This window comes from Amaranthus tricolor, chromosome 13, assembly GCF_026212465.1.
Source record: "Amaranthus tricolor cultivar Red isolate AtriRed21 chromosome 13, ASM2621246v1, whole genome shotgun sequence".
Taxonomy (NCBI): Eukaryota; Viridiplantae; Streptophyta; class Magnoliopsida; order Caryophyllales; family Amaranthaceae; genus Amaranthus; species Amaranthus tricolor.
The window spans coordinates 12,159,283-12,231,371 of NC_080059.1; the positions used below are offsets into that span (position 1 = coordinate 12,159,283).

A 72,089-nucleotide genomic window follows, 5' to 3' on the forward strand; every position below is an offset into this window, starting at 1 on the left:
TAATAAAATAAAATCACACTGTCTACAACCCAAAATCAAGGTTTTAGCCATGTTTCTTCAACAAAATGCCAATGCCACAATGTCAAGTAACCCCTACCTAAATAGAGATTGGAGGATCATATGTAGCAACCTTACTCTTGGTTCTTCTGGAACTTTAATTTTCTTAGCACTTATCATAAATTATGCAATGCATAAATGGAAGTATCTAACAGAATTCAAATAAGAGTACAAAACATTCCAGCATTTCTAGGTGGGTCTAGACTCTAGAGGCTCAGACATATGCAGTTTACCCTTGTTAAGAATAGCAACGAGGTTGATTTCCATCAAAATAGGATTCTAAATATTTTTAAATAAAAAAAAACAGAAATTTGGAAGTGTAGAAAACATTATAGGAAGAATACCTGTTGAACAAGACTATGGAGTTCATTGGGTGTCATAAGATGAGAAAATTCAAGATCAATAACAATTTTCTGACCATGAAGTTTAGCCCAAGAAAGTCTTTCCAATTTCTGCCCTTTCTCCTCCGATCTTTTCTCCATTCTCTCCTTTCTCACCGCCCTTCTAGTCTCTATTATCTTCAGTTTTTCTTCTTCAGATGATACTTTAGACAACATTTCCTCCCATTCTTTCTGTTTGCGCTCTTTCTCTCGTCTCTTATGCTCCTTGGCTTGAGCCTTCTTCTCAGCCTTCTTCGCTTCGAATCTTTGTTGCTTCATTAGCTTCTTCTGGGCAGTTTTTGATAGAGTTTGAGGTATTGGTGAAGTTGAGATTGAGTCTGATGAAGGTTTTTCAGCAATGGCGGCCATGTTCGGTTCATTGCTCGCTTCCTCCATTTCTCGGCCGATGACTTTGGGAGGGATATGAGGAGTAAAAGCCGCAGGAGAAACCAAATGCGTCTGTCACGGTGTGAAATGTGGAGTTAGATAGGAGTGAAAGTTTGGTTTGGAGTTTAATTTTTTCATAAAAATAAAATTAAATTTGTTTTGGTTTTTGATTTTTCAATGCGATCTAGATTAAATTGGACCATAGTTCAAATTAAATTGGAAGATTGAATAAGTAATTTTAATAAAAAAAATTTAAAAATAAGGTTGGGGTAAATTTAATTTAAAAAATAATCGTCTTTATGATTGAGTCCAAAGCCAGGTATGTTCGCGATTATTAACAGCGAAAAAAATTTGGTCAAAATAGTCAAAATTGTTATAATAAATGCAAATAAAAGGGAGAAAATGTCATAATGTTAGGGACAAAAACATTGAAATCATGTTTGTACAAACTGCGAACAAACAATTTTTTGTTTTTTTGTCCATTCTAACGGTATGACATTCTCACATCTTGTTCACTATTAATAACTGCGAACATACCTGGCCTTAGGCTCAGACATGGATATACTTATTTTTTGAATTAAATTTACTCGAAGTTCATTTTTTTATTTTTTTTGTTAAAATTGCTTATTAGTTTCCAATTTTCAATCAAACCACCCTAAATCAATTCAGTTTTGGCTTTTTTAGTCCAATCCAGATCAAATTTCCAACTAAAAACAAATCTAAACAGCAAATGTAAATCGAATTAAATTACCAAAATTGTAAAGTAAAAATATTTAAAATCATAGTTGTAAAAATGGGAATGACAAAATCAAATTTTAAATTAATAAATCAAGGTTTATTATTGTTATAAGAACACTTATGTCCTTTTTGTTAGTTACGCCAACTAAAATCTTTTTTTTGCATGTGAATTTGCATAAGATTCAATCAACAAATAGTTTAATTCAATGTAAAAATGAGCATCAAATTTAAGTCGAGTTAAAAATTTTGGTTTTTGGTTTTTAGTATGCTCAAACCTAATTCAAACCAAAATATTTTGGTATTGAAAATTTCAATCGAAAACCATACCAGTTAATAAAAAGTCCAAACTATATTTTTTTAATTTGGCTTGTGATTTTTATCCGAATAACTTTCACCCCTAGTCAGAACTCAAAAGTGTTGTAAAAAACATTTACTTGAGATATTGAGTTTACATTTAGATATCAAACACTTACTTCGCATACAATAAACATCTATGGTATATGAAGTAGTTCGTTATGGTACATAATGTATTTTTTTATGGCATGTATAATAGTTATTTATGATATGTGAAGTGTAAAATATAAAATGTGAAGTGTATAAAAAAACAATTACTTGACATAACATAAACAGTTACTTTACATTTACATATCATAAACACTTATTAACAATAAACATCTACTATCTTTTGTTTGAGAGGAACCTTAAATCAAGATTCACTAAGGTCCGAAATCCAAGGGGAAAAGATTTCATACAGAATGAATTCATCAATGTTACCGATATCCCATTTAGCTATCATATGGGCTTACTTTACATACACTAAATAAACATCTACTATAAATACGTAGTAGAACTACTATAAACATAGATTTTATGGTATATTAAGTAGTTTTTTTTTTATGATATTTGAAGTGTTAATGATATGTGAAGTGGTTGTTTTGGGAATAAGATAAACACCTACTTGACATACCATAAACACAAACTTTACAAAATTTTAAATACTTACTACACATATAATAAACACATATTTCGCATATAAATGCATACTACGCATAACATAATCACCCACTTAACATAACATAAACGTTTGCAGAAAGTAAGGTTTTTTTAAAAAGAAATTATTAAGTCGTTTGTGAGAGGGTCGTCTCTTAGAGAGAGATATCTCTTACAATTAGAGAGATATCTCTTACAAGAGTTGTTGTAACTAAAGTGACATTTGTACCCGAATTGTATATGAAGTTAGACTAACAATCCAAAAAAACGCTTGAGCCCGTAATCAAATTATAATTAATAATTAACCTAATCATTGACCGACTTGGAATAGGATTTACTCATAAAATAACTTACGAAAATGAAATTTGAATTCGTATTTAATAGTTCTAGGCCTACGCTTTTTACAGGCAACACTTATGAAAGGGGTGTTATTGGGTTTTTCCATCATACTAGGTAGGAGCAGACAGTAAGACAAAGTCAGTTCTAGAGGTCTAGCACCTTAGAATAGGTGTGTACTCATATAGATAACCCAATGAGCCAACATAGTTTCTCTGGGTCTAGTGATGATGAGGATAGTTATAGTCAGTATGAGAGGTGTATGGAACATCACTTTTGATTGAACTTTTGCAAAGGGAAGGGGGTGATTAGTACACCTCAATCGAGAGGATCTATGGATTGTAGGCTTTTACCTAGCTATAGAGGACATATAACTAGGCGTATATAAGAGGTGACTAAACATACACTTTCGATTCCAGAGTGTCGTACTAGGAAGAAGATGATAGAGGGCATCATTAGGCTTTGAGATATGTATGGTGAGATATAAAGAGAGTTGCTTGGTACCTATTTTGGTGTAATCTCTTGTATCATGCACCAACACAGTGTCATATGGGCCAACGAGTATTATCGCTAAGACTTGGACTAGATTTCTTTACTATGCACTCATATCATACACTCATTCGAGCATCTATCGGACACCAATCTGAGTACCTAGACCGGTACAAAGTAGTTCCCACCTATTTCTTATCCTTGGGGAAGGTCTAAAGTCCTCATTTGCACTCGTATCATCCACTCAGGGAAATTGATGTTTGAGTGTAAATTTAGCGATTTTAGATTAAAAAAAAAAGTGTTATGAGATTTTATAGTGATGGATTAGTCTATCAAACATATCAGTTCAGGTCGAGTTGTGTTCGAATCATATATAAACGGTTTCAAAACCCCTTGATTCAAAGTTTTAAACCTAATCTGTTTAGTTAATTAGGTCGAAAATCATAACCCTGACTTGTTCTGTAACATATCAGGTCAACCTGATTTCGATCCACTTAACCATTTTAGTATTTCCCCTAAACCATTTTTATGTTCTCAAATGTTTAATTCACCATTTTGACGTTTAATTCACCATTTAATTCATCAACGCTCTCAAATGTTGTAATAATTTTGTTTTCATTCAAATTGTTGACATTTTTGACAAAAGGTGTCTTAAGCACTATTACATAAGCCATAATGTTCACTTAATATACTTAACTAGGATTATAAAGTTCTAAAGGTGCATTTCAAGCACTAATATATAAGTACTTAACCAGGGTAAATTATAAAGATAACAATTTGAATGAAAACAAAATTGTTACAACATTTGAGAACTTTGATGAATTAAACGGTGTATAAAACGTCAAAATGATGAATTAAACATTTTAGAGCATAAAAATGGTTTAAGACAAATTATAAAGACAACAACCAACGTCAAAATGGTGAATTAAACGGAAATTAACAAAAATTTAACGGAAAATACTACGACAATTAAATAATGTATAAATCGGATGTTATCATGTGGAAAAATCTTACATAAGTTCTACCACTAGTATTTCACGAAAATTCGATATTACAATGTGAAATTTGCAAAAAAAAAAATACCCGAATATACTTTTACTTGGATGACTAAAGCATGCTCATTAAGATGAACACAATGAAAGACAAATTCATTCATTACAAATATAGCTTAGGTATGTCAAATACACTTTTTAATTGGTAAAAGAATTAACTACAAATTGCAAATTTTTTAGAATGTCAACTTTATTAATTAAAATTTTTAGATATTGGTGTAATTATTAAAAAAATATAATAAAAAGTGCATAAACAATATAAGGATCATAATTATTATAAATTTTTTTTATAAATTATAGGAAAAATGTGAGGACCACAAGTAATATAAAAATATTAAAATGAAACTGATAGAAAATATGTGAAAACCATAATTATTATTGAAATATTAAAATGAGAATCAATAAAGTTAATCGAAAGATTTTTTATAGAACAATAAACAAAACAATTCAAAATAAAAAATAAAATAACTTTAAGAAACAAAGAGAGTAATAAATAGAGCGAGAGGTCGGAAAACATGACATGTGGATGTGGTTCACTTGTCTAGTTTATCCCTCTTCCCGCTCCAAAATCTTTCCCTCCACTGAATTTATGTTATGCATATTTTAAATAGCTGTTATCTTCTATGATCTCAAAGCCTCAAACCACACACTACCCACGACAAAAAAAAAATGTAGTTTCGAATGAGTTGTCTGTATCTAGCATTTTATGAACATTAGGGATACGAATGAAATACGTCTTTTTTTTTTATAGCAAGTTAATTTTAAACTTTAACGGGTATTTTGCAAAATAACAGAGATAAATTGTGTATATTATAATAATCATTATAAATATAGCTTAAGTATGTTAATTGGTAAAAGAAATAACTACAAATTGCAAATTATTTTAATGTCAACTTTATTAATTAAATTTTTAGATATTGGCGTTCTTTTTAACCTAGTTTTGATTGCAATGACAATATTAGTCAATAATATGGTTGTGTATATTTAAATATCAGCAGAAAGTATGATACATCCTTCAAATTTAGTGTATAAGATGCACTTATTTTAGACATTTTTTATATGAGTAGAGTGATTGTTCAATAAAGTTAAATCATTTACATCTTGTTAATAAGGTAGGATGCAGCCTGATTCTTTTGATGATAGTTAATTCGTTGCAACTCGTCTTGTGTGAGACCGTTCGGGTTCATACAATAGTCCATTTATTCAATTGATTACTTTAAGATCAAAAATAATCGTTTTAAGTTATAAACAATCATTCTAAGACTTTAAAAATAATTATATTAAAGTTATAATTGATTACATTAACGTTATAAGTAATTATTTTAAGAAAAAAATATATATATTGGGCGGACCAGCCCAATAAAAATAATCTTACCATAAAACCTTCTTACTTAAAAATTAGTGAATTTGTTATCACAAAAATTTATATACAACGAACGCATAGGTGCAATCAAATAGGCTAAATAGTCCATCGCCCTACTTTCTTGATTATTTATTCCATGTTGTTAATTGAAATTAAGCAATGTTAAAAAGTTAGCAAAAGCCTTAAAAAATGTACATGTAATGGTGAAACACAAAGTCAAGAGTCAAGACATCCATCCTCACTAGTCATTCCTAATTGTGGTGTCGTAATTCCTAAACCCAACACAAAAATTGCGGCTGAAATTGCAACTCTGAAAGATGATGAAGGCATCTTTGAAGGGCAAATACGAATACGATGCTGATAAAGCCGCCACTTCCGCCATCTCTACTCTCGCCATTCCTGTTGGAGATTTCAAGCTTCGTACTTCTTTAACTGATGCTACTTTTCTCAAAGGTCCTTCTCTTAATGGCCTTCTTTTCTCTCTCGAGAAACCTGGTTTCTTCATTTTTGACTACAATGTTCCCAAGAAGGTACCTTTTTTTTCCTTTTCCTATTTTGCTTCTTGTTTCTCTCTGGCTATCTACTATTTAATCAATGCCGACTTCAGAATTTCAATTTTTTGAATATTTTTTCGATTTTAATGAAGCTTGAACTTTGATATTGAGTGAATTATGTGTTTAATAGTAGGATTTTTGTTTTTTTTTTTTTTAAATATTAGTGCGTGTTTAGCTGAACCTATTAAATTAAAACTATATTCAAATAAAACCGCCCTTGATTTTAATATTTTGCTTTTGTTTTGGCAGGATTTTCGGTTTCAGTTCATGAATTCAATTAGGGTTCTTGAGAAGCCTTTGAATATGACTTATATTCACCATAAAGGTGATAATAGGACCATTTTGGAGGGTTCTTTGGTACTGGATTCTTGTAATAAGGTTTCTGCTAATCATATGATGGGTTCAAAGAACGGAAAATTTAAGTATAGTTATGTTCATCAAGGGGTTACGACCTTTGAGCCATGCTTTGATTTGGGAAAAAATTCATGGGATTTTGCTTTGTCAAGGAAGGTTTATGGAGATGATGTTGTCAAGGCTTCTTATCAGACCTCTAATCAGAATCTTGGCTTGGAGTGGTCTAGAAATTCTAAAACAAATGGATGTTTTAAGGTATATTTGCTTGTTTTTCTTTGTTTTGTTTAAAAGTTTTCTGTTATATTGTTTTTTAATGTTGGTTCTGGTGGTCTTATGAATTTGTTATCAGTTCAACCAACATTCCATACACTCAATGTCATTAAGTGCCTCCCAACTATGCCGAGTTTGGTGGCTGATGCTAGCATTTCCTTTGTTAGTGATAACAATGGGGTTGTTTCTGATTGACCCTTGGTACCATATATCATCTGCAACTTCACATACAAAGTTGTTATCAATTCAATGATGGATTATATGTATAATTGGTTTATTTAGTCGATTTATGGTATTCCACATGAAATTGATTTGCAAAAGTTGCAGGGGAAGGGTTTTGGGTCTTTATCTTTGTATATTTGATTGTTTACTTATTTGCTGGAAGCTATCAATTTTGTTTTTGGAACTTTTGGAAGCTATGAACAACATTGTTGCAATTTCATAACTTTCTCTTGGACCAAGTAGTTGTCAACTTTTAACCTAAATAAAATATTATTTAGAAAAAAAGACAATTATAATTTTGTGTTGAGTATGTTGGCAATTCTCATAATTCTTTCAATACACTATGTTCCTGGGTATAGTATTTTAACTTGTAACATGGCTTTGCTTGATGTACATATTTTGCTCAAAGCTGTCAAACGGTGCAAATTTTCATTGGTAGTAAGAAAGCATGTCAAAGTATAGAATAGGGAGCTGAATATAAATGAAATTATGAATTAGAATTCAATTTGAAATATGGTTTAACCCAAAGGTAAGTTCTTATTTTTAATTGACCTACAACTTTGTCTTGGGGTAAGGGAGCTAGATTATTACAGTACGATGGGGTGATCGGTGGAATTCATCATGTGATCGAAGTTTTATGCAGTAATGGCTGCAAAAACAGGTGCCAAGTGTCAACCCTCTTTCTCATCTACTCCCCTTTTTGATTTCTTTTCTTATTTTTATGTTATGAGAGAACATTGCCAGCTTATATGTTTATCACCTTTTCTACCCCTTCCAATCATTTCATTTTAACAATTCGACTTGTGGAAGGCAAGGGATCCTTCCTCTTGTTTGCATTAGTTGGAACATGCCCCTGCTCCTCCTCTAAACCATCCAAAAAAATTTTCTTCTTATTATCCAAAGTTGTTGCTCTTAATTTCCCTATCTATAAGATGTCTTATTACGTATTAGTAACATTGGGTTAGTAAGCGACGACTATCAGACCATTTGCTTGGAATATCCAAGGCTTTTTTTCTAATCCTCAACCAAGGTTGGAGGGAAAGGGGGCTTTTAATTCCTTCAGGACTTTTAAGTTTTCATGTCGCTGGTATTTTTTTCCTATAAATTGATAGGGTGCAAGTTCAATTTTCTTGGCTTTTAGTGCTTTTTATTTGTAGTAGTTATTTTTGGTTGTTTCCTCCCAACCTACAATAGCTTCCCTTCTCTTTAATACTCAACCCTTCTGTAGTGTTATTGTGCTAACCAGCCTTTGCTTTCATCTTATATTGCCAAGTATAGAAGGACCTTATAATGTTTCCCTAATTTAGTCTAGCATTATTATCTTACCTTCTATTAATTTTTTTTTATCACTCACTGCTAATTATCTTTTCAGATACGCCCTTTTACGCAGGTTACTTGTGATTCTGAGGACCAAATTTAGATTTTGGCCATTGTCTTTTAATATGGCAATGGATAAAAGAAAAACAATTGTTTTTGCCTTATGTTTTTATGATAAACCCTAAGGTCCAAGGATCAGAGATTGAACACGGGCATGTGAAGCAAAATGAAGAGTCCGAGTAACATAGATCGTGGTCTATATTTTTTTTCCTTTGAAAGATTGACCCGAAATACATTCACTTGATTAGAATTCCTTGTACCCTCAATCTTACCGCACTTCTATTTGGCTTCTCTGTGCTAAAATGACATTTCATATATTTGATCTTCAGTTAGTATAAATCCTTTAGATTTGGGGATGAGCCTTTTTAAGTCTTGTCCACTAATACAACACCTTGAGGAAATAACACACATCACATCACTCCATCTTGAATTAAGCTGTTATCTTATTTGAGATAGTTGGTTCAAATGGGAAAGGACTTGAAGCAACCCCTTGTAAAACAATATTTTAAAGGAAATCCTTTTTGGTTTCCCTGTATTTTTGGTTCATATCTTGAACTACCTTAATATTGTTATGTGATATTCCCTTCCTTTTCGTTATGCACCAACGTACTTACTCTAACTAACTTGTGAATTGTCATATACCTTCTCTAAGTCAATGAAAGCAGAAATCCTTTTTCCTTAGCCTGTAATGCTCCATAAATTGCCTCATAAAATGATTGGTTCCATGGTAACCCTTCTCGGTATGAATCAAAATTGGTTCTTTGAAATGCTTGTTCATCTTCTTAAGCGATGTGCAGAACGAAAATGCTATGAATATATTTGATTTGGACAACATACTTTCATTATTGGAAAATCATAAATTTAATGTTTGGTAGCAACTAAAAAAATGGTGGGAGGGTATAAATAATAATTCTAATTTTGTTGGACTAATCTCATGATATTCTTTTTTATTAGCCTATTTATATGGATCTCCTGAATTGATGTTCTTTCATGTTATTTATACATACCTCTTCTTGGTCCCGCCTCCCCTTTCTCTCTCTTCTCTCATTGGGGATAACTAGCTTGGCTTTGTGTTTGCAAACAATATAACACTTGACCTAATCTGCTGCTAATGTTATACAATGCTTTTCTAGGGGCGTCCTCTTTAAGATATGACTATGACCATGCTTGGATTTGTAATTACTTCATTGAAAGCTTACTACAGTGAAGTGCCGTGGTTAAAAAGGTGCACCCGAGATGCAATTGGCGTCTACCAACCTTTTTTAAGGCCAAACCATTGCCTCTTTATTTAGGAGTGGTAGTTCCAATGAGGAGCACCTGGTTCTGCTCCCCCCACCCCCTAATCTGCAGTCTGTTTTTCTCACATATGCCTTTTTTAATTTGCCTCCTTAAGCCTTATGACTGTGCTTTGTGCATAGATTAAAATCACCTCTGCGTTACGTTTTTTTGAGCATTGGTGAAGTAGCATTTTCAAGTTATAACCTAGTATAGATTAAAATCTGACTTCTACGTCACTATAGAGTATAAACTATAAACTGAAATCGTGGCAATCATTTAAAAGCTCTGCTCTGTAGTATCTTTACCCTCTTGTTATGATAGTAGGCTCCCTTTTTAGGCTTTATTTGTATTCGGTATCAATTATATTTTGTTTTACATATATTAAATGTGGTGTTGATAAATATATTTTGGATTTACACTCCCAATTCTTTCTTCTCTCCAGGTTTCAGCAATCTTCAATCTGGCGGAGGAAGTTAAAGTGCCAAAATTATTTGCCGAGAGCACATGGAACTTTGAAATGTGATTCGTTCTTGGTGCTCCATCTCACCCCTTTTTATTTGGTACAATCGGAAAATGTTTTGTAGCCATAATTCTGTTCGTGTTGAACGCAATAGATTATGAAGCCGACTCCCCAAATTCTGTTTCTTTAGATGACGAATTTTTTCGGATATGTATTATTATTACCTTGGAAAACATTTGTACTGGAAAATGTTCACACAGATTGATCGAAGGATTTGCATCTGATGTTTACTTGTAGTTATATGTCTGGCAGCTAGGTTGCTTCTTTTGTTTCGGCATTTTTTCAGATGATTGCTTGCAACGTGTGTTCATTGCTATATGATGCACCTTGGAAACATTTTCCAGGTGTCTTGAAACCCAATAAAATAGCAACAATCATCAGAATTAGATTGATACTGATGCAAGATTTACCACCAATATTACAAATTTTCATAATTTAAATGTGGAGTTGATAGATACATTTTGGCCATTAGGCCTGCACTGGTTTATGGGACAGATTGTCGGCATATAACGAAAGCTTTTGAATATAAGATGGATGTAGCAGAGATGAGAATGTTGAGGTGGATGTGTGGGCACACTAAAATAGATAAGATTAGGAACTAGGAGTTGAGAAAAAGGTTGGGGGTTGCTCTTTTGTCAGCAAAAGAGGTGGATGTGTGTTCAATTGTCTTGCATAAGCTGAAAACTAAGAGTAAACTCTTTCACATGAAGCTGGTTGATGATGATCCATACCCATTGTGCCTCTCTGCAGCCAAAACCATAGATCATTTGTTCTTCTCTTGTCCTTTAGTGCTAGATGCCTCAAGGAGCTTTATAGTTGGCTTCAGATGCACAAATCTTCCTTGACAGTTGCTAGTATAATCAACGATAAATGAAAGCAACGTGCTTTCGAATGAAGGTGATCATCGCTAGCATCTGCAATTTGTATTATTATATATGAAAAATTAGAAATGAAGTTGTCCGACACTTCCGCATGAGTATTGTGGACAACACTTTGGACCATGTTCAAAATGAGATAAGGATTAGATTTTCCTTTTTTGTATTTTGTTAAATCTGAATTCAACTCTTGGACTAAAGATCTTATCTTTTGATATTTTTTTTGAGGCCTTGCCTAGCATGTACAATTCTTCCTAAAATGTGGGTAAATTTTTCATATTGATGCAAAACTACAATATGTTGAGATGTCTAATTATGATGTATTTTGTTTTTATTTGGTGCAATGAATTTTTTTTTTCAAAAAAAATAATATTAACAACAGTGTTATTAATTAAGGAAAAAATATCAATAAGTACTAATAATAAAATATAATACTCCATAATTAAAGCAAAAATAATACTCCCTCTGTTCCTTAATGAAGTTCCCACAATGAATGTTCACGGAAATTAGGTAAATTTTTTTTATATAGTGTATATATTATTTTATTAAATAATAAATTTGATGGAGGATAAATGAGAACCATAATATTAAGAAAGAATTAAAAGAAAGTTAGTGGAAAAACTATAAGGATCGTAACAAATAAAAAAAATACTTTTATAAAGTTAGTGGGGATCATAAGAAATATAAAAATGTTAAAATAAATTAATGGGAGATATGTGAGGACAATAAGCATTATTAAAATATTAAAATAAAGATGAACAATGTTATTTTTGTCCAAGATTTAAGATACAAATATAAAGATTTTTATGGGCACGATAACTAAAACATTCTCAAATAGCAATGAAAAACCTTTTTAAAGAACAAAGGAAATAATTAATTAATTTTTTTAAAATTAATTAGTTTTTATGGGATGAACGTCGTGAATCGTGATACTTGTCTCAAAGAAGAGTTCGTGATGGTATAATATGACATGGGACGTTACTCGTATAATGGTTGTAAACTTGTAGCCTTGTAGGTTACATTTGTTGGGTTGGACGAGCTTGCTTGACCTAGTTTTTGTGACCGCTCGTTACAAACAAGGTTATGATGGGCCATTGATGAAGTTCCCGCGCAAACTGGATTGGCGCCATTGGAGCTTCTCCTCTCAAATTCAAGGTTTAAACACCAACTATTCTTCGCTTCGTCTTCACTTCTCCCAAAACGCTACATCTCTCTCTCTCTCTCTCTCTCCATCTTAGCTGAAAGTCTACCACTATCGACATTTTCAACAGGTACATTCATCAAACTAGTATTTCTGTCATTCTTTCTAACATTTCTTTGGTTACTCATATCTTAATTAGGGTTTCTAAATAATGATTCGATTTTAAATTTTAATTTTGTGGTTACAGATTATTCTTAGGGTTTTTACCTCGTTGAAGTTATAATTTCGTTTTTAAGTTGAAGTTATTGATATAAATTGTTTGTAAGATTAAATTTCATTACTTGAACGTAGCATATTAGATCTATTGGTTTTTAGACTTTTTTCCACTTCTATTTTTTTTGTTGCTGTTTTGTGTACGAATCCTCTATCGACAATGGCAATCATAATTTCTAATTCGATTTTTTAGATGGAGCGAATGCTTATGCTTCATGATGTGATTGCTGTAGGAATACTCTACTCGTTTCAAACAACTAATATCCGATCAATTTTGGTTTTTGTCTGGGTGGGGAGCTAAATTTTAGAGAACACGGCATCTACAGGTGTGTGAATTGGAAGTTTGATTTCTTTGAAGTGTTCCGATTGCCCATTTGACCGATAAATTTCACAAAATTGGAATCTTCCTTGTCAATTGGGCTCTTCTGCTTGCTATGGACCGAGTCAAAATTTTCATCCTTGTATTCTAATCAAATGATCCATTTGGTATTGCACACTTGCCGATATGTTAATTAACTCTAATTGTGTTCGGTTAAAATTTATAAAAAGTTTATATCATTAAAATTTAAATTGATACGAATTAAACAAGATTGCTCTTGACTATTTTTTAACTCATAGATTGATAATAAATTACAAACTAAGATTGATTAGTGAATAATGTTAAAAAATAAATGAGACTTTTGATTATAATAGGAGGGAGTATTTTTTAAGGTCAGATTTTTCCCCCATTATTGTGATAAAGAAAGAGCTTCTTGTTGGGGATTGAATGTTGTGGTAAAAGGGCAACAATACAAGTCTTTGGATGCTAAATTGCCTAGATATTATATTCTCGGTGATGATTTGAAGAACTTCATTGTTTCTTCATCTGCATTGATCAATGGAAATGATTTTTTTTTTAACGTTGTAATCCTGCTTGCTGTTTAATGATTGCTTACTCGCTATCTTACACTCCACTATATTTATGGGACTCTTATTATTATTATTTGGTAAAAAGGGAGCTCAAAATGACTATAAAGCTGAAAATGGTCTCCATCATAGAGGGATGTAGACAATGTGATTAATGTTCTCAATGAAGGGAGTTAATATGATTTATGATTATGCGAGTGTCCATTTGATAACATGTGCAAGTTTTTATAAACATCTCTGTTCAAATTTTATGCCATTTAGATGGTTACAGTCTTTGCATGCAAACACTGCTTTGAAAGGTTTTCTGCAGCTTCTGTGCAATAGGAAGTTTCTACCTCAATGGATATCAGTTCTTGTAGTTTTGACCTTTGGAGTTCGTGGGTCTTCTCCTTATTGTTTTGGGGATTTTTTCATGCTAAACCACCTACCATTTTATAATGTTTGTTTATTTTTCTTGTTCATGTTCTGTTGTTTTCTTGATTTTTTCCTATATTATAATTGTTATGATGAATATATCCTATTGGAAATAGATGTAGAAAACTTGTATACAATGGATGTAGTGATGCAACAAATTTAGTTGCCCTAATCTTGTAAGAATCAAATTCATTTGCACCATTTGGAGCATAACGTGTTATTTCAAAAGTCAAATACTGATATTTTGTATTTTATTGAGGTTTCTCGTTGTTGTATGAGATTCTGAGCTTTTTTTTTCTCATTGTTTATATCGATAGGAACACAATCAAGAAAAATTCATGGACCTAAGAGGTTGTAGTCAGTTACACTTTATTGCAGTAATTAGAGGTGGCAAAGTAATCAGAATTCCAAATATTGGTCAAGGAAAGAAAACACCCAAGTACTTGAGCATTGAGCAAATTTACTCCTCTTATGAGTCAAACTGTCAAGATTCAGTTGCAAAATATCCTCTAAAAGTCAACAGGTCTCTCTGTAAGGCTTATGATTTTGGTGAAGTAAAGACTGAGGTTAAGACTGAATATGCTGAAGAGGAGAATGAAATTGACTTTGGAGCCGTGACATTGAAACAGCTTAAAGACATCTGCAAATCCCATAAAAGAAAATCTCCAAGTTCTGTTAATTTGGCTACTGTTAAACAAGAAAACAGTCAGTTCCATTGTGATATGGATGAACTTGACTTGAAGGAAACTCTGGGTAGTTTGAAGCAGAAGTTGACCAAGAAAATAAAATCTCAGAAGAAAGGCATTTCCAAAAACAGTGCTGTTCCCTCTACATCTAGCAATTTGAGCTGTAGATTAAAGGACAAGCCGGCTAATTTGAATTTACTTCAAATCTATGAGCCTCTGAGTATTAAGGTTGAAGATGCTGAATATGATTACTCACAGCCACAATTCAGAAGAAGCTCAATTGTTAGTGATGAGCATCAATCTCACCATGAGCATTTAGAGATGCCTGTTTTGGTAGAAAATTCAGACTTTGCTTTTAGTCAAGCTTCACATGAACAACTTGATTGTCAGAATCCACTTACTTATGGAAATCTGAAAACTGATGAGATTATAAAGGTAGATAGTTCAGTTACTTCAGTAGTCAAAGGTGAACAGACTTTCATATTTAGTGGTTCTGAGGTCAAACGAGAAGGCCGGACTGATCTTTGGCCTTGTGACAAGCCCTCAAATGCAGTATTATGTGAAGGTAACATCTCTGATATTCAAAATGGTTATCCCCTCTATTCATGTGCAGTTCAACCTCCACCACCTAATGTAAAATCAATCTGTATTCTTAATCAAGTTTCTTGCGAACACCTTGATAATGCTGAGCTTCAGAATCCAGTTACTTCTGATGATCCAAAAACTGTTGAGATTATAAATAGTTTGGCAGTTGAAGGTGAAGCTTTGGTCTCTAGTTGCTCTAAGGTCAATAGAGGAGAAGACATGACTGATCTTACGGTATGTGATGAGCCTACTGAGACAGTTTTACTTGAAGATGATAGCTCTGAATTTCAAATAGATGATCCCCAATATTCATGTTCACTTCAACCCCCACCACCTGATGAAAATACATCGAATGTGAAAGTCCCCTGCATGGCTCTTAATAGTCATTGTAATGATGTTGAGTTCAGTTGGGCTGGCAAAGCAATTGAGTCGATGGATAACAATAGAGATGAAGAATTAGCAAGAAGAGATGCCACAAACTACAATTCAGTGATTCAACTTGATACTTGTTTGCTTGCGGTTGATAGTAAGGTTTCTCGGGATGTATCTATATCTGCACTTGAAGATAAACAATTGCCGGTACTTGATGTTACTATGAGAGAGGTGAAGGAAAATCCTACAGATCATGAGAGTAACTACAAAGATGTTAAATTGTTCGAAAATGGAGAAGGTGATAGGTTTATGGATGACACTACTGAAGCAAAGGCAACAAGAGGTACCAAGAATTTTAGTGCAACAGAAGATGAAAAATATTTTATTTTGGACTACGGATTGGAATCCCCTCATAGTGTCACTTCTGCTGTTGAAGATAATCAACCATTAATACATGATACCACTATTGCCCAGCTAAGCTGCTCTCCTGAAATTCAACCTTGCAAGGATATTGATCCTATAGTTCGACAGATTGGATCAGTAGAAATCAAAGGGCTTAACAATAACAAGCAAGAGCAGCAACCACCGGAAAGGCTCTTCTCAGGCAGAAAGGTAAGCCCCCCACTCTCCCAAAAAAAAAAAAGAAAACTTGGATCAGGAAAAACAAACTTATATTTGAGTTTTGACCGACATGGGCTTATGTTTGTTTGCAGACAATTTCTCCAAATTCTAAGGAAAGTCTATGCAGGGCTATAGCTTCAGCTGACATGCAAGATGATACTCAAAATCTTTGTGAGTGGTTATAGGCACTCGGACACTTCTATTAATATCTCATACGATTTCTTTTGTACTTTGGTACACCAATCTGCTTCTTCTACTATATGATTAAAATAAATCTTAAGTGTTGAATGAATGTTTAGTTGTGTATCTAAAATGAAAAAGCTTTGGTATGATTTGGATTTTCTTTGCTATGGTGTTTCTTAACCAAACTGATGTACAATTTATTCAAAATTCTTGATTCCTTGAAAGTTCTTTTAGGCAAGCATTAACAGTTAAATTTACTTAGATTTATTATTGTTTCAGGAAATGGAATAAAAGTAGAATTATTTAGCCTTTTACTGTTTCAGTGGGTCTAATAGTTCCTTATTCTCCACAGCATGTAGGGAGAAGCTTGACTTCGAGAAAAATTGTATGGATACTTCACCTCCTAGATCGAGTATCAAGAAAGCTCGGATTAGGTTTACATCAAAACGGCTGGAGACTTCAAATATGATTGAGATGAAAGTCTGTGCTCCACAGACATTAAAGAAAGATAAAGACGAGAGAAAACTTGTTCTTAAAGGCAGTGCTCCTCCTGGGTATCCTTACTCAGTACCAGCTGCCAGTACTTGTAGTTCTTCTAAAAGTTGCTCTCAAAATGCCATTATATTTGCAGAGCGGCAGATGACAGATATTGAGCGCCTTGCGACAAAGATCCTGTCGGAATTGCATTCAATGAAAGAACTAGTTGTGGATACGTTGCACTCTGAGTCCCGGACGTGTGCAGTATCAAGATATAACACTGACAAGGTAAATAAACCAATTGAAGTTCCTCTTTCTACAACCTTTGTAATGCCATTCCTTAAATTTTCTGTGGAATACACAACAGATAATTAGACTTTATATATATATAAAAAGTCGACCAATAAAAGGGTCATTGGAAAGCATTGCATTGTTCCTCTGCTTACCAAATTTGGTTTCAAATTTCAATATTTCCACTTTGAAATGTAATTGTCTCCATAGAGATGGAGTTAGGGACAAAATCTTTGTTAAAGATACTGTGTCACACCTTCAGCGTGTATTTTCATATAAAAGACAGTTTTGTGCCTAAAACTGAAAGGCTGAAACAGCAATGCAGAACTCATATACTAAGATCTGACTGTTTCAGGCCAGAGTAGCTGTAGACAATGTTAAAAAGATTGAGGAAACATCAAAGAGGTGGCTCGCAATGATGGCAAGGGATTGCACTCGTTTCCGCAGAATTATGGTTAGTGTTGTTACTCAAATTTTTGGTTATTATTTGGAATAGAGAGCCTTCATAGTTTTCAACCCTTCTAAAAATCGTCGCTCAATAGGAATTATCGGAAACAACCAATGCTTCTCTTCAAAAAAGCAATGATGATGAAGACTATCCAATCTTGGAGACAAAACAGTATGTTGTATCTTGTTTAAATGATTTTTTCTTTGTTCATTTCCGTTCAGTTCCTCATTGAGCTTTTTTTTTTCCCAGGGACGAACAAGAACCTTTTCCTCCAAGAAGTACGGTTCACAAGGAAAGAAAGATTGTTTTTGCCGATGAAGCTGGAGAAAACTTGTGTCATGTTAGAATTTTGTCAGCAGAGCTTGAATCCTAAAGCTAATTCTGTAGTTAAAATTTTCATTTGTAAGCATAGGAATTAGGAATTAGTATGCATAGTTGCATGTTTACAAAAGTATGATATATTGTAGCAGCCTAAATGAATATTAGATGCTATTTGTAAAGTTGTTTTCACTGATTTTATCAGTGCTGTTACTAGTGTAATCAATTGATCATGAAGGTTATAGCAGACAAAGCAACAATGGCACGACCTTTATCTCAACATATATGAAATCCGCTACATATAATAAAAAAATCAATTTAGTGCAAGGTTGTCAAAATTGTGATTCTAACTCAGATTGGAATCAACTCTGAAAATCGGATCGCAGAATCGAATAATTCTACATTTTTGCAAAAATAAGTTGTAATGACTTATGCATATTGTTTAGTCATTTTTATTGTAAAAGAACACTTAAAATTCATGTAATATTTTGAAAACTTTTTTATCATTCAAAAATACATGTATACTTCTTTTTTTTGCCTTTTTTTCTCTTATTTTTAAGTATTGATGAACATAATAAGATAAACATTAATTATATAATCGATATTTTAATAAAACAAACGCACCAAATAAATACAAAAATAATGATCCTTTGTATATAAAGCAACTTGAAATAGAGTGATCTAAATCTTATAACGAGTTTATCAAAGCCATATTGTATTATAACAATTTCAAAGCCTTAATAACTTCATAATACCAAATGAAAAAACTCTACTATATACATGATCAATGATGCAAAAATTATCAACTATGAATACCAATTCAATCATTAGGTCAGTAACACTAAGTGGAAAGTAGCCTCAAATGATAATCTAGATAAAAAAAACAGTTCTAATATAAGGTGATAAGAATTTTTAATTAAACAGCTAAGAGTCCTAACTCTTACGCGTGTTGTTCATAAAACAATTATATTATGGCCAAAAGTCTCAATTTAATCATATAAGAATTTAGCATTTTTGTGGAGTGTTTTTAGATGTGTAGATTCGTACGATTTTAGTTGCGATCATGGTTATCAGAATCTCGATTCCGATCTATGATTCTACAACTCTATGATCCAAAAACAGGCAAGCGATCCATATCCTAAGTAGGATCTTAACAATGGTAAGATTGTACGTTTCTACCAAGATTAAGAATAAGGGTGCTAGGATCATAACGCGATCCTACGATCCTACAATCTCACAATTTGATCCTTATCACAAAAAAGTTTACATTCTAGTTTTTACTTAATATAAATAATATAGGTTAAAATTTGGAAATACATGCACTTACTAATTCGAAGTGTATAAATGATTATTAAAAATATACCTATTAATCAATTAAAAGTAAGTCAAATCTATCTATCTATCTATACAATATATTAATGAACAAACGATTAGAACACGTGTCGACTTTAAGATATAAATTTTCCCACTCTTTTCATGTTCTTATTAAGCAAATATTTTTTAGCATATCATGTAATATCTTTCTAATTAGATTTATTTAGTTGATTAATTACAAAAGATTTTGAAATTATACTTTATTTACTAATTTTTTTTATTATATATAATCAATTAAGGTATTTAGTATCTTTTAAAGTTTTTAAAACAAATCAATTTATAGTTTCAATATGTTTAGGAGTTATATAATGAATTAATTACACATATAAGATTAGTTCTTTTTTATTTAAATAATTCATAAACCGTGCTAGGCATGAGAATCAATCTAGTATATCTTTATTTACAACTCAAAACTTTTAAAATTCATGGACTAAAATGAAAAATATAATTGATAATCAATTATCTATAATAGCATATAAAAGTATATTTGTATGATTTTATGATCCTACGATCTGATTCTAATGATTTTGATCTTACTCCCTTATCGATCCTAGGTAGCATCTCGATTCTAATAACCTTGGTTGCGATTATACGATTCTGTATGATTCTACTTGCAATTCTAATTAATTTCAATTTTAGTAACGATTTTAATCATTATTGTGTACTATTCTACGATCTGAATCACGATTTTAACAGCCTTGGTCTAATGACCTTACTAGAAAGGTTGTTGTTAAGTATATACTATGAAATCATATTTGAAAATCTTGGGTTTTTCTAGTGAAAGTAAGTTTTTTCTTTTTCTTTGTAAACTTGTAATAAGAGTTTGATTTTTACCACCTATATGAAAGATTGATACTCTCTCTCCCTTATCAATAGAGATTCTTTATCTAACCCTCGAATAAATATATGTAAAAATAATAGTTAAAATGTTGAGTATTGGTTAATACATTTTAGAGTCGAGCCAACACAATTTCGATAATGGAAAACAGTTTTTAAAAGAATTTATAAAAAATAATACATGATAGATTTTTTATAATGTGCTAATCAATAAGTTGAGATATTAATCAAGAAGAAAGGAAGTATGATTTGTATCTAGAGGAGGTGGTGTATGAGTCATTTCTTGTTCATAGATTTTGTTAGCCACTTATTCAAAGAATTTCTAATCTCTATCTATTGATTTGTCTAGAAACTTAAGAGTTATACATGGTCTCAACTCTATCCTTAGTTTCATCTAAACCATCATACATCATTTTACATATTTTTTTTACATGTCAAGGTCATGTTCATGTGGGAAGGTGTCACAAAGCCTCCAATAATACTTTCAAAACGGTACATGCTCAAATTGGTCACAAAACAAGCCATCCACGAGAAATAAATAAAAAACCAACTAACTAAAAAAAACGATCTATATATGACAGTCACTTCTCGATATTGTGCCTAAAACTTTATTCAGACCTTTTATCCTTAATAGTAATATCACAAGTGCACATCATAACATTGTACATCGACAAATACAGATCGAGTTCACTAGAAGTGGGAAATATGTTAATGGTTTCTCAACCAACTAATTGGCTCAAAAACATAAGAATAGATGATTTGTGATGAAACTAATTAAAAACGTAGAGTAAAACTATATCTAAAACTAAAACCAAGCATAAGACATATTTAATGGATCAAAGAGCGTAAAACTAAAAGCAATAAAAGAAAAAACATGTTAATCAATATGATTAAGAGGCGAAGGATAAACTTTCTTACTAAAATAGTTATCACTAGAATACATATCTAATCTATACAATCTATCTATATTCTATATAATATATTAATAAAGAAATGATTAGGATACGTACATGTCGACTTTATAATAAAATTTTTCCGCTCTTTTTATTTTCTTATTAGGAAAGTATTTTTAGCATATCATGTAATATCTATCTAATTAAATTTGTTTAATTGCTTAGTTACAAAAGATTTTAAAAGTACCTTATTTACTAATTTTTTACCACATACAATTATCTAAAATATGTAATATCTTTTAATTACAATGGATAATTATCGAAAAACATATTAATTCATCATCATCATCATCGTACCCAGTGTATCCCACCCATAAAATTATTAGCAGGATCTAGGGAGGGAAGGACAACGACAACTCATACCCATAAAGGAGAGCGCGACCAATGAATCCTTCAACTCGAGAAAGATCATGAGTAGTTCCCGCAAAGAATAAGACTGAGTGGAGTTGACGCTAACTCCACAAGCATGTATCTTATCAACCAAATAAAGATAAATAAAATGCATAAAAAAATAAGATAAAATAAAATAAAGATAAAAATTAAATAAAATAAAAATAAAATAAAATAAAAGAATAAATTAAGAAAAGAAAATAATTTTGAAAGTTTTTCAAAGATAATCCTATATATTACGTACATGGTATATTATTAAAACTGTACAAATTAAATAGATTACAGATTAGTTATTTAAGTAAATAATAATTAATAATTAGGATAAGATATCAATGAAATAAATTTCAAATAATAATTTTATCACCTATATTTGACAAGTTTATAATACATAAATACTTAAATTAAGTTACATGCTAATTATTATAGTAAAAAATATGTTCAGTAGGCTTAAATTTTCTTTAAGGTTTTTCAAAAACATTGAACATTTAAAATATTGTAAATATTATTTTTTATGTGTAGAAATTTTCTATTATTTTATATAAGTACCTATAATCTATATTATTTAATGCATAATTTTATGATTATATTCTATATAGTAATATATTAATAATATGTATTTCAATCTAATAGTAATACTTTTACAGTTTTTGAAACAAATCAATTTATAGTTTCAATATATATATATATATATATATATATATATATATATATATATATATATATATATATATATATATATATATATATATATATATATATATATATATATATATATATATATATAATCAATTTACAAATAGGTTTTCATGAGTAGATATTAAAAAAAAAATGTGATGTGATGATTTAGAAAATAAGGTTTTATTGTTCTAGATATATAATTTAGAATCATCATTGAAGCAATTTTGTTATGTTTCGATTTGTAAGGATTTTGGTTGATAATATGTATATTAGTATGAAATATTAATTTGTAAATGAAAATATGAAAATTAAGTTATGTTAATTAATATTCTATGTTTTTATCAAATTATTTATAATTTTGGTTGATTTAATTATATTGGTTAAGGGGTACGTGTGTTGTTGTGTTACAGTTTTTGCGTTATGATTGAAATCCGTTGAATTAAGGAATGAGATTAAAGAAATTAATTAAAGAAGAAAAACATCTCGGATAAAACTATTCTGCCTCGAGAAGCGCACTTTATGCGTTCATGGCTTGGGTGCATTTCGTTTGTTGTTTCACTCACGATTGAATTAAAAGTCGCTTAAATGATAAAACCAATTAAAAATAGTAAATGGGTGTTAAAAATTATGAAATTTGATAACCAAGGTGATTGATACCTTCTGGACACAGTCGTGAAGTTGGATTTGCTGTTTTAAATTTGTCAACTGTTCAAAATGGGTTGTAAATTTTTTGGTTGTTTTTGAAATTAAAGAACAAGTTTTTACGAATTAATCATTTAATAATATAAAGTATAGTGTCTTGATGGTGTAGAATGGTTTTGATGTGTGAGCACATTCTAATACGTGATTTTTGTGTGTGTGTTTTTGTGTTTAGGAACTCGATTCATAAGAGGTTGAATTATCGCACATGAGGTGATTTTGTATTGGATTGTTTCTCGTATTATCAAGGTACACGCTTAGACCATACTTTTGTAATTGGTTATGCAAAGTAATGTTGTATTCATTATATGATGTGATGTTGTATATCACTTAATGTTTAGACACCCGAAATAGTTTGAAAAGTGTTTATCTTGGAATTTGAGGATGTTTGTGGTTATCACCCTTATGGGTTGTTATAGTGGCATTGGGTACCCCTATGGGGTTGAGATTATTATTACTTTTGGCCCATGATAGTGTAGATCATTACGGTGACCATGAGGGTATGCATACTCTTACCTTGACAATCCCGTTGAGTTGTCGGGCAACGTCTTAGTCAGGTGGCTGTCTTGGAATTAGCTCTCCCATGTGTATTCCACCAAACTTTGATAACACTTTGGCGATCCAAGTTGAAACGACCAACGCCATGAGTTGGGGAAATTTGGAAAGTCGAGTATGACATAAAAGTTGTTAGAGCCTTTATATGCTAGGATAAACTCATTGCTTGTACGTAACCTATATAATGTATTGTATGATGTTGCCGACGTTTGTTGGTTTATGTTCTTTGGAATGTGCAATGATGTTGTCATTTGACAAGTAGCATGTTGATTGCAGGTGGGTTTAGAAGAGTAAAGGTGGACACTAGAACCTGTAATTGAGCAATCCAATGCATTTATACGTTTTTTTTGAGTTTTATGTAAAGGACTTTAATTTTGTTTTTCTTCCGCATGTACTTTTGCATATTAGATGTTATTAGTTTTGATGAGGTCAGAAGGTTCTTAAGTTGTAAAACTTAAAAACTTCCGCTGACTTATTTGTTATTATTGTCGTTCATTTATTTCTTTGTCACTAGAACGTCGTCGGTCATAGAATTCGGTTGAACTTAAGTATCCGACGTGTAACCCGAAATTCATATTTACATGTGAATATCCGGTTCACTTTAAATCAAACCATTACACATAACCATTTCTACCTCTCAAATAGAGCCACCTAAAACAACACTAATGAAACCAATGGAATCACCCCCTTATGCCGGAGGAGAGAGGGAGCAAGGAATGGGATGTTGCGTAGTCGGAAAAGGGATGTTGAAACAACCCAAACTAATGTAAACAGTATAATAATACAGTCTACTAACACAACGGAAGACCTATAGATGTCTGGACTGAATCCGACCTGTGGTTCGATGATAACAACAAACCAATTATAATTATTGAGTAACCAGACAAACAATGCACATTTAATTAAGACATAAAAAGATTCTTATTTGGTAACCCTTTTTAAAATCAAATATTGTCACACTTTATTTTTGACAATACTTAAACTACGTTACATCACAGTGTAAGGTATAACTTTTAAAGAATACTTCTTTAAATAAACGACATACGGCTAATGAACTGCATAAGCTTATAGCTAAACATAATTGAAGTCATTTGTTATAAAATAGTATTTTTTTACCAAATATTTTCACTAAAACAATGCTTAAAACAATAGTAAAATATATGAAAAACAGGGAATATTCATGGACCACCAGAAGTATGCATGATATAACATTCTGGTAAAATGGGTGATCGTCTTCACCTAAATACGGCTCTTGCAAGAACTAAACGGGAGTGGGGCTTTGAGGCCGATCTTAAAAGCATATACCTAAAATCAAGCTCTAGGATTTTTCACATATATCCAGATACATAGTATCCGTTGTCTAATTTCCATTTTATCGCAAAGAACGGACATTTACAATGTCTTTATACAAAACTTTTAAGTAAAAATAAAACATGCTTTTGAAATTTTTAAATAAATATAATATTAACATACTTTATTTTATCAAAAACAATTTCCATAACATGGTTAATTTCAGTAAAATCTACTAATAACATTATTATATAAGCAAAGCAATTAATAACTAGTTAAATAACAAATTGACTCATCATCAACAAAACATATAAGAGCTTGAGTTACCATTAATGGAGTTTTACAAATTTTTCCATCAATCTTAAATCCCAAATACAATTTGATTCAAATCCAAATAATATTAATTAATCAAATAAGAACTCATAACTCAACAATTCCAATCAATAAAACTTCATTGAAGAATGAATAATAACCCTAAACACTTGATAAAAGGAGTACTCAATTTGAACCAGAACTCAAAAATGACACTAACTGTCTCAAAACCAACCAAACAGATTTAGACAGAAGCTTGTATAAATAGAATGAACTTTAGTCTCAACTTTGAAACATACAATTTATACTTAACTTAATAATAAACTTAAATTGTATTGACGATGATGATGGAGGGTAGCATTGAGACGGAGCCATGAAAGGAGTGTGTTTTCTTTTTATTTATTTTATTTTTTCGTAGTTTTAGTTTTTAAATTGTATGACTCTTTTAATTTTTAAAAGAAGTAACCTATAATTACAAGTGAACAACCGAGCAATAATAAACTTGGCTAAGTTACTGAAAAATTGAGATTATTCATTGTTGATCATTAGATGAAATTATGAAATGAAAATTATAAAAAATATTAAATTATTGTAGGTAATAAAAAAAAAGGCAAATTGGCAAGTGAGGGAGTACGTAGGACGATAATTGAAAATTTTGGGCATTTTGGCACTGGGCGAAGAAAGTGTCTGGGAGCAGCCATGGAAGTTAAGATGGAAGATGCGGCAATGGGGGAACAACTCGTAGTTCCTCCATTGGCGGCTGTAAAATTAGAGAAATCTGCATATGAAATATTGAAGGAGAGCAAAACTGGTGTAGAAGAGGTTGTAGCGAAGATCCTTTCACTGAAAAAGGATGATCAAGTAAAACCCGAAATTCGTGAACTTGTTACTCAGATGTTTCTCCACTTCGTCTCACTTCGCCAGGTCTCTATCCTCCTCTCCATTTTATTTCTAGGGTTTCTCGAATTATTAACATTTGTTACTTCAATCGTTACTTCATTGTTAATGTTTACGTTTATCCTGCTTTTTTAATAAGAACCTAAATTTACGGGTGGAGGTGGTAAATGATAGGAAGGAGTGGAGAAGGAGAATTTATGTGGATGACGAGTGAGACTGATTTATGGTTCATGTAATCAACTTCAATCGTTTCGGTTTCAGGCTTTGCCATTTGTTGTAAACATTACTTCGTTGTTAATGTTTATGCTTATCACGGTTCTCTTTGTGTTACGAATCCAATCTTTGATTAGGGTTGTTCATTTGAAGTACATACTTCTGAAAAAATGTTACAACTTTAGAGAAATTTGAATTGATATCATAAACTATCAGGATTGTTATGATGATGCATTTTGTTCTGCTGTTATGATAGAACTTTGTGTCTTGGTACTTGGACTGGATTGTTTATCTGTAGAAAAGCTGCATATGATTTGGACACAAAAGCTCCATTTGGTTGGATGAAAAACGTTATTTTTCAAGAATGTATAATTACATAATACTTATGTGGAGAATTTTCATGCTTTATCTTAAGAATCTAATTTTTCGGGCTGAAATATTTTGATGATAGAAACAAAAATTAATGTGAGAGACGGTCTCTCTGAGAAACACTTTAGATATATGGGCTAAATAGCACAATTAATACAAATTAAAGAGAAAATAAGAATGTGGGCTTCTTGTTTTGAGGTCGTCTCTTTGAGAGACGCAAACTCACAAGAATAGCTGTAATAGAACGGAATGGAGAAGGAGAACTTATTATGCTCCATGTAATTGACCTTGATCTTTTGGGACAAGGCTTTGGCTTTTGTTATTTTTTTTAAAAATTCCTTCATTGTTAATGTGTATGCTTATCGTGCTTTGTCTATAAGAACCAAAATTTACTTGTTGAGATGATAGAAAATAGGAGGGAGTAAAGGATGAGAACTTACGTGGATGACCAATGAGAGTGATTTATATAGTTTATGTAACCGACGTTAATCTTTTTGGATTAACGCATTGACATTGTTGTTATTATTGCTAATGTGCTAATCATGCCTTCATTATTAATGTTTATGCTTATCCTGCTTCGTCTATAAGAACCTAAATTTACGGATTGAGATAATATATGATACAAAATATCGGATTAGGAGAATTAATGTGGATAACCATTGAGAATGATTTGTTCTAGTAGTCGACCTTGATTTTTTGGATTCAAGGCTTTAGAATTGTTGTTATTGTTGTTTTTGATCATCCATTCATTGTTAATGTTTATGCTTATCATGGTTTAAAAATCCAATCTTAAATTAAGGTAGTTAATGTGGAGTATATATTTCTGAAAAAGTTGGCTAATTTTAAAGAATCTTGTTTTGGTATTTGTCACTATCAGGATCGTTATGATGATATATATTGCACTGTTATGATTATAGAATTTGTGTTTTTGTTACTTTGAATTGTTGCTTATTTTTCAAAAAGTTGCATATGATTCGGATATAAAAGCTCCATTTGGTTTGACAAACAATTTAGTTTTCTATAAATTACGATTGAGTATCTAGTGATGTTGAAAGGAAGGGAGGTGCATTTGAACTCTAAACCCATTGCAATAAGTTAAATTAGAGATTTTTTTTTCTATATTTGAACATTTGGTCATTAGTTCTTATTAAGTGCAAAGAATATAATTTTATATGTAGGTATACTTATTCTGGTAAGATTGCATAACATTAGATCTTTGGTGTAGGCGAATCGTAAAATTTTAATCGAAGAAGATCGTGTAAAAGCCGAAACTGAACGTGCAAAAGCACCTGTGGACTATACAACTTTGCAGCTTCATAATTTGATGTATGAGAAGAGCCACTATCTCAAAGCTATAAAGGCATGTAAAGACTTCAAATCAAAGTATCCTGACATTCAACTTGTTTCTGAGACTGAATTTTTTAGTCAAGCACCTAAAGAATTCAAAGGAAATGCAACATCAAGTGATAGTGCTCACAAGTTGATGCTTGAGAGGCTTAATTACGAGCTATTCCAGGTAGTCACAACTTATTTTTGTCTCCATGTATTAGACAGTTGTGTATATAATTCCTCCGTTCCGAATTACTTGCTACATCACGATTATTGGCATTATTCATTATGGAAGGTTATTTTATATATTGTGGCTAATGTGTAAGAAAAAATATAATTAAGTGGGATCTTGTATGAATCGTCTAATCCTACATTGTTTTGGCTCTTTTTACCTTTGGTTTTTGCTTGAAGGCGAACATCTAGGATAAGAAATTTACGTTGGGTGGTTATGTATTCTCCAGGGAGAACCTTACAATTTATGCAACTTTCTCTATATATTATCCTTGTCAAAAAACAGTCAATTTGGGTTGCATTAACTTTAGTTCTAAAAGTCTCTAGATGGACACCTCTCTTCTTACATGTTTTAGCAATCCACAAATCATGAGAGTGCAAAATTTTAAAATGGACTCATCTTCTATTCCTAGTTTCATTGCGAAAACCTCCATGAACGTTTTCGTAACCACTAATACATACCCCTACGTGCCCATTTAGAGTACCTTTGATATAGAGCTTTTCATTCATTGTTATATTTTGCACTATATCATCGAGTTCCTGGCATAATTTCCTTTCAATTGATTCCTCTAATCGCACTTGTGGTGCATAGACACTTTTGACATTCAAAATCTCTTTACTATATGTATTTTCATTCTTATAATTTTAGCGTTCTTCCTACATATCTCTACTATATCCTTAACGTTCATCTATAGTGACATCAACTTTATTCCAATTTCTATCTTGTCTCGAGCACCACAATTTATATTCATGCCTTTCACCCACTATCTTTTTGGCCCTATATCTTCCTATTAATGTTAATTTTTCTCATTTCCATGATATCAGTCAAACTACTAATATTCTAAGATGTCATTCTTAACCTAAGACCTTTGGTTTTCCTTTACCTCTTATGCTTAAACCCTATTATCCCTTGCTTATTTGACACCACACGTGGGCTGTGTTGAGCGTTGTTTCCGGATGACGTCCTATTATAAGTAATCTGCCCTTGCTCATTTGACACCACAATCGAGCAATGTGGCGCGTTGCTTCCCTTTGCATATTTTTCACTACACCCAGACTTAAGAAGTGAAGTGTGTTGCTAAGTAGGGGACGCCCCCACGAGAATTGATTTTTGGTTCATGATCATTGGATGTGATCAAGTTTTATTGAGGTGGTTGTCACTAACCTAGCGCTCAACCTTCTCCTTTATCTGGGCTTGAGACCTACCGTAAGCGTTAAACTCTCATAGGCAGAATTAGCTTCAATAATAGTAAAATAATATTATTAAAATACCTACATGAATTTATTTTAATTATTTATATCTCTTTTGATAGTAATTCACTAAGTGCATGTCTTAAAACAAAACAATTAGGAATTATTAATAATAATAAATTTCAACTTGTAAAAATCAATCATTAGAAATGTTTTTTTGCTCAATTTTCTGTTGTCTAAAGCTGGGCTTATGACACTTTACCTAACTTGATGCCTTTTTTCATGTCCTAAGGTTTGTATTGCAAACTCTTTAGTAGCCAAGACATGCAATAAGTTTATTCTTCCGAGTATCGTATTTTTTGCTTATGAAGTGTTCACCCCACTTTAAATCTCTCTCAAATAAGGGATGAAGTATGAATAAGTTAAAGTTCTTCCATAAGACTATTATCATTCAATGATGTAATGTAACATATCATTCCCCTATCTATACTCGGTTTCCAAACTATCATGCAACCCAACCAATGAACCGAAGAGAAAGATTATCGCCCCTCTCTCCTATTCTTTGTTAGTATACTTTCTCTTTCTTAAATAGCAAAATCATAAAGTGAAAGAAATCATAATATGGGTGTCTAACTGAAGACTAAAAATTTATGAATTTTGGTAAGTCTTTTTCATATTTGAATTTTATATTTTCTTTGCAATTATTTTGTAGAAATTAAGAAAACAAACATGAATTTCATGATAGTGACATCTTCTGTTTCTCTTCTCCCTTCGGTGTTGTTTAGTAAAAGACTCATATCATGATCGACTCATGAATCTACCGTATCATGAACAAAAATTGATCATCATTGACATCCTTGATGTTCTTAATCAAACCGATATCATGTCATCACATTGTGCACCTGTTCATTGGTTGTATTTCAATAAGCTCTTAATTGGTTTTCTTGATTTGACATAAGTCGTTCAAATTTAATCTTAGGTATAAAAAGCTAGGGATAATCCATTCTCCTTGTATCAGTTATACGATCTTAAGGAATTTTATATTGTTCGTATGGATTCTTATTACTTAAAAAGGAAAAGTAATATTTTAGCTAGTAAAAAGAGGTAAAGTTTTTAATATTCGTGGACTTCGTATCTTTTTTTGGGGTGTCTCTAGAGGCAATCCTCTTTTGAAATCCTTTTAGGAGCATGTGAAGCATTGGTCATTGCATAGAGAAATACATGTTTTTGTCTCGTATATAGATTACATAGGTACTATTTGTCTATATTCGAGGAATTTGTGGTTGAAGCAAAGGAAAGTCATGTTACAAGACAAGTTCTATCACGATTTTTACTATATAGGGCGTTTTGGGTCAACTATATCAATACCTTCCAGGATATGTTAGCGAAATGAAGACTTATGTGAGGACATATTTAGGAGGGATAAATGATTTTTATATCAAAATTAGACTCAAGCAAGGTTTCACTCTAAGTTCTTTCTAGTCTCGAAATATCGATTTGGTAAATTTGAAAAGTTTTAAAACACGTGCGATATGATATACGCAGCTTGTTTTTGCCCTATGGTTTTATGGTAGCATTTTGGGTACTATAGGAAGAGAGAGGTTGGCTAGATAGGATTCGATGAAGTTGGACCTAATAAAATGAGCTATGAGGATATTTAGGGGTGGATATTAGAAAAAAGTGATTTCGATAATTTAAATTAAAAAAATTACATTCAACAATTTGATCAAGGTAAGATCAAAAATAAAAAATGTGAACTTAGTCACTATTGTAATTTTAAAATACACAAATTCTGATTTAAGACGATCTCATATTGCGACAATTCTAAATTGGGCTTAAAGTCCAACTAAAGTAATTTAAAAATTCACTTTTGTATTTCAAATACTCATTTCGAGCTATTTGGGCTTCTTGTATGAATCCGTCTCATTGTGAAACGGTCTCATACAAGAATTGCTCGTTAAAATAACCCTAGTTACTAGAATTATTAAAATTACAGAAAAATTCATAATATCTGACGCTTACCTTATCTTGATAAACGAGAAAATTTACTTTTGAAATCTGTAAAAACATTTCATTTCGTGTCACCAATAACAAATTATATGTTAAAAAAGTCTGAGAATATATTAGTTTAGTCAAAAAGACATTTGTGGTCATAGAATTTTGGATATTCAAAGAAAATAATTCAAAGAAAATAATTCAAATGGGTCCTACTAGAATTCTTTTTTTTTTTTTTTTGCTAGAAGACTTAAGTATTAAGGTTGGTGAATCGAGTTCTATTACCGGCTTACCGCTTCTTTAAAATTACAAAAAAGGTTGTGAACTAATGAGCATTTGCCATAAATATAGTTCAAAATGTAAAAGATGCTGCCAGCATGAGTTGAACAAGCAATCTCCCCTTTAGAAGGCCATACTTCTATCAACTCTTCTAAGCCCACTCTTTGATATTACTTGATGTGTTTTATTTAAGTGACAGTCGTTGACATCACTTATATTACACTGAATCTGCCACTGACGATATTGTGCGGTCAGTGTACTTGAATAATATAGAAAAGAATCTGTGGAATGAGAAGAGCATTACACATGAATTATCATACAATTGAGCATATATGAAGGAATACTGCAACAAGACAAGAGTAGTCAAGATGCATTGACATACACTTATGTTGATGTATTGATATACACTAAGATTTTGGATTCAAAATGAAGACTTACAAAGGAAATTTGATGTGGCAACAAATTATGAAAAAGAAAATCTAGTTTGTTGCTATGGGCTTCATTCATAACTGTGAGGGTGAGAAGATGCTATTGTTAGGATAAATGAGGGACTGATAGACAAAGAATATGGCTTGACTATAACACAACAACAATGCCAAAGCTGTAATCCAAATATGGCTTGACTGGCGGGGTAGACTAGGACATGTCGCCATCGCAGGACATGTAGCGTACTTCTGCGTTAGTCAGGAAGTAAAGAAAGAGGCGAAACATTACACACAATTTCTTATGTTGTGTATTTAACTATAAGTGGAAGCATGTTTTTGACATGGGAGATTATTTTGTGGTCTGATCTTTGTATAAATGGGATTGACATTGCTTTGAAGTTTTGATCTTCAATTGGTGAACTGTAAACTGATTTTTGACATAACTTTAAAACTAAGGCACACTTAAGCTTTATAGCATTTTAGGCTACCTAATAAAGACACACTCAATCTGGCGTACTGTAATAGCCTCAAGACAGACTCAATAGCTATAAGGATGTAGAAGGAAGACATAGTAAGATACACTCTTGACCATTGAAAAAACGTTTTTTTTATCAAGTCAATCTAATATGTTCTTTTTTTTATTCTTTGTTATGTACGAGGTTACCATAAGCTCAAGGACATATTTAAACTGGATAAAATGGAGTTGAATTTATTATGATATCAAAGCTTTCAAGATGAAACAAGGATGTCTTTTGATCTTTTAGTCCTTCATTGCTACTGCTTACTTTCAAAGAAAAAGTTGCTGCACCCTTCCTTCCTGTAAGGGCATATACTTAAATGTACTAGGGCTTGGAAGCATACTGGTCTGATTGCTATTATCTAACTGAACATCTTTGTTTGAAAAATTCTGCTCAGTGACGTTAATTACTTTTCAAGTTAATTAGATGAGTGGAAGAATCTTAACTTTGAAATGATTATGATGTAGCTATTGTGATGTACAATGAAAATTGATAACTTGGCTTTGGACAGAGGAAAGAGCTTTGCAAGCTTCGTGAGATACTAGAGCTGAAGAAGAAAAGTCTTTTGGAGACCACTGCCAACAGAAAGAAGTTTCTGTCTAGTCTTCCCTCACATCTCAAGACTTTGAAGAAAGCATCATTGCCTGCACAAAGCCAACTAGGACTTCTACACACAAAGAAACAAAAGCAGCTGCATGCAGCGGAGCTGCTTCCTCCGCCATTATATATTATTTACTCTCAATTCATGGCCCAAAAAGAAGCTTTTGGAGAGAACATTGAGCTGGAAATAATTGGAAGCCTGAAAGATGCTCAAGTCTTTGTCCGACGGCAAACAAGTAAAGACAATGGTATTGTAACATTGGTCCTCCTAGCTTTTCTTTATAACTAAATAATGAAATTTTGGTGTCTATTCCTTTCCAACGTTGATAAATAGCGTGTCGTAAAAGAGCAAGACATACTGTAATGTGCAATGATCCTTTATTGTTTGTTATTCCACGTGTCATCATCACCAACACTCCAACAACCTCCATCGCAATACTCGCAACAATTTGACTCGTTGAATTTCCTCCCTCTTCCTAAATCCATCTCAAAATCCTCAATCCAAGAGCTTAAAACCCACTTACCAAAAATAACATTAATTCACAAACTTAATCAAATGCCTATGAAACAACTTTCGGTGCCAACCAATTCTTCGTGAGGAGGCTGTTGAACAGGTATGTCAATGATGAAGCGTTGAGGAGTAGACAAACAATTAATGAGAAAAAATTTGAATAAACTAAAACTAGGAATTTGTCGAACAAACCAATTCTTAGAATTTGTTGGAAGCCTTTAAGTGTTTCCAATTATAAAAAGGATTTTGGAGAAAGCACAAATCATTTTTTTGTCCTCTTACCATCATTGTATCATCCTGTCTTTTGGAACGACAAATTTTAAGTATTGTTCTCTTTAGTTTTTTAGAGTGTCAAATTTTGAATTTGGATTGGTAAATAAATTGATGGGAACCAAATAAAAAAATGGAGGAAGTTTTATGGTTAGGGATTTGGGAAGGGGGCTGTGGATGGTCAATGAATAGGGATACTGGTTGTGATGATGGTGGTGGTTATAGCCTATAGCCATATGTTAGTGGTAGCTAAAGGGGGTAAGGATACAAAAAAAGAAAAAAAATCTCATTAATATAACCAATATAGCTATTCTTGTGAGAGACTATATTTCGGTAAGATGACCTCAAAACAAGTTCATATGCTACTAATTTGTATTATTGGGCTATTTAACCTAAAAAAGAATATGATTTTTGGATTTTATCCTTTTTCCTACCTTTTTCAAATCTTGAAGTGCTATTTTGATCCTATTTTCCCAAATACCTTTTTAAAAGGATTTTGATAGGTTTATGAACCATATTATTTAAGATGTGATATTTTTCTTGCTAATGTTTAAGTTATGTGTAAAGCTAATTCCAAAAAGCACACCTTATAGTGCAATGGCAATTTACTAGTCACTTCGAATGTCAATGTGGAAATGTTGAAAGGTAGCTTTACATAGAGATTTTTTTGGGGGGTGGGGTTGGAGATCTTGGCTAAAATGAAAAATGACTACACTTTCTTCATATTTTGACCACCATGTTTAAACATTATAGATACATATGTTTATATTATCTACATAATATTGCTTTAACTTAAACACCTTGGCCCAAAGTACAATGAGTTTGATCGTGGGAAAAAATCAAATTACTGTGCACTTGCAAAGAGAATATAATTCAAGTAGCACAAGTTGTTCAATGAAGGTATATGAAAAGTAGAAAGATAAATTGCCACTAAAAGAGGAGAGAAAAAGAGAAAGAGTTGATTATGAAGGGTTTCGGCTTGTGAATGGAGTTCTTACTCCGAGGGATTATTCTCCTAACCAAACTTTTATTTCTAACACTTTTGCTATATTTGTTGAAATGAGGGAGGTGGGGAGGATGATTGTGAGTTTAAGAAGGGTGAAGATGAAGAAGATGGTCATGATGAGTTTGAGGAGCTAGGCGTGGCACCCCATCCACCTCATGAATAGAAATTTTGGCTATATAGGTTGGGGAAGCAAAAGGAAGTGAGAAAATTCATTTTCAATAATCATATTAGCCTATTTGGTCTTCTGGAATCAAAGGTCAAAGTGCCTTCTTTGGGGCCTTTATACTTTAACTTGTGTCCTGATTCCTAGGTGGTGTTTTACAACAAATTTAGCTTGACATGAAGGAGGAAGGATCATTGTGGGATGGACGGGTGATGGGATGAATTTGAATATTGTGTTTTACTCCTCTCAATTGATTCATTGTAGAGTGGATTCTCTTAGGAATACCAAATTTTGATGCTCTTTTGTTTATACTTTATAGAGATTTTAATAGGAAGGTCAGAAAGCTTTATGGAATGATCTTATTAAGCTTAATAAGAATATTGATGATGTTTGGTTGGTGCTTGGAGATTTTAATACTATTGATAATATGGATGAGAGGGTGGGTAGTGTTGTTCGAATGAGTCAGATTGAACATTGAGGAATTGGATGCAAAGATGGCAGTTGATTGATTTGAAGACTAATGGTAGGTTCTTTACATGGATTAATAAGCAAGATGGTCCGATTAGTGTCCTGTCAATAATTCAATTGGGTTTCACAGGAATTCTCACTGGATGAATGATTGTGCCAATGTAGACTTGCAGAGGCTTGTTTTTTCCCAAAGGGAGCCTTTGATCATTGTCCTAGTGTTGTCAGCTCTTATAAAACGCATAAGATAACGTTTTTTTAGATGTTCTAATATCTGGTGTGAATAGAAGGAACTTTTTAGATTTTCTTAAAAAATAGCCTAAGGAGGTCAAAGGTTGAACAAACTATCTGGTGGTTAAGTGTTAAGACTGAAGTTTCTGGAAGTTATGATTAGGAGTTCTGATCTTCAAGAGTCTTATTAAAGCTGAAGATGAATTTAAACTGTTTCAAAATAAAATGCTACACATTCGTTTTTTTGGAGAATTCTGGTGTTCAAAACTTACTACAGGAAAGCCCATTTCCACTGATGATATTTTTATCTTATGTGCGAGGACAATTTCTCATTTCATAATCTCTCCAATATGCATGCCACTACCTCCATGTAGCATTTATTTTTAAACAAAGGTGATATTACCCATTGTTATCTGTTGTAGAAACTTATCAGATTCTAAAAGGCATAATATAAGCCTTAATCTGAGCAAATGGCAAAGGCTCTCAAAAACTTGAATTATACTCTTTCACCGTATTAGTTTATATCTTCTCTTGTTAATCTTGTTGCTTTAGAGTTTAGAAAACTTAAGGTGAATTGCTGTGCTACTGTCATTACACCATTTTTTTATGGAAACCTTTCCTCCACACAGCAGAGTTTAGAAAACTGACAAACTTTGGTGTGCAGGCATATCAACAATGCAAGAGAATTCACGGATTGATGATGATGTAGTGGATGAGGAAGATGATGGTCAAAGGAGAAGAAAACGACCCAAAAAAGTGACTGGGAAGGAAAATGTTGAGACAGATGGAATATATCAAGCTCATCCTCTTAGAATCATCCTCCATGTGTATGATGATGAGGTCTCTGATTCAAAGCCTGCTAGACTTGTTACCTTGAAGTTTGAGTACCTATTTAGGCTGAATGTGGTATGTGTGGGTGTTGATGGCTCTGATCAAGGGCCTGAAAACAACATTTTGTGCAACTTATTTCCTGACGACAAAGGCCTTGACTTACCTCAACAGGTACGAACATATTGCTTTTATTACATGTCGACTGCTTGATTGATTGGTTCTCTGTTGCCCTAAAAATTTCTGGGACAGTTGTATATGTAATGTGTTCTTTGGAAACGAAGGTCATTGATTCGTGGCCCCAAAATAGAGTAAATACTTTAGTTTTTAATAGTAACAATTACTTGGAATGGGAAAAACTTTACCCGTCTTAAAGTAGGATCTACGTCAACAATTACAAACTGTAGGGGAAAACTTCAAATGGATTTGTTTCGAATAGGACTTGATTGATTCTTGACAATTGAACAAGTGACTCAACAAAGTTAGTGCCGTTGTGGAAAATTTCGAGGCCTATTGTTTTTGATTTGGAATACTTCATGTACTTTCCTCTCATTTCCGTTTCATTCCCTTATTCAACCAAACAAATAACTATCCCCTCTCTCATCTTTTCTTTCTTCTCCTTTACATTATTTTCTCAATCAAGTGACTGCCAGACTTTTTTCTTTCCTTTATTTTTGTTTCCTTAAAAAAAGATATTTTAATTTTAAAAAGGAATAACTGTCAAAAGGTACTTACAAAAATGAACTTTTTGTAAAAAACTACATAGAATCAATTTTTTTGTCAAAACTACTTACAAAAATTGAATTTTTGTTAGAAACTACCTAGAACAAATGTTTTGTCAAAAAATATATAAAATTTGTTTTCTTTGTCAAACGCAACCTACTAATGAGATTTTTTTGACTGAAAATCGAAAAGAGGGAATGAATTGGGAGGGTTAAATCAAAACATACGATCTCGTTTATTGTCTTTAGATGCAAATGAAACACACGTGACTTTTAATTGTTCATACTAATGAAAAGTTGGATATCTTTAGTAGGTAGTGTTCGACAAAGAAAATATATTGTTTAGGTAGTTTCTAACAAAAAATTATCCATGAAGTTTATGACAAAAATTAATTTTTTGTTGGTAGTTTTTAACAAAAAACTTTGTTCTGGTAGTTTTTGACATAAAGTCATTTTCTATTGTAGTTTTTGAGGATCTTTCCTATAAAAAAAATAATCCTCCTTTCCCTGCACACATCTGACTCCTCCGTTGGGTTACCTTTCCTACTTTTACCCTCCGCCTATTCTCTGGAAGTTGGATCACACCCTCCCCACTGCCAACGATCTCCTCTCCCCTTTCCCCTAATTGGTCCAGTGTTTCCTTCCCATATTAGTATCCACTTATACTGCATGTTTTTAAAATGACGTATAAATAACAAATGAAAGTCAAAATAAGGTAATTTACTGTTTGAACAAAGAAATTTTTTTCTTGTCCCTGCTCTTATTTCCAACACTGCTCCATCGTTACCTCCTTGCAATGCTCACCCTGTCTGCCTCTTACCATCCCAAATATGACCCAACTCTGCACCCATACCACCATTCTCTTTGAATGCCACCAGCATGTCTCGTCACCCACTTAAAAGATCTAAACTCGTGCTTGAAGATAGTGTATTACGGGAAAGGCGAAGGGGGAAGAGGGGGAAGGGGAGGTTTTGTGGTGGGGAGAGGGGAAGGGGAGAATCTCTGGCTTTCGGGGAGGTGGTCAGAGGGGTGAGGGAGGGGTGTGCCCTGGTAGGGGTCGGGGTAGGAATTCTGGTTTTAAATTTTTTTAAACAAATATCTTTCTTTTTAGTAAAACTGCAGTTCAAAGTCTGATCAAACTCTTGTTTTAAAAAAAATTTAAATGAAAGTCTCACTAAAAGAAACTCATAAGTCATAATAAAGTTTACCTAAACAATTGTAATTATTGGAATACGTCATGTTGAGAATCATGAGTCTGCCTAGTGCTTGAGGGCTTTCTCTTTCACTCTTGTGACAAGAGTTCGATTCCACCATGACAATATCAATTCCCTCTTCCCCTTGCCTGGCTAGCCTACCCTCTACCCGAAAAGAAAAAAATACTTCACGTTCTAAGAATGTAGGCCAAATTTGGTTTTTTCAAGAGTATTTTCTCTTATTAACATTGTTCCTCGTAGAATCCTGGAGACCTTTACTTTGTTTGTGTTTAGTCTATCCAATATCTCTTCATTTAATAATCAAGCACACAACTTGCATAATATCTCTCTCTTCTCTGTTTAAATTTTATGATTCTTAAATTTCTTAATCCATACTATTTCTCTTAATTGTCACAATGGCATGACTTTTAAAATATAATCAATCAAGGTTAATTAATGTCAATAGAATATGAAGAAATAACTATGCTAATTTCATCATTTATCATTTGTTTATATCAATAAATAATAGGTAAGAATTCCTTTCATGGGTTCACTTGCCTTTCATGGGTGGGTATGTTTCAACATTTTGACGCTATCTAATACTCATGTACAATTAAGAAAATAAGTTCTTGTTATAGTTCAAACATATTCTCTTCCTCTATTAATTCATATCTATTGTCACACGATCATGCAAATCAGTAATTTCATGTCATTCTTAACTCTTGGTATCTATTGACCCACCTCTTACTCTTTTGAGTTCCTCAAACTTCCGAACTGAAAAAATGAAAGAACAAAACATATATACATATATATATATATATATATATATATATATATATATATATTGTTTTAGTGCCACTATTGGAATAAATTACTGCCGCTATTTTTGGGTCAAATGTGGACAAACAAAAAACGGAGGTATGATTATTTTAATATTGTGTGCATTATTGGTTTTTTTTTTGTTACTCAAAATATGGGTCTTATTTTTTCGTGTTTTTTCTTGATCTGTTATTGTGCAGTCCGTTAAGCTTCTTTTGGGTGATGGAATGGAATTTGATGAAAAACGGGGTATGCGCCCATATAAATGGGTTCAGCATTTGGCAGGAATTGATTTTTTGCCGGAGGTGTCTCCCTCTCAGATTACTAATGAAGCTATTAAATTTGAAACTGGTAAAGATGCTGTTGTTTCAGGACTTTCATTGTATCGGCAACAAAATCGTGTTCAGACAGTGGTGCAAAGAGTCAGGTCAAGGAAGAAGGCTCAACTTACACTTGTGTGAGTGACTGCTCTATATTTGTGTAGCTTTTCAAGTGATTTGATGGAACAAGAGAATATGCGAAATACAACAGAAAGCATAATATTGATGATTTTTGTTATGGATTCCATCTTTGTTGGTTTAGCTGCAGTTGCTTATAATTTGTTTTTATATGCATACATATGATTACTCATTTTTGCTCTTGAGATTGCTTTATTTGAGTGTAATTGAGACTCTCTTTTGTATGTTTGTCCATGTCGAGTCTGTTTTGTTGAGTGTTTTCTTTGTTTTACAGGGAACAGCTTGATTCACTTACAAACCTTGCATGGCCCTCTATTACCTGTCAAAGTGTTCCATGGGCCCCACATGAATACTTGTGTTTTCTGAGTAAGTGGTCACCTGTAGGATCCTCTGTTAACCAGGAAATTTCTATAACTGAAGTTGAAATGGAAAATGGCCATGATTCTTTGGATGTCATCACAGTCGGAAAGGCTGATTCTTCTAAGGAAGAGTTAGGGATTGTAACAGAAGATGGGGAGCTACCATCACTGATTTCATCAACGGTATTGACTGATGATAAATCCACTGCAAATCTGAGTGATTCTAAACGGAAGACACTAACCTCCAAAACTAAGACCCTTCCTATGAAATCTGCTAGAAGCCAGAGTTTTGGGCGTTATGAGGAGGATACAGACCTTATATTGGATAGTGAAAGTGAAATGGATGATGTTGCAAAAACTGAGAGGGAAAACGAATGTGATGTTGTTGAGGCGAATTCATGGGTGGATTATGGAGTTAAAGAATATAATCTTGTCTTAACCAGGAAAAGAGATGCGGAGGAGGGTAATATTGATCTCCAAGCCAAGGTAGAATTTTGAGAATCAGATGTTCTTTTTTTTTTCTCTCCCTGGTTTTTCTAATTTTACTGACAGATTGTCTGTAATCGCAGATTAAAATTAGCATGGAATATCCACTGAGGCCTCCTCTTTTCAGATTAAGTTTGCTCCCTCAGTTCCCTACTGGAAACAATTCATCTGTTCACCACTCTGTATGGTACAATGAACTTCGTGCTATTGAAGCTGAGGTAGGCAATAAACTTTCTGGGGCTCTAATTGATGCTTACTGTTGAAAGCTTATATGCAATTGTCAAATGGAATTTTGGAGTATTGTTGATTCACTCGCATATAATTATTGTCTTTTTCTGATTAAGACAGATTCATAGTTGCTGTTTACTACTATAGATCGAAGTTAATTTTCACACGGTCATGTTAATTTAGTGTTTGAAAGAATTCAGAATATAATATTAAAGGATGTGAATTTTAAGCCAAAGTGTTACATTCAATATTTAATATTCTGGGTTTTTTAATTTGTTTATGGGAATACTCACATTAAATAAACCAAGCTTTGAATGAAAAGACCACTTGCCATACACGCAGTGACCTCAGTCATATTTGTAGGACAAGGATCAAATATTCAGTGGTGAATTCTCTGTAGTTGTATCAACGTTCTTACTGTTTGATGGTGTGTTTGCTATCATATTACTGTAGGAATCTGATTAAAAAAGGCGATTGTAGATTAGTTAAATTGACTATGTAACTAGAATCTTGAATTCACTTCAGTTATTCTTGTGTGTATTCTCTGTTTTCCTTTTGATTACAATTTTTTGTCAGTTGTGTGACTGCTTACTTTGATGGGAGGTTGGGTTGAGATTTTGTCCTCGCCTTAAAGCTTAGTATGAGCAGTACGTCGATACAAGCTGTTATTGTCATGAATATATTTTCTTCGAGTGACACTAAATTTACTATCTATATTCTTGTAGGTCAATCTACACGTAGTAAAGATGTTAACCATGGATCAAGAAAACTATATATTGTCTCATCAAGTGCATTGTCTTGCTATGCTGTTTGACCTCTATCTAAACGAAAACCAGGCCTCTCGGTCCTCAGAAGGGAAAAAGTGTAACTCTGTAATTGATATTGGTTTGTGCAAGCTGGTTAGTGGTGTATTGAATGGCAGATTTTTCAGAGGAAGGGATCGCAGGAAGATGATATCCTGGAAGGACATGGAATGCACTCCTGGTTACCCTTTTTGATACTTTCTATTTCTGTTTCGAAGGCTTTTTGATGTCGTTCTCTAGAAATTAAGATGAGGGATAAAGAGAAAAGATGCAAAGAAAGGATCAAATCAGAAAACATCTAGTAATCTATGTTTCCCATTGTTTAGTTGTAATTTACTGGAAGGGGAAGATTGCTAATTATTTTTATTTGGTTTTTTAATTTCTGATTCAATTTTTGAGTAATTCTTTTTAGAGATTTCTTGAACTTTTGTGTAATTTATGGTGTGATTTTTTAATAGTTTTCATGAATTTCGGAGTGATTTTTTGAAAGTTTTCTTGAATTTTAGAGTGATTTTTTAGGTTTTATTGAATGTATAATTTATGGGTTGGAGATAGTGCAGAAAAGAAAGAAAGACACTTGATAAAAAGAGGAGCAAGGGGGAGAATAGAGGGTATATGAATTCCTCCCTTTTACCCAATTCCATCCCATTTGATTTACCATGTTATACCATACATGCCCTAATAGTGTAAGATAATATCGATGCTTCTACTAAATTCAAAGGTACCAATAGAAGTTGGACATGTGTATCTGGTTTTCGTCCAACAGAGTACAAGAATGGGTCAAGAACATGGGTCATAACATTAACATACCCAATGCTGAGGCAAAGTAAACTGCCAATTCTACAATACAAAAAAAAAATTACAAGCAGAACCAAGGGTCGAAAATCAGAAAGTTTGTTTAGCTGACTCGAAACAAAGCCTGTTAGTTCTCTATGAAGCCCACATAAATAAAGGGCCCTCACATAATATCAGTACACAAAATTTTGGTTAAGCCGACAAAATGTAGTTCTAATGATGAGGGACACAAGGGCCGAAAAGGAAAATCATTTACAGTTAGTTGAGACAATGTATTTACAACACTAGCACCTCTCCTAGTCTTCTACAGATTGGATCTCGCCCATCATAATGCGGTTGCTGACAACATTGAACCCCAAAACAGCGGGGCTAACCTTTTTTCCTTTCTTCCCCTTCTTTTTCCCTCCTTTGGAAGACCTGTTGTTACCTGCGACACCGTCTCGGTCAAAATCTTCAAAACCACAATTGTCAGAATTCATATCTCTGGCTACATTATTATAGGCCTTCAGATCATTCCGACTTAGAAATGCGAGCTCCAGGACATCTGCTGATAGCAACTCCATGTAATTCAAAAACTTCTCAATAAACTCATGATTTGGATCAAAAGATCCAAAATTTTCTATGAGAAGTGACTCGGCTTCAGATCTTGATTGCTTCAAGCAAAATTCCAGGACACTTGTGTCTGAAAGAGCAGTAAAAAAAGTATGGCATCAGCAACATCCACAATATGCATACTGAAGTGTTGATATTCTAATGCAGTTAGACTGCTACAACACCAACGCTTAAACATGTGAAATTATGTTCATAAAAGCAAGGACATGCGATAGAAGCAACAAGTCATACCCTTGCTTCCAGTAAGCCGAACTGATTCATTCTCGCACCATTCTCTGAAGTCCATTGCCTCTGTAGAAAAAAAGACAGAAACAGTCATGATATTGCATACAAGGAAAAGGTCATCAACCCTGAGCTCAGTGTTTGATTGTCAAAAACCCACCCAAATGCTTTGTATTCCCATCTTGCTTTCCTTTTATACACACTTGTGCAGACGAAGGTGATGATGAAGCATAGTGCTCCAAACCCCTCCCACCAGCAGACTTCTGTCGTCTAATACTAGCTCCAGGTGTTACTTTTGTGGGAGTACTTTTGGTTGCCCAACTCCCTTGGTTATTGAGCTGAGAAAAAACTGCCCTGCTCAGAGAAAATAGTAGGAAGGAGTTAATTATTATATCTAGTACATGTCTTATTCACATTCCAAAAGATCTATATTCAATAATTTGAGATAAAGTAAAAGAGGTGCCATACAACTAGAGGTGTGCAACTGAAACAAAATTGAACCGAACTGAAAATGACCCAAGCTTCAAAATGAAACCCTTACAATTATAGGTGTGCAACTGAGACAAAATTGAACAGAATTGACCCGAAAATGGCCCAATCATCAAAATGAAATGTAGTTAACATGTCAACTCAATACGCAACAAAATTGAAAATGACCTGATCAAAAAAAAAATGACCCAAAACCCAACCAGATGACCAGAAAAATCAACACCTCTACAAGCAAACTCAGGGTAGTTTCAATCAGCAAACTTTATATAGTACAACTAGTCCTGAGTTCTAACTGCCCGTTTGGTAGGTGGTAATAAATTGTGGTAATGTAAATGAAAACTAGTGTAATTTTGATTGAAAAATCTTTTGGCTTCCGTGATGGCTATGCTTGTCCAACTTCGACATCTCATTTTCTTCTTAAATTTCATTCCAATGCATTACTATTGTGAGAGGTGGTATTAGGTGATAATGGAAATTCATAAACAAAAAAACTTTTTTACGATCAAAGTTCCAACACCATGGAAATAACATGAAACTTTTGATGAAATTTTACACTATAAATCATTCTCATTACCGCCATTTAGTACAACTAACCAATCGGGTTGCAAGGATATCAGCTAACAGATTGAGAAATCAACTTACATAATTTTTTTCAGATCCACAATGTGTACAGGTGGGTTCAAGTTTGAGTTTCACAATATAAAGGGTAACCAAGTCATGACATGGATTAAAGATATTTGGAGAAACCATGCAAGTGTTCATCTAATCCATATTGGTGACAGATTCACGCACATACAAAAAGAAATTACTGGAGTATACAATTGTTAACATATTATCACTCCAATCAAAATTTCTAGATCATACCTTACTCAATAATCCAATGCACACTATTTATACTCTTAACTTCAATCTAGGAAAGAAGGCGATAATAAATGCCAATTAGAACAAAGTAGCTCAACAATGCTGAAAATATACTTATTGGTCGTCATGTTATTGATCACCAACAAACAATAACTTGTTTAGAGATTCAAACTGGAGAACATTTTTGGTCATCTAGTAGCGTTGCAAGAACTATCCACTAGAGATCCACTGACAGGAACAGAAATCTGCCTCTAACAGCTAATAAGTTCAGGAAGTTAAAGATTTGGATGAAATAAGATATCTCATGCCTGAAATTTCTATCTTCTCTTGATTGCTATCAACCTTAACTTGTAAACCTTTAACTATCAAAATCCAATTCATTTAGTATCATTTAACAAGAGTTATCAGCTAGAAATAAGTCGGTTTTGAATTCACCCAAGCAATACTATACTAGGGTAGAAGCATTATCAAATTAAAAGCAAAAACGGAATTGATAGCAAATGCAGGAGCAAATGAAAAACATACTGTTTGGTTTCTTGCTTTGACTGATCAGGTGGACCCCAAAACAAGTCATCTTCTCCTTTATGCTTCGATTGTGGAGAAAGTTGAGAAATAATTTGAACTGGAGATGCATCTTTTGATGGTGATGACGCTGATATTGACCAAGAACCTGAACGCACCTGACTTGAATGAGGTTTTTGAGGAGTTGATATCGGAGACTGCGCAACTGGTGCCACCTTCTTTTCCTGTTCCTTCAAGATGTCCCTCAACGATGTGGGTTTGGGAAACTTTCCAGTGTCTGTAGACCATGCAGGAGCAGGAGAAGGACTAGTTGAGTCACCCTTCCAAGGTACAAAATCTCCAAGAGATGGACCAGATGGTGGTGCCGAAAAAACTTCCTTATCAGCTTGTACATGTTTAGAAAATTTTCCTTTCTCACCAGGACTTGATGCCACTGTCCCATCAGCAGAAGAAGCAACTGCAGAAACTTTTGTTCCAGCAACTTTCGCCTTTGCAGCTTTCTTGCGACTCTTCTTGGTATCTTTGGCCTCAATGAAACTCTCATCATCAACCACATGCCCCTGACTAGGCACTGTAGATAATGGTGGGAGACTAGAAGCATTGTCAGCAAACTCAAAACTTCTGTCACTAGACTTTGCTAACACTTCAGCGGCCAAAAGATCGTGCAGTCCACTCTTCTTGCTTTTTAACAGCTCTCCTTTTCCCAAATGATGCTCGCTGATAGCAATATCATGACGAAATTCCCGAGATACTTTAGGTTCAGCATTGGCAACAACTCCAGTCCAAGGAGATGAGAGACTCAAAGGACTAACAGAAGCAGAAACAGAAGAGGCAGGGATCTCCATTTGTGCCTTCTTTTGCTCTTCCTGTTGAATTTCTTTAAGTGACTTGGGCTTCACACAAACAGCAGGTTTCCAAGCGCTCAGTGAAGAATTTAATTGAGCACTTTGTTGAGTAATGACATCACTCTGCTTCTGCTCACCTTTGGCCTCCCTAGATTCAGAAGCACCAACAGGCAAATTTGTTGAGGTAGAGAGATCAATTTCTTGGGAATACTTGTTTTCTCTAGCTATCTCCACAGACCTACCATCTAAAGTTTCTTTAGTAGTTACAGGCAATTCTACAGCAAGGGCTTCTTCAACATCAGATTGCTTGAATTTCTGAGTGGATGCTTTGGAGGCTCCCCTCGCTTGGTCTGGAGATGGTTGTGCTTTGGAAGACTTTTGCTTCCTTGACTTCTTATCCGAATTTTTCTTAACCTCACGTGTTTCAACATTTTTTGCTTCTTTTAATGATGTTACCTCTTCATGGAACTCCTTAACAGCAGTTTCCTCCGGAACAACTGCAGGTATATGCTCAGCATCATCAGTTCTCTCAAAACTCAAGATCTTATTCTCCAGAGACACCGCAGATGATTTACACACAGATGATTCAGACAAGTCAAAAGATGCAGGGTCAGAAACCATCACATTGATGCCTGAGTCCACCACTGAAGTAGGCAGTACTGTCTTTAGATTGCTCTCTACCACCTGGCCTATTGAAGATTGTGTCAAAACGTCAGAAGCAGGATTCTCCAATGCATGAGCACTCTGGCATTTCTCCATTGCTTCAGAAGTAGTTAAACTGTCCATCATTTTTGATAATGATGATAAATCATTATTCTTGATGTCGTTAAAATATGTCGAAATAGAGGACTGATTAGGCTGAAGATTTCCAAACAGCTGATGAGGCAGGTGCAAAGATGAGCCCTCAGTAGGAACTGTACGACGCAAGTCCTGGGAAACTTGCTGAGGCATGATGGAAGTTTTAGCATCTAGCATACCAGAAACCGTAGGTTGAGAGTTCAACTGCAATAGAGGAGAGTGTTGAGGAAGAATTAACTGGTCAACAGATGACACTGAGGACTTTAATTGTCCAAATGCTGGATCTCCATAACGGTGAACAACCTGCTGGTCTGATAGAGCCTGAGAAAGTAATTGCTGTTGATGTCGCATCAATTGTTGCTGCTCCACCTGACAAAGCAATTGCTGTTGCTGAAGCATCAACTGCTGCTGCTCCTCCTGTTTTTGTTGCTGCTTAAGCAATAGGATCTTATCCAACAATGACAATTGTTGGCTTGGAGTGGACTGTTGAGAATGTAATTGCATATACTGCTGCTGCAACAGATTCAACACTTGAGGGTCTTGTGTAAGACCAGAAGTAAGTAGCTTGTCAGGTAAAACGCCGGTCGAACTATCCAAAGTTTGGGATAGTAAATTTGTTATTGTTGGATGATTTTGTTGCTGCTGCGGTATTCCGTATGCCCCTTGAGGAAAACTTTGAGAGTGATGCAAGTCAGTTGTATCTTTGAATGGATCAATATTGCCTTGTCCAGAGAAATTTGGCCAACCACCAAGGCCATCGTTCATTCCACCTGAAGACTTGTCAGATAAACCTTGAAGAATGGACATCATCTCAACATTCTGAGAAAGAGCTTGCCGAGGCATACCACCAACAGCGGAAAGAAGATTTGCTTGTGGCATAGTGGAATGTCTAACAAAGTCAGAGGATGGAACAACAGGGGCTCCATCTCTTGCTGACAAATACGGATAAGGATGAGTCAAAGACTTTTGCCGTTCAAGGTTTACTCTTTGAGCCAAAATAGCATTTCCACTTTCGGTCCCCACAGGCGGCATACTACTCAAAGTCTGTTCAACAAAACCTACATAACACAGCCAAAATCAAAAAACAAATTATGAAGAACCACACAAATTATAAAGAACCACATTGAAAGATCAGTGACACAAAATATATCTTCAAACCATGTTGTTTATTCTAGAAACATAGCCCTGATAACAACCTTCTGTGGAGGCAAATTTCTCCAGATTACTGTTGACATCTCCGGACATCAACGACTCAATAAATCTGTTCTCAGCTTCAGTTGACAGCCCGTGAGAATTTCTGCGTTCATTCGCAAGTAAATCCACACCACTGGAGCCAGAAAAAATGTTCCCAAGCCCACTTAAGCTTGTCCTACTAGAAAGCTCAGTTGCTTCATTCAGCTTTGTAGTGTTAAATCCAGGTGGTGGCCTTGCTTTGGCTCGTAAGTGGGGCATCACATCACCTAGTAAGGAGAATGCAGAGTCCATTGGAGCATTCACCAGCCGAACTTGCAAATCTATGCCAAAATATCCAGCCTCAAACCACCCAATTATATCACTGCCAGAGAAAGGACCCTGTATTTGGCCTTGTGGATCTTTGTAATAAAGCAATAGGTACTCTGGTGAAGATTGCACAAGCTTTCTTGACTCTTGCTCCCCATCAACAACAGCAGGATGTTTCCTGACAGCAGAATCTTCACCAATTTTCCATTTGAATTCATTGCAGCTGGTGTCAGAGCTTCTAGAGTGAATATCACTTGGAACGTCTAACCAATCACGTCGCTGCGTGTTTACAAGCTGTTCAACAGAAGGTGACCGCCATGGAATTCCAGACTGAGTACAAACACGCCCCTTCATTGCAGAATCTCTATTATCTGTGACATCATCGCCCTTCTTTAAAACAGAATCAGCATCTCTGGTACCTGATTCAAACAAAAAACATTTAAATGATGAACAATCAAGCAAGTAACAGGAGATACTTGTGCAGCTCAAGCAAGCTAGAGCCCACAAAATTATTTAGACTCGATACACCAAGGAAATAATTAATTACCAAGTCAATCTTTGACTATTGAACTAACTGAGCTACCAGTAAATAAAAATGTGTCAAAATTATTGATACAACCAGGTTTTACCAGCACTAGCAGTTGGAGGCATGGAGCTCCCACTTAATCAAGAAGATCCTAACAATCCATAATCTTTTAAAAAACAAAATTAAAACAAACAGCATCCTATGATCTGCATTTACGAAAACGATTGCAAGCCTAATCCATATACAAATTGGAAAAAAATCACAATCAACTTCTAAAAATATTGTATTTTCTTTGTCCTTTGAGTTTGATGTAGGGCGATTAAGTCAATTAAATTTTAGTTAGAAAATAAATTAAAAAAAACGAGGGAAAAAAAATGTATACAAAATGAAGAGAGAGAATAAGTTTATGGATGAGATTTAAAGAGCAAATGTGGGACCATAAACCAAAATAAAGTAAGGTTGCAAAGTTAAAGAGATGGCTGTAAATAGAAAGAGCGTCAAATTCAACAGAACAGAGGGAGTATTCTTTCTCAGAACACCTACCTTTTGTTATATTGCACATGATTCTGTTATAGCCCACTTTTAAAACTACATTCTAATTTTGGCAAACTAGGAAATTCAAGCTCACCTACTAAACCTATCAAACCAAAACTAACTTGAAACTTTAAATCAATATTAAAGGTCAATTAAACTTTCAAGTACCAAGATAACGAACAATTTGTTCATTTAGTCATAAACTTAGCCTGGCTGCCTTAGCCAACAAGAAGAAAACTGAACAATTTACAAAAAAAGCTTAAAAATAACTGACAAATCCTATTTATCATTACCTGTAACCCTAAACTTATTATCCGCGTGCGTCTGGTGATTTTCATTGGGATCAATTGAAACACTGTAACAAAATGCAGACATTTGCTTCTCATGGGATGTGCTCTCTGAAATTTGTGTGTAAGTACCCGTAGTATGGTCAAGTCTATCATTTTCATCATCAAGAGAAATTGATACATCATCTCTGCTCCCTGTCAAATATCAGTTGAATGAAATAGCACTTGCATTAAAAACAAGTACCACAAACCACACAGTGAAATAAAAGTAACACATTCTTTGAAACCAATGAAATGATAAAACAATTAGTACCATGTTTCGTCCTTCTTGATTGCACAAAATCATTTGAGCTTCGCCCACTAGATCCATCCTTAGAAATCTGAGGTGCACCACTACTTACTATATCTCCTTTGTCAATTCCGTTCAAAATAGCCTGAACCATATCACAGACCATTAGAATCACAAACCATGAGCATGAAAAAACAAAAAATAAAAACGAACAATAAGCACTTACTGATTCTTCAGGCGAAGGTGCCAAAAGTGCTAGAGGCTCCAAAGGTTCTTCCTGAGTAAGAGAGGAGACTTGCAACAATCCATCCAGTGTGTTGTTTGAAGATTTTAAATCAGTCAGCCGGTAAATATCAAGCAACTTTGTCCTGTTATATCTGAAGGGAGATAACTCTCCATGAACAGAATAGTTATTACTACCTGAATAAAAATTAACCCTTCCACGACCAAAAGAAAAGGTTGCAGCATTTTCTCGACGGCCTCTCCCATGGCCAACTGCAGGACCTTCTTTGCTTGTCAATTGAGTTTGTTGATTTGGAGGCTCTGCTTTTGCACGACTTTGCAAAAAACTAGGTCTCCATGGTCGATATTGATCACACTTCCTGTCATCCTCTCCATGACTAGCTACCCTCTCGTCCTTCCCATAACTAGCTACGTGTGGCAGCCCTTTTTCATGAGGAATATCTCCTTGTTTCCCAACATCATTCCACTTATCCACCTCTTTATCATCTGGACCCCAGCGTGAGTTCCACTTACTCTCCCGACGCTGCACATTATTATTCTCCTTGCTTGGATCAACCCATCTGTCAGTTGCAGCTCGACGTGCTTCTCCAAAATGCATAGTGGATGAATTATCAACCCCCCGGTCAACTTTCCGCTCATCATCCATTTCTTTTCCTCCGTCCCTCCAACGATCCTGACGAGCTGAAGGGTTGGTGTCCCTTTCTTCATCACGCCAACGGTCGCAACGCCCGGATTCTGCATCAAGAAAAGTCGGTCTGAAAACATCTTTTTTCTTTTGGTTCTCATGTATCTCCTTGACATATCCCGGAGACTTGGTGAAAGTTGAGCGATCTCCATAGCCCGTGAAAGGGCTGGGACGATTTTCCTGCACAAATACCAAAATCAGCAAGTTGCCTTAGAAGCCAGGCTTTTGGATGAAGTCTGAACACATCAACTTCACAAAATCCAACCACTAAAGCAAAAAAATTTTACAAACCCTTGGCGACATCACAATCTTATTCTCTCCTGGCTTAGGATGAAGCCATTGAGGAGAAAGTGGGATAGGATTGTCTAGTCCAGGGACATCTGCAAGTAAAAGAAAAGGTTATAAGTCCATGTTACTCTATAAGGCCAATCAATTTCCACTAAGGCAGAAAATTTACACAAAGAACAAGGCAACTTAACCCTACTAATTGTACCTTAACAAATGAAAAAAATTCGCCGAAAGCCCTCTATCCTAAGAAAAAGGTACACAAATAACATACATATACCACTTCAACCCAACCGAAGCATCTATGTGAGGGAAATTTCACAATGTAAAGCTTTTACGAGATAATAGTTGTTCTTATAAGATTTGTGGTTCTTAAAACACAAAGACATGTGGATGAGAGAACTGGGTAGTAGTTTCAACTATCAACAATAGCTCTAGATGATGAAAGGACTGGAAAATTACCAAAGACTATTGCTCTTATGACCTATTCATGTAAAAGAAACAAAAAACGTTGGTTAGGAAATCCTATAAAGCATTTATGTTGTAAGACACTGCAAAAGACTGCATTTTAGCAATGCACGGCATGTTCCTTGAATGTAAACATGGATCTACATGTATCAAATTGTTCAAACATCAGAGTTCTATAAGTTGGGGGATTAAAGAGTACTGCTGCTTTATTCATTACTCTACAAGTCTACACTAACATGTTTTCACTTTTCTATAATTTTTAACTTTGGTAACCAACTTTTACACCATTAATAGAACCAACTTCTGGAAAAACTAATCAATCACTATCCATAATAGCAAAGGACGCATAGTAAGGGAGAATCATTGTTTCGCTGACATGTGCAGCTCACGTCAACCCCCACCCTCAAAATATCCCCAAATTTCTTTTTTAATTCAAAACCTTTATTTAGTTAACCACAAAGATTTCCATATTTAACTCTAAAATGTACCATACCATTAAGACTATTCAATGGAAATAAGTCAAGCTTAGGGTCGACAATTTACCAAGTAAGGTACAAGTAGAGAAAAGTGACAGCACAATGTCATGTTCAAAGACAAAATGCAGAGAAAGTGATGATTATATCCAAACACTTAAACTAATTTCAATACAAACCCATCAACCACCATAAACAATCTTTACTCCCTCCACCAACAACCATATGCAACCCTTTCCATCAACTTACCACCTTTTCTTATACTTCTGCATTTAAAGGAGTTAAGATTGAACAAGAGAAGAAAAGGTCATTAGATGTTTGGGTTATTGTGGGGGGGGGGGGGGGGGGGGGGGATTAACAAAGTGCAAAATAGAAAAGGACATCTGTCATTGGTTACATTGTATAGTTGGAACTATCCTAATCCCAATAATGTAAAAAACAGCATTATGGAGGGCATATGTAGCTTATTCAACAAGGTGTAGAGTATAGCTGCACCATCAGGGTGCCAATATTCAGATTATTACATAAACCATACCAAATATGAAAAATTTTCTATCATTCTACTGGCCATATCTCTAAAGTGCAAAATAGAAAAGGACATCTGTCATTGGTTACATTGTATAGTTGGAACTATCCTAATCCCAATAATGTAAAAAACAGCATTATGGAGGGCATATGTAGCTTATTCAACAAGGTGTAGAGTATAGCTGCACCATCAGGGTGCCAATATTCAGATTATTACATAAACCATACCAAATATGAAAAATTTTCTATCATTCTACTGGCCATATCTCTAAGCCGGTAGTGAGGGTAACTTTCCTTGGATTTCAAGGAGTACATAATCCTCATAATCAAATTGAAGAATAAAAAACAACTGAGTCAGAAATAAGACAGCGGAGACTATTTAATCGACATAAAGTACGCATTTGATAAAGATAAAATTAACTTCCAAGTCAACACAACACCCAATACTCTGTTGAATGTAAAATATTCCATTGACAACATGAAAGGATAAATTTTATACTATTTTTGTTCAAAAAATCCAATGAAACATGCAAAGCAATTAGAATATAGCTCAGACAAAAATCTGAAATTTCTACAGGAAAAAGTATGAAAAAATGGCATTGCACACCAAACAATTTCAAAAAATTACAAACCAATTTCTTTTATTAAATGAAAAACTAAGAGCAATACGTAAAAACATATAAAAAGACCCAAAATCAAAAAACTACATATTAGGGTTTTTAAAGGACGTTAAAGTACAGTGAAGTGAAAAAGTAGAGAAATGATAAAGAAAAGAAATAGAGAAACCTTTGTCGATCTGAGAGTTGAGAGGGGAGGCAGGGATGGGATTGCGTGCATTGGAGGCAGCCATTGATGATCGACGGAAGGAAGAAATTGAATGTTGGAAGCCCTAAAGAAAAAAAAAACCCTTGAAGACTCGCAAGTTACAATGAATGAGAATGCGGCAAGCAAACATATCGAGACATAGACACATAACATATAAACTACATTTAAAAAATATTTTGTTTTTTATTTTTATTTTTATGTTTAAGTTTTTCATTGCTAATCTAATAAGCTAATTATAAAAACTAATGTAATGAAGGAGTTTTTTATTATGAAATAATATATTATTAAGATTAAATTTATGGAATAAATGACTTTTTGATTAAAAATCAACTATTGATATTTTTAACTATTTACTGAATACATTACTTTATCATTCAATTAAACTTTTCAAATTTTAGGTAGTTATATAAAAATTCTATAATTAATAATACTATAAATATTCTACCTAATTTATCTTTAATTTTATAAAAATCAAATTCTAAAGCAAGCAATATTGTTATATAATCAACTATCATTCAATAAAATATTCATTTGTCAAAGCTCTTGAAATATGAATATATGATATTTGTCAAATTTCAATATTTTTATTAGTACGTATTATATGATGATATAATATAATATGATTGTTCAAACTAACGTTCAATATATTATACTCTATTCATTTTTTTAAGTTGTTTTTATTTGTCATTTTGGGTTATTTCATTTGTTATTTTCCTAAAGAATCTTTCGATCTATATCACAAATTTTGAACAAAATTATTATTTTAATTTCTCATTTTATTATTTTAATAATGCTTATAATTCTCACATATTTTTCACTAACTTTATTTTAATATTTTTAAATTGTTTATGATCTTCACATGTTTCCTACTAACTTAAGTTGTAGTCCATTCTCGTAAATATATTCCTAGTGGGAACAACTTGAGAATTAGAGGGAGTATTTTATTAATGCATATGATCCCATATATTTTTTATAAATTTTATTTTAATATTTTTATACTTTCTTTTTTTTCAAATGTTCTTCACATTCACTTTTTTCGCAAATACTAATGCAAACTTCAAAATCAAATAATTTTAATTGTGAGTTTTTAAAATTCTTGAAGTTAGTATTTAGAAAGTATATATTGAAACGAATCTAACAAGACCTCACATGAAAATGTGTTTTTTATAGATCGATAAGAAATCATAGTTAAAGTTTGACACTAAAATTCATAAATTCTATTTGAGAAGAAAATATGAAACGAAGGGAGTATTGCTTATGGTCTCCACATGTTTTTCGTCTACTATTTAAATAATTTTTTAATAGTTGTAGTCCTTATATTTTCCCACTAACGTTATTTTAATATGTTTATGATCCTTACTTTTTCTCCGTCAAATTTATTGTTCAATAAAATAATGTATTTATCATCCAAAGGATTCTATTTTTTTAATTTTTCAACATTTATTATAGGAATAACTTTAAGAAACAAATGGAGTATCACATTCAACTCAAAAAAAGATAAATACATGAATATATGAATATAACATTTATAACATTTATAACATTTATGAATATATGAATATATGGAGTATAACATTTATAGTTAACTTTTTACTCAATTTTCTTACAATAATTTCAATTGTTGATTATCCATGAATAATTTAAACTTTAAGGGATATTTGCTAAAAACATTATTGTTTATAATACGTAACCAATGAATATATGATAGGAGGTAATATTGACATAAAAAGATAAAGGAAAATTAAAATTAATTTAAAAAAACTCATCACCACCCCAATCCCGTCATGCACCAGCCAAGCCACCACCACCTCTTCATTCATTACAACATTTCTTTATTTATTTATTTTTTATTTTTTTTTTGAATCAATTAGCCTCTTTGCTATTCCAACTTTTCAATGGATGATCAATCAAGTTCGTCGACATTGATTTTTTCCTATGTCCAGCTTGTTCATTTCTTATTGACATGTTGTGTATTCTGCCTTTGCATTTTTTTTCTTACATCTTTGGTGGTCGTTCGGATTGGAAGGGAGAGGAGACGTGTACGGTGGACGGGAAGAGTGACAAAGGGAGGGGCAGCGAGAGGGGATGGGGTGGGGGAGGGGTTTGGGTGGGAGTTTTATCAATTAACTTTTTTTTTTTCTGATTTTTATTTATTTTAACTTTTTTTTAAAATTTATCCGTTGCTGTAAGTTACCGGTCATTAATTTGTTCTCTTTAAAAATATCATTCAAAGTTTAAATTATTTATGATTAATTAATATTTAAATTTTTATAAAAAATCAAGTAAAAATTGAATTATTTGAATAATTTTTCCTATAAAAAAAATCACCTTTTAAAAATCTCACCTTTATACTTAAAAAATATTTTATTTTAAAAGGTTTAAATAACCTACAAGTGGTTAATCAAGTTGATTTCCCATTTTTTTGTTTATTTTTTAATTTTTATAATGTAAAAACAAACAAAAAAGAAAAAGAAAAAATCTCACCTCCAACAAACTCTCCCCTCCCAGGCACCACCACCATCATCGGTCGGTAGTGCTGTAACAACCCCACCATTCTCATCGACCTGCGACCTGCGACCCCCTCCTTTGACACTTACCCTGTTACCCACCATGTACCGAAGAATCACCACCCCACCTGCAACTGCCATTTTCACTTCCATCACAATTCTCTTCCACTTCGGAAGTTAGAAATCCCACGCCTCAATCTCATCGGAACCAATCCTCCCTTCACCACTACTACAATAACTACAATCCCACTATTTAAATCATTCAACTTTTCTCCATATGTTCGTTTTAAGACTAAGTCTTCACCTAGAATACTGAATTATTGAGATGAAACTTCTTTGATGTCGTTGATTTTCGCTTCTTATAAAGGATAGGAATGGTATATTGCTGAAAAAAAAAATGAGGACAGAGAAATAAAGGTTGATGCTGGTGGTGGGTAGAGGTGGCGTGTTGGCATTTGTTGCCGGTGAGAAAAGGGAGGGTGGCTCAATGGCGGTCAAAAGATGATGGTGGTGGCTGAAGGAGGTTGGAAAGGTTGAAGTTACAATTTTTTATTTCTTTATTTTTAGTTTCTGTAAGAAAATAAAATAACCAATCATATTATGACACGAATTATTAAAAGGAAAATTGACTACAATATATTAGGGATATAGGAAAGTTATAAAAAAAAATGGCGCAAAGTTGAGATTTTTGAAAATAATTAAAAAGTAGAATTCACCTAAAGATGAAATTTTTAAAAGTAAATTTTTCATACATAAATGATCAAAAATCTTCAATTCTTCATGCTCAAGTTCATTGATTCCATCCATGGTTCTTCAACACATATCAATGAAAGAAACAAAAATGGTATAATTAGCAAGAATAAAGTTATACTTAAGTAATATATATCTACTAATAACAATAAAATAAACTTACCAATATCATTTTTTTTATATAACTTTGGCATCCACATCTTTAAAAATTAGGATTGGTTACGGCGTTTACAAATGGAAAACAATAATATTAGTAAGTAATAAAGATATGTAATGTCTTAACACTCAAATGTACATGCTAATGACAAATAAATAAAAATACTTGTGAATTTCATACGCCTCCAACTTTGAAGCCACATTAAAGCTTTAACGTTGTCGGAAAAAAGCCTATTCCGATAAGGTCTAATAACTCTAATACCAGTACTAAAATCACTTTTTAAAACAACGGTTGAGATAGACATTGCAAGTATTTCTTTATCAATATAGAAAACTTGCTTGATAGTGCTTGGCTGTTTATGTGGTTGACTAGAAACATGTTTTTTCTACAAGTCCTCAACATCAATCGAGCCGGAGTAGGGTTGGAATCGGATCAGAGTGTTAGTTTTTCAATATGATCTGTGACACCCTCTGAATAGGTCGAACTTTTGAAAACACCTTTAATGAAAACATGAACCAAAACCTACTCATGGAAGTGTTACCGCCACATCTATTTCTAATAAAATAGATGTAAGGCTTAACGACTAAGAAATAACTTAATAACTTTAAATCCAAAGAGGGTTTACAACATAAGAGAAGACTGAAACGCAATCTATGTCCATATAAAATTTAAACAACTTAAGATAAAATTTAAACTGAAATACGACTCTAACAAAAGCTATGTTTCTAGGTGATCCTCACTCCACGATTCCCACGCAATCAATAACCTGCAACATAAGAATGCAAGAAAAACAAGGGAAAAACTCCCAAAATCAGGAAATTGAGTAATTCCAACTCCATCCCGTAAAACGATTAAGTTTGAAAATGATTTAAGAAAATAAAATATAATCAAATTGAAAACAATTTTAGAAAATAATTAATAGCTGAGTTTAATAGAAAACAATTTGAGAAAATAATATATATAATATCTCATAAACCAATTTATTAATTTGATATATTAATAATGACAAACACATAATCAATTTTAAATTTGAGGGAACGAGAACGCTAGTAGGCCGAGGCTTTACCCCTATACCTACTTCAACAAGAGGTCGTCACCCCAAATAATTCAAGGCCAGCAGAGTAGTCTCAGGGAACCCTAGTGTGCACACCCCTTCTACTTGGATCACAACAAATAGAAGGAAGACCAAACATCGTATCAAGTATCAGAAATAATAATACCTGTCGGCAGCTATACTAACCAAACAGGGCAACCTGTTCATCACCCTTATACTTGGATCACAACAAATATAAGAGCTTCATTTCCCTCATGTTACAGTTTACGTGATTTAATATATTTTAATAATTAGTTGCGAGCACACAAACTTATAATCAAACATACATTATACATTTTATTTTATGATCATAAATTTTTCCCAATAAATATATATCTCAGGAATATCCAACTGAAATCTCATTTTCCAAATCACCATTCTAACATCAATTGGTGGCAATAGGAATTAATATCATAAATATTTCTCTTTCAAATAAGTCGTATCAAATTTCGTTATCAAAATAATAATATAAATTTTATCAAAATAAAAAAATTATAAATTCAAGTTGACAAAAATAATAATAAATATAATTTGAGAATATATTAAGCATAACATCATATAAAATAATGTCATATCAAATCATGCACCCATTTAAACACATTAATTATCACTTAGCACATAATACTAATGGAATAGTCCTAATTAGATGGACATTGAGAATTACCTTGTCACGCGATCTTAGACAACGTACGCTCCTAATAATCTCGGTCTAAGAATTCGCTGTCTTTAATATCGAAATCTTGCGTTTTCCTAACTTGAATTTTTTAAGCAAATGGGAGATGGAGGAAGAGTTTGTAGGAGAAAAAGGAAGTGTGAGTAATAATGTGAATAAAATTAAGGGTAATTGGTTTAATTTATAATAGGTAAGTGAGGTTGGTTATAAGGTTTAGAGGGAGGAGTGGGAAGTTATTGTTAATGGGGAGTTATGTTTTCTTTTTTTATTTATTTTTATTTATTTATTTTTTTTTTCTGAAATTTATTTATTATTATTATTATTATTTATTATTATTATTAAAAAAAACGGATGTTACACGATCTACCTATGCTCTTGCTCTAACTCGAACTCAAATTATGGAATGAGACTCGCAATCAGATTTTTCTTTTCTCTCTCGAATTGGGTCGTACCAGGATCGAAGTCAAATTGAATTATAAGCCCTTAAAAAGAAAAAGAAAGGAAAAGAAAAGGAAGACAATGAAAGAGGATGATACTAATAAAACTAAGGGTCTTAATCCCTTCAAATTTATCCCTTTCAAGTCTCTCCCCCACCCCCTCTTTAAATCAAAAAAAAAAAAAAAGTCCCTCCCTCCTTTTCCATCCAATTCATACAATTCAAACAAGTAAATTGCTTGTAGTTCCAATATCATAAGGAATTGCATATAATTAGTTGTTTTCAATAAGTTAGTGAATATAAACCTATTAATTTAGAAGCGTCTGCAATGTACGAAGTTTAATATATAGATATTATAAATAAAATTTTCAAATAATATTGCAAGAAAAAGAATACTCTTTTGTTTAAGAAAAGAATGTAAATACTACATTTTTAGTAAAATAATTACTTTAGATAACAATATAACTTACTAAAAGATATTTTTGATGGTCTTCTAAAATTCAATTAAATAAATTTTTTTTGTATAATTTAAGAATGAATTGAGTTTATTTTGAGTCGATTCAAGCTAATTTATTTGTTCTAATCTCAATCTAATTCAAACAACAATTAGTAATTTAATAAAATCTATTTTTAAAAATAATTTCTTACTTACGTATAAATTTTTTTTTGAAATAATTAATCTCTTAAAGATTCTTATTTTGATATAAAGAATTAATTAATGTAATGCAATCTTTTAAATACTTATCTTAATACTTAATTTTAAATTTTTTTTAGGAAAATAATGTTCCATGCAATCAATTATAAGTTTTACGAAATAAATACATTTGGTGAAGCTCTAAAAAGTTGTCATTTTCTATTTTCCTGCTCTTTTAATTAATATTCATGATTATGATGATAATTTAAATCAATATATTTTTCAAAAATAATTTCTAACTAACGTACAAAATATTTTTTTGAAATAATTAATCTCTTTAAGATTCTTATTCAAATGTAAAGAATTAATGTAAAAATATATTTTATATACGTACTTAATTTAACTTTAAATTCATTTAAGAAAAAAATTATTGCCATGCACACAATTAATATAGTCTATTAATTTAATACTTGTATATTTGGAAAAATTCTAAGAAATCACCATGTGTTATTTTTCATTTTTTTATTAGTATTTATATTATACTTACTTAATTTAACTTTAAATTCATTTAGGAAAATAAATTATTGTCATGCACACAATCAATATATTCTTATTAGATTAATACTTCTATATTTGGCAAAATTATAAGAAATCACCATGTGTTATTTTCCAATTATTTTATTAGTGTTTATCATTATTATACTTATCTTAATACTTAATTTTAAATTTTGTTAAGAAAATAAATTTCCACGTAATCAATTATAGTTTTACGAAATACATACATTTGGCGAGGCTTTACAAAGTTGTCTATTCTAGCTCTTTTAATTAATATTCATGATTATGATGATAATTTAAATCAATATATTTTTGAAAATAATTTCTAACTAACGTACAAAATATTTGTTTTTTTGAAATAATTAATCTCTTTAAGATTCTTATTTAGATATAAACAATTAATGTAAAGATATATTTTACATACTTATTTAATTTATCTTTAAATTCATTTAGGAAAATAAATTATTGTCATGCACACAATCAATATAGTCCTATTAAATTAAGGAAAAATTACCATGAATAATACAACCTTTTGTTAATTTTCCAACAATAATATCAACTATTGATTAATCATGAATAATACCAACTTTAGTTTATTAATTAATTTACTAATTTTTTTTTCTTATAATTACCTATAGTTTTATTTTTAACATGTTAGAGAAATTCTAGGAAAACACCCCTTTAAGTTGGTTGGTACTATTATTTATGGTTAATCAAAAGTTGGTATCATTGTAGGGAAATAAGCAAAATTAATACTTCTATATTTGGTAAAATTCTAACACATCGCCATGTGTTATTTTCCTGTTTTTTTTTATTAATATTTATTATACTTACTTAATTTAACTTTAAATTCATTTAGGAAAATAAATTATTTCCATGCTCACAATCAATATAGTCCTATTAAATTAATATTTCTATATTTGACAAAATTCTAAGAAATCACCATGTGTTATTTTCCAGTTTTTTTATTAGTATGTATATTTATTATACTTATCTTTAATACTTAATTTTAAATTTTTTTAAGAAAATAAATTTGCATGCAATCATTTATAGTTTTACGAAATAAATACATTTGGCGAGGCTTAAAGAAGTTGTCATTTTCTATTTTCCTGCTTTTTTAATTAATATTCATGATATGATGATAATTTAAATTAATATATTTTTCAACAGGTGTTCTCTTGAGAAACCGCCTTTTGTAAAGACAACTCTCAAAAAGCTCAGCTCACATCTAATTTAAGTTAATTTTAAAAAAACTGATGCGAGTGTGTAAAGTGGAATTTGAAAAGTCACATAATATATTTGGGGTTATAACAACAATTATTTGGGGTTATAGCATAACATATTTAGGGTTATACCAACATATATTTGAGGGTTATAACATAATTTATTTGGGGTTATATCATACTATATTTGAAGTTATAACAATATATATAATTGAGGTTATAACATAATATATATGGGGTTATAACAACATATATTTGTGGTTATAACATAATATATTTGGGGTTATAACATAATATATTTAGAGTTATAACAATATATATTTGTGGTTATAATATAATATATATGGGTTATAATAACATATATTTGGTGTTATGAAAATTGTCTACCCTCAAACATAGACCATTATATATCCAACTACATAATTTTAAAACCCCCAAGTATATAATACTATAACCCCAAACATAGTCCATTATATACCCAAATATATAATGTTATAATTTCAAACACAAACCATTATCTACTCACTATATAATATTAGAACCCTAAATACAGATTATTATGTACCCCAAATATGTAATGATATAACCCCAAACACATAATGTTATAACCACAAATATATGTTGTTTTATATATATATATATATATATATATGTATATATATGTATATATATGTATATATATATATATATATATATATATATATATATATATATATATATATATATGTATATATATATATATATGTATGTATATATATATATATGTATGTATATATATATATATGTATGTATATATATGTATATATATATATATATATGTGTATATATATATATATATATATATAAATATATATGTATATATATATATATATATATATATATATATATATATATATATATATATATGTATATATATATGTATATATATATATGTATATGTACATACATATATATATATATATATAAATATATACTATTGCAAAAAAAAAAATAATGCAATAGAACAAACTAAAATTAAATTTGCTGCAAATTGAGAGGGACATTGAGAGTAATTTAGAAAAACGTAAACACTCATAACCCCCTCTCCTCCTTTTCCCCCATTGGTGGTCCTTGCCCCAGCCTCCTCCCTTTCCGAGGTTTCTTACCCCAAGCCCTCTTCAACTGTGCTCACTGTTCTTGTCCTATGCCCTTTGTCCCTCTTCAGTCCCTTGCCATACCCCCTCCCCTTCTAGCCACACAATAACGATAATTATTTTCAAAACCCTCTTCAACTCGCACTACTTCATCAGGGAGTGATCATTTTGAGGTTTTAATGACTGAAATTAGTGGCCACAATTGTGAAACCGCAATTGAAGTAAAGAAAGGAATTGAAGATGGTTATGGTGTTGGTGATGGTGATGGTGATGTTGACGAACTTGAGGACGTCAATGGTGATCTTGAGTGGCGATGAGTTTTTTTCGCAAACAGCCTAGTGGTGGTCTTTTGGGTGGTGGGAAGGAGAGAGGGGGTTGGGGAGCGGTGTGGTGCTAGATGCTAATAAGCGGTGTAAGATTGGGATGCAGTGGTGGGCATGGCAAGGGAGGAGACTAGGTGAGGACCTCATGGGGAGAAGGGTGGTGGCTGCCAATGGTTGCAGTTGGGGAGGGTATAGTAGCTTAGCTTTTTAATTTTAAAAAGATTAATTTATTCAAAAAGTAAATTTTCCTTTATTTTCTACAAACTTCTCCATTTATTTCTTACTACTTTCAACAGAGCAAAAATTTTTGCAGCAAAATCTCCATGGAATATACAAACACAGTTCTAATATTGTACAAAATTTACAATTCTTCTAAAAAAGAAGGCAGAAAGAACGTAAAAGTCCAGTGGACATGAGCATCAGCCAATAGAATACAGTGGGTTAGAGTTGAGACCATGGGACTGGGACACAACATATCCAATGTAATTACAAGTTACTAGTACACAAAATTGCTTAAGCCAAAAATCAGGAAGTTTGTTTAGCTGGATCGGGTAAAAAGCTTGTTAGTTCTCTACGAAGCCACATAGATAAATTGCGCCGACAAAATACTAGTACACAAAATTGCTTGAGCCGAAAAAATGTCGCTCTATAATGGAGAGGAACAAAAAGCCATAAAGGAAAATCATTTACATAGTCCAGACAATGTAATGTATTTACAAAACTAGCACCTCTCCTAGTCTTCTAAAGTTTGGATCTCACCCATCATAATGCGGTTGCTCACAACATTGAACCCCAAAACAGAGGAGCTAACCTTCTTTCCTTTCTTCCCCTTCTTTTTCCCTCCTTTAGCAGACCCATCATTACCTACAACACCATCTCGGTCTAAACGTCCAGAGCCAGAATTGTCAGAATTCATGTCTCTGGCTACATTACTGTAGGCCTTCAGATCATTCCGACTTAGAAAGGCGAGCTCCAGCACATCTACTGACAGCAACTCCATGTAATTCAAAAACTTCTCAATGAATTCATGATTTGGATCAAAAGATCCGAGATTTTCTATAAGAAGTGACTCGGCTTCAGATCTCGACTGCTTCAAGCAAAATTCCAGGAAACTTGTGTCTGAAAGAACAGTAATAAGAGCATTACATCAGTATAAGAGTCAACCATATGCATACTGATACGTTGATATTCTAATGCATTTTGATTATTACAAGACCAATTCTTAAACATGCAATATTATGCTCGCAAAAGCCAAGGACATGCAGTAGACAACAAGTCATACCCTTGCTTCCAGTAAGCCGAACTGATTCATTCTCGCACCATTCTCTGAAATCCATTGCCTCTATCAAAAGAAAGCCAGAAACAGTCAGGAAATTGCTTATAAGAAGGTGATCAAGCCTAAGCTCACCATTTAATTGCCAAAAACCCACCCAAATGCTTCGAATTGCCATCTCGTTTGCTTTTTACAGACACTTGTCCAGAGGAAGGTGAACATGAAGTATAAAGCTCCAGAATCCTCCCACCAGCAGACTTCTGTCGTCTAATACTAGCTCCAGGTGTTCCCTTTGCAGGAGTACTTTTGGTTGCCCAACTCCCTTGGTCATTGAGCTGAGGAAAAACATCCCTGCTCACAGAAAATAACAGGATGGAGTTTGTTATTATATCTAGTAAGCATCTTATCCACATCCCAAAGGATCTACATTCAAAAATATGAGAAAGTAAAAGAGGTGACATGCAAATAAGAGGTATGCAACTGTGGCAAAATTGAAGCTGCCTGAAAATGATCCAAATTAATCTGAAAATGACCCAAGCATCAAAATAAAACCTAGTCAACATGTTAGCTCTGTACGCACTAGAACCGAAAATGACTCTTATAAACACCCTGACCCAATGAGCCGAATCAATATTTCAACATGCAATCTCAGGGTGATTTAAATCAGAAAACACTATATTGTAGACTTGAAGTTCTGAGTTCCGAGGGATTCAACTTACAATTAAAAAAAAACATCATTTTTAATTTTAGATTAAATCTAAAGTGTCTACAAAGAGGTTCAAATTTTAGTTTCAGATGCAGATAAAAGGGTAACCAAACAATGATAATATTAAGAGAAACCAAGCACAACTACAGAGCTTCAATTGAGACATATCAGCATAAAAGACTGCTCTTACTCACCTATTTTGAACAGTGTAAATAAGTGTTCAACTGTTCATGTAATACATATTGGGACACATTCACGCACACACAAAAAGAAAGTACTAGAGTATACTCTATACAGTTGTCTTAATTCTATCAGACTTCAATCAAAACTTCAAGATCAACCCTTACTCAAAAATTTAATGCACACTTTTAACACTCTTAAGTCTTAACTCCAATCAAAAACAGAAAGGAACAATATATTCCAATAAGAACAAAGTAGCTCGATAATGCTGAAAATATACTTATTGGTCATCATCATGAACAGTCGAGTTGTTGACCACCAAGAAACAATAACTAGTCTAGGGATTCAAATTTCAAACTGGAGAACATTTGTGGTCATCTAGCAGCGCTGGCTACAGATGGCAAAATAGGCGGTTGAATGCGGTATGCCCTCCCCCATACCCACCACCTATGGCGGGTCAAATTTTCATACCCACGCCTACCCACCTAGGTATGCATTCAAACCCATGCCCACCCACTATGGCCAAATGGGTACACCCATCATGGGGTATACCCACTTTATACACGCCTCACATTCACTCCAAATCCGTGTTATATACTTCATAAATCCCTACAAATTTAATTGTTCATCTAATTTTGTTTAAACCATACAATGTAATAGAATAAAATTAATATTCTTAAATTTTTATCAACAGTTTTTAATAAATATACACAAAATTGATATAATTAGTACATTGTAGACCTAGGGTGGACGACTATAGGACGGAGCGGAATGACTTCATACACCACCAAGGCACCAACCCACTATCCATCGTGGATACGACTTTTTATACCCATACCCATCCACTACCCACCAAAATCATACCCATACCCTTCCCAACAGGGGTGGATGCGTTGCGAAACCTTTAACTTGTAACTAAGATTTGCCCATAACAGCTAAAAAGTTCAGGAAGATAAAAATGTGGGAAAAGAAATGCAGATAATCCATGCCTACAACTTCTATCTTCTCTTGATTGCTTTCAACCCTTAACTTGCAAACCTTTAACTATTAGAATAAAAAATATTTAATAATATTAAACCAAAATTTATCAGCTATAAAAAAAATTCGATTGTGAATTCACCAAAGCAATACTCTACAATGGTATAAGTGTTATAAAATCAAAAGACACAGAAGAACAGGAATCGATAGCAAATGGAGAAGAAAGCGAAAAACATACTGTTTTGTTTCTTGCTTTAATTGATCAGGTGGACCCCAGAACAAATCATATTCTCCTTTATGCTTCGATTGTGAAGAAAGTTGAGGATGGATCTGAACAGGAGATGCAGCTTTTGATGGTGATGATGCCGAAACTGACAAAGAACCCGGATGCACCTGAGTAGATTGAGGCTTTTGAGGAGTTGATATCTGTGACTGCGGAACTGGTATCACCTTCTCCTGTTCTTTCAAGATGTCCCTCAAAGAGGTGGGTTTGGGAAACTTCCCGGCATCTGTAGACCATGCAGGACCAGGAGAAGGACTAGTTGATTCACCCTTCCAAGGTACAAAGTCTCCAAGAGATGGACCAGATGGTGGTGCTCGAAAAACTTCCTTATAAGCTTGCACAAGTTTAGAAAATTTTCCTTTCTCACCAGGACTTGATGCCACTATCCCATCAGCAGAAGAAACAACTGCTGAAACTTTGGCCCCAGCAATTTTCGCCTCAGCAGCTTTCGCCTTTGCAGCTTTCTTACGACTCTTCCTGGTATCTTTAGCCTCGATGAAACTCCCATCATCAACCACCCCCTGACTAGGCAATGTAGGTAGTGGTGGGAGACTTAAAGTATTGTCGGAGACCTCGACACTTCTGTCACTAGACTTGGCTAAAACTTCGGCCGCCAAAAGATCATGTAGTCCACTCTTGCTTTTTGATAACTCTGTTTTCCCCAAATTATGATCGCTAATAGTACTAAAATGACGAGCATCTCCAGATACTTTAAGTTCAGCATTGGGAACAATTCCGGCCCAAGGAGATGAGAAACTCAAAGGACTAACAGAAGTAGAAACAGAACAAGCAGGGATTTCCAGAGCCTTCGTTTGCTCTTCCTGTTGAATTTCTATTAGTGACTTGGGCTTCACACAAATGGCGGGTTTCCAAGCTCTCTGTGAAGAACAATTTACTTGATCACTTGGTTGTGCAATGACATCACTCTGCTTCCGCTCACCTTTGGCCTCCACAGATTCAGAAGCACCAACATACAGATTTGTTGATGTAGAGCGATTGCTGTCTCGAGAATAGTTGTTTTCTCTAACTATCTCCACAGACCTCCCATCCAAGGTTCCTTCAGAAGTTACAGACATTTCTAAAGCACCTATTTCAGCTTCAGAGTACTTCAATTTATGAGTGGAAGCTTTGGACGCGCCTTTTGCCTGGTCTGGAGATGGTTGTGCCTTGGAAGACTTTTGCTTTCTTGACTTCTTATCATTATTTTTCTTAACTTCACGTACTTCAACATTCTTTACTTCTTTAGTTACTGGTACCTCTTCATGGCACTCCTTAACAGATGTTTCCTTAAGAGTAACTGCAGGTGAAGGCTCAGCATCATTCGTTCTCTCAGAACTCAAGATCTCATTCTCCTGAGAGCCCATGGATGATTTACACACAGATGAGTCAGACAAGTCAAAAGATGCGGGGTCAGAAACCCTAACATTGATGCCTGAGTCCACAACTGATGTAGGAAGTACTGTCTGTAAGTTGTTCTCTACCACCTGGCCTATTGAAGATTGTGTCAAAACGTCAGAAGCAGAATTCTCCAATGCAGAAGCACTCTGAGATTTCTCCATTGCTTCAGAGGTAGCTAAACTGTCCATCATTTTTGATAAAGATGATAAATCATTATTCTTGATGTTGTCAAAATGTGTCGACATAGAGGACCGATTATGCTGAAGATTTCCTAACAGGTGATGAGGTAGATGCAAAGTTGAGGCCTCAGTAGGAACTGTATGATGCAAATCCTGGGAAATTTGTGGGGCCATGGTGGCCGTTTTAGCGTCTAGCATACCCGGAACAAATGGTTGAGAGTTAAATTGAAACAAAGGAGGGTGCTGAGGAACTGAATGGTCAACAGATGGCACTGAGGACTGTAATTGTCCAAATGCTGGATCTCCAAAACTTTGAATAATCTGCTGATCTGATAGAACCTGAGAAAGCAATTGCTGTTGCAGGCGCATCAACTGTTGTTGCTCCTCCTGTTTTTGTTGCTGCTTAAGCAATAGGATCTTGTCCAATAATGACAACTGTTGGCTTGGAGCTGGCTGTTGAGAATGTAAGTGCAGCATATACTGCTGTTGTAACAGATTCAATACTTGAGGGTCTTGCGTAAGACCAGATGCAAGTAGCTTGTCAGGAGGAACAACGGTTGAACTATCCAAAGTTTGCGAATGTAAATTAGTTATTGACGGTTGATTTTGTTGCTGTAGCTTAGGCTGCGGTATTCCATATGCCGCTCGAGGAAAATTTTGCAAGTGATGCAAGTCAGTTTTATCTTTAAATGGATCAATATTGCCTTGTCCAGAGAAATTTGGCCGACCACCAAGGCTATCGTTCATTCCACTAGAAGACTTGTCAGATAATCCTTGAAGAATGGACATCATCTCAACATTCTGAGAAAGAACTTGCCGAGGTATATCACCAATAGTAGAAGGAAGATTTGCATGTGGCAAAGGGGAGCTCCTAACAAAGTCAGAGGCTGGAACAAAAGGGGCCCCGTCTCTTGTTGGCCAATACGGATAAGGATGAGTCAAGGATTTTTGACGTTCAAGGCTTACTCTTTGGGTCAACATGTTCAGAGCATTTCCACTTTCGGTTTCCAAGGGAGGGATATTACTCAAAGTTTGTCCAACAAAACCCTGCAAACCTACATAAACAACCAAAAACAGAAAACAGATTATAAGAACCACATTGAAGGATCAGTAATACACAAATACATTTGCAAACAATGTTAATGTTATTCTAGAAACATAGCACTGATAACAACCTTCTGTGGAGGTTAATTTCTCTAGAGAACGGCTGACATCTCCAGTCATCAATGACTCTATAAATCTGTTCTCCGCTTCAGTTGATAACCCCTGAGTATGTCTGTGCTCATTCGCAAGCAAATCCACACTACTGGAATCAGAAAAAATCTTCCCAAGCCCACTTATGTTTGTCCTACTAGACAGCTCAGTTACTTCATTCTGCTTTGTAGTGTTAAATCCAGGTGGTGGCCTTGCTTTAGCTCGTAAGTGGGGCATCACATCACCGAGTAAGGAAAATGCCGAGTCTTTTGGAGCATTCACCGGCTGAACTTGCAAATCTATGCCAAAATATCCAGCTTCAAACCACCCAATCATATCAGTGCCGGAGAAAGGACCCTGAATTTGACCTTGTGGATCTTTGTAATAAAGCAATAAGTCCTCTGGTGAAGAGTGCACAAGCTTCCTTGATTCTTGCTCCCCATCAACAGCAGGATGTTTCCTGGCAGCAGTATCTTCACCAATTTTCCATTTGAGTTCATTGCAATTGATGTCAGAGCTTCTGGAGTGAATATCACTTGGAGCGTCAAACCAATCACGTGGCTGCGTGCTTATACGCTGTTCAACGGAAGGTGACCGCCATGGAATTCCAGACTGAGTACAAACACGGCCCATAACAGCAGAATCTTTACAATCTGTGACTTCATCACCCTTCATTGAAACAGTATCATTGTCTCTGGTACCTATTTCAAACAACATACAATTAGGTGAAGAACAACAATCAAGCAAGCAACAAGAGAAACTTGTGCAGCTCCAGCAAGCTAGAACACACATAATTAATAAGATTCAGTACACCAAAAACATAATTTATTACCGAATGATTCTTTGACTATTGAGCTCTAACTGAACTAGCAGAAAATAAAAACGCGTCAATAAATGCTCGTAAACAAGCAATATTAGATAAACAATGTGCTCTAAAAACATATACACCTGCAATGAATCAAAATAAGCATGCATTCCCAAATCAAACCTTGGATTTTTATATGTTGATATAACCATATTTAACCAGCCCCAGAAAGTAAGATCTCCCACTTAATCAAGAAAATCCTAACCCATGACCACTTAGTTAACAATAAAATGACCATCATCCTATGATATGCATTTACGAATATGGTTATCACACCTAATCCATATTCCAAATACAAATTGGAAAGAAAAATCACAAGTCAACTTCTAAAAAAAGATAGGATTATATTGTCCCTTTAAGTTTGAAGTAGAAAGATAAAGTTATGTTATTAAATGTCAGTAGGAGAACAAGTATGTAACAAACAACTCTAATGACTACATTCTAATTATGTCAAACCAGGAATATCAAGCACACTTATTAAACCTATCAAATCAAAACTAACTTGAAATATTCAATCAATATTAAAGGTCAACAAAACAATCAGTTTATTGTACATAAAGCTTAGTCGAGCTACCTTTGCCACCATGTCGAAAACAGAAAAATCTACAAACAAAGCTTAAACAGAACTGAAAAATACTATATCATTACCTGCAACTCTAAACTTATTATCCGAGTGCATCTGGTGACTTTCATTGGCATCAATTGAAATATTGTAGCCATATGCAGGCATTTGCTTATCATAAGACGAGGACTCTGAAGTTTTTGTGCAAGTACCCTTAGCATGGTCAAGTTTATCATTTCCATCGTCAAGAGAAATAGATACAGCATCTCTACTCCCTGTGTCGTTGTTGTTGCATTAAAACAATGAGTACCCCAAAAACCACACAGTGAAAGAGAAAGAACACATTCTTAAAAAACAATGAAACGATAAAGACAATTAATACCATGTTTCATTCGTCTGGATTGCACAAAATCATTTGAGCTTCGTCCAGCAGATCCATCCTTAGAGATCTGGGGTGCACCACTGCTTACTATATCTCCCTTGTCAATTCCATTCAAAATAGCCTGAATCATCCGAGCATGAGAATTACAAAACATGAGCATGAGAACAAGGCATAAATTTTACAGAAAGAACAAGACAACTACACCCTACTAACTGTACCTAACAATTGGAAAACATTCGCCAAAAGCTCACTACTCTAAAAGAAAGGTACAAAAATAGCATATATCAACCACTTCAACCCCAACCGAAGTATCCATTTAAGAAAAATTTCACAACGTTAAGCTTTTTTAAAAACATAAGCACTCACTAATTCTTCAGGTGAAGGTGCAAAAAGTGACAGAGGTTCCAAAGGTTCTTCCTGAGTGAGAGAGGAGACTTGCAACAATCCATCCAGTATGTTCTTTGAAGATCTTAAATCAGTCAGCTGGTAAATATCAAGCAACTTTGTCCTATTATATCTGAAAGGACAAGGTTCTCCATGACCATTGTCACCTTGGTCAGAATTAAAACCTGATCGAGAATGAACAGAGTAGTTATTACTACTCCCTGAACCAAAATTGACCCTTCCACGACCTCTTCCATGGCCAAATGCAGGGCCTTCTTTGCTTATTAATTGAGTTTGTTGACTTGGAGGCTCTGCTTTTGCACGACTTTGCAAAAAGTTAGGTCTCCATGGTCTATGTTGATCATCCCTCTCATCCTTCCCATGACTAGCTACCTTCTCGTCCTTCCCATAATTAGATACATGTGGCAGCCCTATTTCATGAGGCACATCACCATGAATCCCAACATCATTCCACTTATCCACCTCTTTATCATTTGGACCCCAGCGTGAGTTCCACTTACTCTCACGACGCTGAACATTACTATTCTCTCTGCTTGGATCAACCCATCTGATGGATGAAGCTCGACGTGCTTCTCCAAAATGCATAGCGGACGAGTTATCAACCCACCGGTCAATTTTCCGCCCATCATCCATTTCTTTTTCTCCGTTCCTCCAACGATCTCTGCGAGCTGAAGGATTGGTGTCCCTTTCTTCATCACGCCAACGATCGTGGCGCCCAGATTCTGCATCAAGAAAAGTTGGTCTGAAAACATCTTTTTTCTTCTGGTTCTCATGTATCTCCT

General features: G+C 33.5%; 6 protein-coding genes across 8 annotated transcripts in view; 3 read left to right on the forward strand and 3 right to left on the reverse strand.

Annotated features, from left to right (window-relative positions):
- LOC130798040 (tRNA (guanine(9)-N1)-methyltransferase) overlaps positions 1–954 on the reverse strand; it is a 10,993-nt gene extending 10,039 nt beyond the window's left edge. Inside the window, exon 1 of one of the 2 annotated variants that reach the window (XM_057660887.1) lies at positions 402–954. In XM_057660887.1, coding sequence (XP_057516870.1) covers positions 402–833 — 432 coding nt within the window. In that variant the 5' untranslated portion in view covers positions 834–954. The remainder of the gene's footprint in view (positions 1–401) is intronic. The other variant, XM_057660888.1, reaches the window with a different exon arrangement.
- Positions 955–5,890: 4,936 nt separating this feature from the next.
- LOC130798042 (outer envelope pore protein 24, chloroplastic-like) lies at positions 5,891–10,607 on the forward strand. The gene is made up of 3 exons (XM_057660890.1): positions 5,891–6,322; positions 6,596–6,955; positions 10,290–10,607. The coding sequence occupies exons 1-3, from the start codon at positions 6,110–6,112 to the stop codon at positions 10,368–10,370; spliced, it is 654 nt and encodes a 217-aa protein (XP_057516873.1). The 5' UTR covers positions 5,891–6,109; the 3' UTR covers positions 10,371–10,607.
- A 1,597-nt stretch (positions 10,608–12,204) lies between these two features.
- Positions 12,205–18,270, forward strand: LOC130798044 (uncharacterized). 2 transcript variants are annotated; one of them, XM_057660892.1, is made up of 8 exons: positions 12,205–12,513; positions 12,890–12,982; positions 14,294–16,231; positions 16,333–16,411; positions 16,776–17,188; positions 17,547–17,645; positions 17,734–17,810; positions 17,889–18,270. In XM_057660892.1, the coding sequence occupies exons 3-8, from the start codon at positions 14,315–14,317 to the stop codon at positions 18,010–18,012; spliced, it is 2,709 nt and encodes a 902-aa protein (XP_057516875.1). In that variant the 5' UTR covers positions 12,205–12,513; positions 12,890–12,982; positions 14,294–14,314; the 3' UTR covers positions 18,013–18,270. The 2 variants fall into 2 exon arrangements, with proteins under 2 accessions (XP_057516875.1, XP_057516874.1); XM_057660891.1 differs by lacking the exon at positions 12,890–12,982.
- A 7,393-nt stretch (positions 18,271–25,663) lies between these two features.
- Positions 25,664–42,113, forward strand: LOC130798046 (THO complex subunit 5A). Its single transcript, XM_057660895.1, has 8 exons — positions 25,664–25,969; positions 27,750–28,040; positions 33,004–33,340; positions 36,403–36,740; positions 39,501–39,757; positions 40,033–40,603; positions 40,687–40,821; positions 41,557–42,113. The coding sequence occupies exons 1-8, from the start codon at positions 25,745–25,747 to the stop codon at positions 41,827–41,829; spliced, it is 2,427 nt and encodes an 808-aa protein (XP_057516878.1). The 5' UTR covers positions 25,664–25,744; the 3' UTR covers positions 41,830–42,113.
- Positions 42,114–42,236: 123 nt separating this feature from the next.
- On the reverse strand, positions 42,237–53,542 carry LOC130798045 (protein ESSENTIAL FOR POTEXVIRUS ACCUMULATION 1-like). Its single transcript, XM_057660893.1, has 10 exons — positions 53,380–53,542; positions 51,134–51,222; positions 50,141–51,022; positions 49,939–50,059; positions 49,632–49,820; positions 47,975–48,697; positions 45,139–47,836; positions 43,424–43,617; positions 43,273–43,332; positions 42,237–43,111 (listed from the first exon to the last, which is right to left on the reverse strand). Exons 1-10 carry the CDS (start codon positions 53,441–53,443, stop codon positions 42,726–42,728), a joined length of 5,406 nt encoding a protein of 1,801 aa, XP_057516876.1. The 5' UTR covers positions 53,444–53,542; the 3' UTR covers positions 42,237–42,725.
- Positions 53,543–63,415: 9,873 nt separating this feature from the next.
- Positions 63,416–72,089, reverse strand: part of LOC130798047 (protein ESSENTIAL FOR POTEXVIRUS ACCUMULATION 1-like) — a 10,883-nt gene continuing 2,209 nt past the window's right edge. Inside the window, exons 3-10 of the mRNA XM_057660896.1 lie at positions 71,269–72,089; positions 70,903–71,023; positions 70,607–70,795; positions 69,075–69,794; positions 66,278–68,954; positions 64,333–64,526; positions 64,185–64,244; positions 63,416–64,021 (exon numbers count right to left, since the gene is read on the reverse strand). The exon at positions 71,269–72,089 is cut by the window's right edge and continues 70 nt beyond it. Of these exons, the coding sequence (XP_057516879.1) occupies positions 63,636–64,021; positions 64,185–64,244; positions 64,333–64,526; positions 66,278–68,954; positions 69,075–69,794; positions 70,607–70,795; positions 70,903–71,023; positions 71,269–72,089 (5,168 nt within the window). The 3' untranslated portion in view covers positions 63,416–63,635. The remainder of the gene's footprint in view (positions 64,022–64,184; positions 64,245–64,332; positions 64,527–66,277; positions 68,955–69,074; positions 69,795–70,606; positions 70,796–70,902; positions 71,024–71,268) is intronic.

What these genes read in the sequence shown, in the direction of transcription:
- LOC130798042 (XM_057660890.1), top strand. Translation starts at nt 6,110, where the DNA reads ATGATGAAGGCATCTTTGAAGGGCAAATACGAATACGATGCTGATAAA. An exon ending in ACTACAATGTTCCCAAGAAG is followed by an intron (nt 6,323 to 6,595) that starts GTACCTTTTTTT and finishes TTGTTTTGGCAG; the next exon opens with GATTTTCGGTTTCAGTTCAT. An exon ending in AAACAAATGGATGTTTTAAG is followed by an intron (nt 6,956 to 10,289) that starts GTATATTTGCTT and finishes TCTTCTCTCCAG; the next exon opens with GTTTCAGCAATCTTCAATCT.
- LOC130798044 (XM_057660892.1), top strand. Translation starts at nt 14,315, where the DNA reads ATGGACCTAAGAGGTTGTAGTCAGTTACACTTTATTGCAGTAATTAGA. An exon ending in GGCTCTTCTCAGGCAGAAAG is followed by an intron (nt 16,232 to 16,332) that starts GTAAGCCCCCCA and finishes GTTTGTTTGCAG; the next exon opens with ACAATTTCTCCAAATTCTAA. An exon ending in CCAATCTTGGAGACAAAACA is followed by an intron (nt 17,811 to 17,888) that starts GTATGTTGTATC and finishes TTTTTTTCCCAG; the next exon opens with GGACGAACAAGAACCTTTTC.
- LOC130798046 (XM_057660895.1), top strand. Translation starts at nt 25,745, where the DNA reads ATGGAAGTTAAGATGGAAGATGCGGCAATGGGGGAACAACTCGTAGTT. An exon ending in GCAAACAAGTAAAGACAATG is followed by an intron (nt 33,341 to 36,402) that starts GTATTGTAACAT and finishes TTTGGTGTGCAG; the next exon opens with GCATATCAACAATGCAAGAG. An exon ending in TTCGTGCTATTGAAGCTGAG is followed by an intron (nt 40,822 to 41,556) that starts GTAGGCAATAAA and finishes ATATTCTTGTAG; the next exon opens with GTCAATCTACACGTAGTAAA.
- LOC130798045 (XM_057660893.1), bottom strand. Translation starts at nt 53,443, where the DNA reads ATGGCTGCCTCCAATGCACGCAATCCCATCCCTGCCTCCCCTCTCAAC. An exon ending in TGGGAATACAAAGCATTTGG is followed by an intron (nt 43,333 to 43,423) that starts GTGGGTTTTTGA and finishes TTTTTTCTACAG; the next exon opens with AGGCAATGGACTTCAGAGAA. An exon ending in TCGGCTTACTGGAAGCAAGG is followed by an intron (nt 43,112 to 43,272) that starts GTATGACTTGTT and finishes CTGCTCTTTCAG; the next exon opens with ACACAAGTGTCCTGGAATTT.